We start from the raw sequence: 72089 nt of genomic DNA, 5'->3' as shown, positions 1-72089 counted from the left end.
TGTGAGAAGATGTACATAAAAGATGGACAAAAACCTTATGCAGGAATGGATTCTTGCTTTACTGTTCAACACAGTGAGTGTCTGAAGTCTCTGGTTTTGGAAGAAAGGACTTCCACTGCTGTGTAAATGAGTAACAATAAATGGAGCATAATATTGTTCTTGATAAAGATAACTCTATACTGGGACCTGACAGGTCCTTTACCTCCACTGAACTGGAATCAGATTTCTGGTAATATTTAAGTTGGATATCCAGGTCTACCATCCTGGAGTTTAGTGTCAGGTTTGTAATAAAAGTAAGAGGACTAAACCAGGATATTTCAACTCTTACTGGAGCAGAGTTATACAGGAGCAGGATCTTCTAATTAGTTTTCAATTGCTCTGCTTCTCAGTGAAGTACAGTTAGCTTCTCGAACTGACAGTCTGAAAACTGTAATAGCTGTACAACTGATTTCCCTGGCAAGAGTGAAATGATGAGCAAATGATGCCTGTTAAAAGGTCTCTGTCACAGCGGGTGTGCTGGGATGGAAAGGTAGTGTGCTCCAATGAACTCAGCCGAGCTAGTAGCGCCTAAATAGCCATTACAGATTGGCATGTCTTAGACCTGCCTTGCAGTAGCTCCTATTGCACTGGGAGAGAAGGATGCTGTTGGGATTGGCAAAGTGGTTGGAAGTATTTTATTTGTCTGAATTTGATCATCATCAAATCTTGGTTACTTAAATGCCCTGCAAAGAAAAAAAATGTAGTTTTGGATGATACTTGGAAACACATTTTTTTTCTGCCTGGGTGTTTAGCTGTGAATTTTGGCTTCCCTTTTTTCCAAAAACATTCTTTCTCTTAAAAGTATAGAAAAATGAGAAATTAAACACACAATATATGCTGGTGATATTGCAAGGGGTGAGCTGAATTTACTTAAATGTCACAGAGCCTCTTTCTGTCATTGAGTCACAAAGCATTTGAGTGAACAGATCACTCAGTTCAACAAACCTGTGCTCATGGAACACTGAGGCTAATACAAAGGAGGGCTTTGTAAAGGTCATATATATCAGCCATCTGTGTAAGGCTTTGTATGCTCTGCCCTCAGAGGTTGCCCTCTGCACCTCAAACACTTCTGAAATGTTTAAAATCTGTTGTGACTTGGAGTGTTAGCAATTAGAGGTAAGTAACCCTTCCTTTCCTTGTGAAACTCTTGCAACCCATAACTGGAACTGCTGTGTTTGGTCTCATCCTTTGGAGAAGTGAACTACCACCTTTTTGTCTGAAGAGGGGTGTCTTTTGTGAGCCTTTTGGTATTTTACACCCTATGCTTTGAGAAATATTGCTTTAGTTGGAGCAGTTCAGCTCTGTTCGTATAACTCTTTTCTTCAAAGTTTTATCTGTTGTATACTGCTACATTTTTTTGCCCTCTTTTGAAATTAACCTCACTTAAATGCTTCACTTGGAAGTTTTCTCATGTGGCAATGACACACTTCTGTGGCTTTATGGATGAGAAGAGAACCATAGGGAAAAAGCCAACAACAGCCCCAAATAAAAACATAATCATTATCCCTTAGTTATTACTGTACTGCTGTTCTTCATTCAAGCAATGATTTGGATTGTATTCTAGAGCTGCAGGAAATGAAGCTTTCATTATCTCCTTCTGTTTTGGGCTTTCTTTTGAGATGACAAAGCAATTTCTAATTGGTATCCTTCCTGTAGCAAAATGTAGGTCTATGGGGTGCTTTTGGGTACTAGAGCTACTAATCTACTGTAAGCTGCAATTCAGAGGAGGTATTCTTCCCAAATTGCCTGAAAGCACAAAGCTGCTCTGTGAACCTATTCTTGTAGCTGGTGGAGTTTAGTCCTTACTTGTTCCGCTTGTCTCTCCATGGCCACTATCCCCCAGTGGAGAACAGGACTACTACTTCTCTTGTATCTTATCTGTAAAGTGCAATCCAGTCCCCTTTCTACAGCAGAGTGTTACTCAAAGAAGCTCCAGTAACTCTTCCTGCAGCAGTCTTTCTCAGTTATGAAGTGACAACCTTTCCTTCTAGTGAAATTCTAGTCTCTGATTAAAAAAAGCCTTTTAATCTTAGACCTGTGTTTCTGCTTCCAAGTGTAGGAATGGTGGTATGACAGTTGTCCTGATTTAAAAACAAAAAAAGGCAAATGTTCTGTTTGTTGTAGCTTTTAACTGTGATGCTTCTGCTCAAGGATGCTATCTATAAGCAACTCTCCTCTTTGTTACAACATCATGCAAGCTGAATCAATCTTCCCTTGGCTAGATCAAGTCTGATTTTCTGCTGTTTCTTTAGCTAGCACATATTTTAAAGTGGGGAAAAGTGCAGGGTCCCTGGAGAACTTAAATATAAATAAAATCTGAGAAATTGCTCTGTTTATTATCTCATATTGATCTCTTGTTTTCTGAGTAGAGAAAGTTTTTCCCTGCCTCTTATGTGTGGAAATAAGAGTATGAAAATAAGTGCAGGTACTTGATGTCAATTATAGTGATACTATTTAAATGCAAATTTTGTTTTGGTCAGGCTGATCCAATAAGCTGAATAGAAGGCATTTATGTAAATAAGCATATTGTAATAAGACAATTAAGTATTTGTAATTTTGGTTGTTAGCATTTTCCTTTTTCCCAGAGGATGAGTTGGCTTGGTTTTTAGGAACACAGGGAGAGATGGGAGTGGCACTTGACATTCAGTGTTGTGGGATAAAATTGTATAGAGCCATAGGCTGCAGACTGAAACAGATCAGGTTCATTAGGTACCCAACAAAAGAGAGGACTTGCAATTTTTCATTAGCATCATGCTAATAGGAAACTGTAGGGAAGCAATCTAGTGTCAACCTTTAGAGACATGATTTTTAGAGTATGATAACCTTTCATTTCAAGTTCTACCCCCCCATACCCTTGGAGATTTATTAGTAATATACCCACTAATATAGTCATATGAATGAAATAATTCTTAAACATATTGTCTATGTATATCAATTTATTTTCATACTGGTAGCTAAAATTAGTTAAAGTGTACCACTAATGCAAATATCAAACTTCAAATGTGGAAGTCTTTCTTGTTTAGACATAGAGCCTAAGCTAAGCTTCTAGGTTCTCTCTGTAGTCAATGGAGGCTGGGTGACACCTCCAGAAAGACTTAGAATGGAACAAATTGCTCTCTAGAGATATTTTTGTATTTCTATAGGTTATGGAAAGAATCTGGATGAGTTGTTTAGATACCTATCAAATTAATCTAGGCAGATAAATTGAATCTTAAAGTAGTGAATAGTATTGATGCTTTAAAAGTCCAATGTACTGAGCTGAGTTACATAGGCTGGTAGTGATAACATCGTCTGGGATTCAGTTTACTATGGTGGAACTCTCTTTTGAAATTAGTAATTTAAGGAACTGTTCAGTGGAAATAAGGTTATTCCATATGTTATCTCTAAGGTATGCTGAACCTCATTCAAATCGAGGCAGGAGTTAAAGGGGTGTTGGTATCTTAGAAAATACTAAATTTAAACCATCATGAAAGGAGTCACCTGCATAATCTTTTATTGTTAATTCAAGGTATACCACATTATTCAACATGCATTGCTTTAAGATTGTACTCATTTTCTATTAAAAACATCAATTTCTCTTAAATCCTTAATTTTTTCTCAGCACATTGTAACTGCTACTTATTTAGAATCAGTTGTGACTTGTTTTCATCATATTTTTTTGCAAGTATTTGAGGTCTTGAATGTCACTACTCTGAAATACAATGCTCTTGGAAATTGGTGATTGGCCTGAATTTTTATATCAAGGTAACTTCAGATATTGCAGACTGGACATATCGTATAAAATTGGCAAAAAATATTGCAAACAGAACCAATGTTAACAATATGAGCAGTATAACTATAACACTGTTAATTTAAAACATTTAGGAATGTAACTAATACTTAGTCTCTAAATATTCTTGCTTTCTTCTGTTTTTAATGACACATGGGGCATGGTTTAAGCTTTCCTCCCCCACAGTCCTCAAAGCAAGAAACTTGCTTTCTATTTTATTAGAAATATTGAGATTTCTGGATAACCACTGAGCCATGTTAATCTCATGCAGCAGACACTCCAGGTAAAAACATGACCTCAGTTCCTCTGGAGGTGGCTTGTGTGTCTGCAGTCTGAACACTTTCAGTGAGCTTTCTATCTCAATTTTTGTGCATGGAGTGCTGTGGCTATCTAGGATTTGAATTTACACACAGCAGTGAAGTATCACAAGGTAGAGGTATGGGTCCAGGTCATGGTAGCTGATTGTTGATCAGTGCCACAATGTAGGTGTCATGTTCCTATGTCTGGTTTAGCAGTGCCACTGGATAACTTATCAAGCTGAGGATACCACTGCACTCTAGATCTCTGGCCATATTGGTTAATACTGCATTTGTAATGATTGAAGAATACAACTGGTAAAGATCAGACTCCCTGTTTCTTAATGTGCAATGGCTGTTAGACCATTGAAATACTAATGTAGGACTTCACTTTCTTACACTGATCATGTGTATAAGATGAAATTGTCTCTTGATATACCTCCCTTATAGGAATAGTTTTCTTTGTTAGGAGTGTGATGTTTTAAAGATTCTGGATGATATGCAGTGCTGGCTTTAAGACCACTTTGCTATATTTGAAGTGGAAATTGAGCTCCAGGAGTGATGTCTGGAGGCACAAGGCAGTTGACAGGATTAAAAATGTCCATTTTAAGAACTGATGGATTTGATGCAATTTTCATTGCTAGATTTGGATGTACCATGTGGCTGTGTCAGCATGTAAAACCTCTTTCCTATCTCATCTGCTTAGTAGTTAAAGGTGAGGTTTTTTTAAAAAGTTGTACTCAGAATTTTCTTCAAGGGGTTAGAAAGAAAAATACATTATGTTCTCATTCTAAGAGAATTGAATATACTTTAAAATTCTGAAACTTCCTACTGCTTTTTTTCCTGAAGGGGACTGTCTGATAGAATTTGCTAGAGAAGTAAAAAGTAAATTTTCCCATAACTTGGTTATAAAAGCATGTGGATGTTTCAGTAGAGCTACAAAAGGGAAGTCATTTTTTCTATACAGATATTTTGAATAATTGTTATACAGTCCTATTGTGTTACATCTATCTGAATTTTCTACAATGCTGAACAAGTAACTTGGAGAAAATAATCCATCTGGCAGTTCTGGCTCTCTATTTCTGTTCCTGGAACATCTACAGCTGTATCATAACTTTTCAAACTAATTACCAGAACTGTGCCATGAATGTTTATAGGTAATTGAGAGTCTCTATTATAGACACAGGGGTTTTCTAGTTCTGCCATCTTGTTGATATTAAAAATGTGCTTATTAAGTCTCAACTGTACAAAAGTCTGTGAAATAAGAACATGTCAGGAAGATGATCATACTGCCCTCTCAGAACCAATAGATATAGAAATCCCACAAGTGTCTTGAGGAAACGTTTTCTGATGTTCACCAGCTGCTTCTCCCAGGTAACCTAGAGAATAGAATCATTGCTTAGAGCTCAATGGCAGTGTTCTTACTGAGCAACACTTGATCTTATGGTTTTGAGTTCCTGGGCCTTCCAAAGGAATATAGAGGGGATTTTGTAAAATTAGATTATCTTTTAACCGTTCAATTAACATTAGGTAATTGGGAGTACTGTCATGCTACTTGCTCAATAGTAAGTAAAGAAATCATTTGGTAACTCAGCATTTTCCATATCTTGTATCAACAGATGCCCTGCCCCACTCAACAGTGGGACCAAATTTATGCAAGTATTCGTTTTGCTACTTATGTACTTATAGAAACACTTCCTTATTTACATGCAAATGTTTGAGGTAACAGTGCTTAAGCCCTATGTTGTTTAGTGTTCCTTTTCATTCCTGTCACCCCAAGCCTTTTGATTGTCAACGTTGTCCATCACTCCCTCATGGGGTTGCTGGTAACTCTTTCCTTCCTCCATAGTTCCCAGTTTAAAGTCCAAAGAAGAATTGCCACGGAGGCTTTTGGCTTGTTGAAACAGCTATGTTTCAATCTTGGTGTGGGTGAAACTAGATAAAAGTGCAGATGCAGTACTTCCTTGATGTAAATGATACTTATTCATGGCTTATAGCCATACCAAGCATCTTCTGATATATGTAGGAGGTAGTGAATTCATCTAGAAGAATTTTAGAAAACAAGGTTTTAATAATGAAGTGGAAGGAGAGCATTTCAAGCCTCTGGATCTTTCCTCAGATGAGGGCTCTCTGAGTTTAAGCAAACCCTCACTACTGCTTGCTTTTTTATTCATTTGTCCACTATTAATCTTAATGGAGCACACATGATTTTTCTGTTCCCACACATGAGGTTGATGGTCCTGATCAGTCAATTCCAAGAGGCAATAGAACAGGTTTTTGGAGGACCAGTAAAGCCAGGTTTAAGTTGTAACTTTAATGATATTTCTAGGTTCCAAACTTGCTAAAGGTTTTTAGTACTTGTTCCTATACTTCTTTCCACCACAGATTACTTCCTAGGAAGTGTCATCTTGCTGTTTATGGAAAACCATGAATGTAACTTCAGAACCCTTTGTTCTACCATTGGGGGGAAGTCCTCAGGCCCAAATTATGAAGTCTGTCTTGTATAACCTGACCTAGAATTTATCCTTAAAGTAAGAGTGGAGAATAAGTGAAACAGGAATTGAAACCTTAACTTCTTACTGTTTCCCCCCACCAGTGGTGATAGTTGTACTTTCAGGATATTTTGTAAAAAAAAGTCTGTGAAGATATGTAATGCTTGTATCAGTTTGGCTAACAGGAAGTTGAAGAAAAGGCAAGTCTATCTTCAAGGCTCTATAAAGAAAGATTATCCTTTCAAATTTTAAAGGCATGCTTTACCTAGGGCGAATTAGTATGGAAAAGATAACAGGAAACAAACAGGGCAAAGCTGTTTATCTTATAAGACTTAAGGAACTGGTGGAGGGGTAGAAGAAAACAAGCTGGGAGCTGTGATGGAACTGCTGAGCAGGATTGTTTGCTTATAACTAATGTTACTTTCTTTCCTATCTGTGTTCAAGTGGCTCCTACCAACTTTCACTATGTAGAGAGCAAAAGGCTTGCATGTATCTATATGTACTACATGTTACAGCTATCAAAAGAATATTGGCTACAATAAAGAATTCCAGTCCGGCTGGAAGCTGTGTGATGCCAAGGCTTAAAACAAGAACAGCTTAAAAGGAGCCCTACTTTCCCATAGGGTCTTAATGTGGTGGGTGTAAATTTCAAGCACTGTGCAAGTGGAGGAACTGCAGAGCTGTCAGCCCTCCTGAAGATCACTCTGGTAAAAAGATAGAATAAACAGCAAGACTATTTTTCTGCAGCTGAGGCTTCCCTGATGTTGTGTAACTTCTACATTTACTCAGTTACAATTTTGTTCTAGTGCAGTTCAGTTGATTTTTTTCCTTCCCTTTAAGAAGTTTTTCTGGGTTATGAACTTAGTTTTGATGTTTTTTTTTCTCTTTCTGACTCTTCTTGCTATGCAGTTTTGAATCATGTAAGCCCCATTGCTCTTATTTTATCGATAGTGGTAAGCCTACTAGGGAGAAGAATGAAAGGGAAGTATTTTTAATGTTATTTGGCCTGTAAAGTACACTTTAATTGATGTAGCTGGAATTTAGTGGTCACAATATTTTGGGGAAAGTTTTGGCAGAAAAATTCACACTTTTGTTATCAAGAGTAATTCTAATCAAGCCAGGAGATGCAAAGAGAACCCATAAGAGCATTACGTTTCAGTGGAAGCCAAATTAGTGTGAGTGTTTTGGAAGAGGCATACAAGTTGAGATATTAAAAGTAGAATAAATGATAGCTAACTGTTAAAAACTGCAACTTCCTTATTCTTGTAGCATGTCAGAAAGTATAGTTCCTTAATGATTCAAAATCAATAATTTAAAAAAAAAATAATTAGTATCCCTACCAATGGTCTTGGAGCAACTACCATCTCCACAGCTGGTAGGACTCACACTGAGGACTGAATAGAGCAAAGCCAGCTAATTTAGCTCAAACCACTGTCAGCAGCAGTATTAGTCAGCTAGTTGTAATGACAAGGACTAGGAAAACTTTTAATGAGCATCAATGTGGTGTAAATAGAAGGGAGGGATGATCCGCAGGTGGCGGATGGTAATGAATGCATGGTAATGGTAGCCTGCCAAATTGCTTCTCTGGCACCGGTGAGATGATGCCCATATGTTTCCTCTGCATCCTGGCACCAACACTAGCCTGCTGCTTCCCATTCTGGATCCAGGTCAGCTGGAGTTAGCCTAGGGTTCCCTGCATCAATGTCCTTTTTACTTTGAAAGCCTTCCCTCTCCCATGTGGGGCTTTCACCACTCATTTTCATCATATTCTAATACTAATAAGCTAAGGGCTATGTCACCATTAGGTTTTTGCCCCCCCTTTGGCCACACAAGTCCTCACTCTACTCTGTTGACCATTACAGTAAAACTTTAGAACATGCAGAATCTGGCATGAATAGTAATGGGAAGAAACCCTGTGAACCTACATCCTATGCCACAGGAAGATGCATAACTAGTCTCTTCAGTTTGAGACTCAGCAAAGCTAAATAGGACTGCTTCTCTGGAAGTCATCCCTGGGTGTGTGTGTGTGAGTTACAGGGGTGAGACATTTCTGTGCCTGGAGAGTCTGGCACCTATACCACTGAGTGGAGACTGGGCAACCAGCTCGGTTCCATTTTTCCACTACTCTTGCAAGCTGCTACTTTTTTGCATCCACTCTAATGCTATATACACTGGAAATCAAGAAAAAACACTTTTATGGTCTGATCTGTAATAACTTGCAAAGTATGAACAGATATACTTTGAGCAGCAGTCATGAGCTGGAAGTAGTGGTTGCTTGGTAACTACGTATGCTTGAAGTCTAATGCAACTTGATTTTTTTTCTAGTTTACCTTTTGGTTTGATTGCACCTTGCTCTGGTCTAGGCTGTGCCATCCTTTACAACTAACTTCTGGAGTTGCAGGCTTGGTGGAAAACTACCACTTCCTGATTTTTTTTTTTTCTATTATATAAGTGTTCTTGGTAAGACATTGTTCATACTCATTCATGTTCATATCAAATCACTTTGGGGAAAACATTCTACTGAATCAGCACAGTTCAGTAGTGGGGAATCTTGATACAGAAACCAGTTCATGGTTGAATTGATTCCAAATGTGAAAGTTTTGCAAATGCAGTTTCAACAAAGTATGAGATGATCAAGATTTTGGTAAGGCTTATTCAGGAGATGCAGTGGGTGTTTCTTCTAGAAGTTTAATGGAGAAGTTTGATGCGGAGCAAAGAAATTCACAACTGTAGAATACCCATCTCTGGCCCATCATGTAGTTATGTAACATGGAAGTTACAAGAGCAGAGACAGCAATACTGGATTAGTCCTTTTTTATCACGTTTTGTAGGAAGAGAATGACAATGGATCTCCACTCAGTTTGTTTCCCCCCAAATTGGAAACAGTTGTGAAATGTTTGTGTTATCAGAAGTGGTTCAGAGGAACATTCCTCCTGTGCTTCATGAGCTTGCAGTGGCAGAGAAAGTTTTATCAAACAAAACTGGATAAATTGCAGAACACCAAAGGTCTTACAAAACTCATGATATTAGGTGACATCAGGATCATTGACCTTGGTTTCTGTGCTGACATTGGAGCTCTGAAGTGGAATATGCTCAGGCTTAGTGAAAGCCCCATGAGCTTTCTTCACCCCCTCTAGGTCTGAAACCTTTTGCACCTTTGACCATGAGTTCAAATTCTTAATTCCACAAGTAATCCCCAGAAGACATGTGATGTGTGGGACTTTTTGGATGTTTTTGAAGCTGGAGAGTTTCAGCTTATATTCTGTCATGAATGAAATATTTTTGACATGGTTATGACTTAGTAGTATTTTAAGGTTTATTGACAGTGTGAGATAGGTCAAAAGGTTGAATTTTAGCAGCACTTAATCTTTAAATTGATCAATCACTAACAAGGTGATTTGGTAGAATATGTTCTAATTAAAATAGTGACTTAATTACAGATTTAAAATTACAAGACTCATTCTAGGGTATTCATTTTAGGGTACTCTAAATTGAAGTGTGTGTATATATGTATAAGCACAAAACATATGCACATGGTGACAAATACTTCAGTATCCTGTGAAACAGACATCCACACTTGTGAAGGCAAGTGTGTGTATTCAAGCATATAGATAGGTAGAGAGGTGGATGGAAAAGACTAGTCTATAGTTAAAATATTCCTGTTTTCTAATTGGGAGTAAATACTTGCAATGCATTGATATTCCTCAATGAGCAATAATTGAGACTCAAGTTCTGACTTCACCCTGGCCTTTTGGTTTTGTAGGCAGTCAATCTTCAAACCTCAAGGAGTCTGTGCCTGAGAGGTGTCCCAACTCGGCAGAGATACTGGTCACAGCCTGTCACAATCCTCAAAGGGTTTTGCTTAAAATTGTTATTTAATAGGATCTGAGATAATTGACTTGTCGGGTACTTCTGCATTTCAGTCCAACTCAGATGACAGAATATTCTGGTACTTTCTACCAGTTGTGCAGGTCCAGAACTTTCTAGATCCTGGAATTTTCATATTGTCCCCTTTGGGCCATGGCCCAAGAACAAATGTATTAGGCTGTCAGGAGGTGATTGATTGTTGTTAATGTTCCCCAGTGATAGGGGAAGAAGGAGCCAGCTGTGTTAAGGGAGTGCCTTAATACTCTGGTCCACTACCTTTCCCAATACAACTTAAGCTGGCACGTGGCCTGTTCCCAAGTAATAGGGGAGTTAGGAACCACGTGTGCAAAGGAAGTTACTTAACTCTCTGGTCCAATACCTTTCCCAATTCATTTTAGGATGGGATGTGGCCTGGAGGGGGGGGAATTGTTCCAAGCACTGAGTTGCCCAAGAGACAGGGAGACTTGTGCCACCACATACTCCTGCTGCAGCTTTTTAGGGAAGCAGATGAAGTGTGTACTGCTTCATTTTATTACTTGTAGCTGTCAGCTGATGCTGCATTTTTTGGTTGATATGATAAAGCTGATGTACAGTAAGTGCTAGAAGATGTTGAGTTGTTGAGTCCTTGTTATGCAAAAATGTTTGTCACCTCTATTGCTCTTCTGGACTTGAACCTTACAGCAGCTGTGTCTTAATATTACTGTAAAGACTAGCTGTAATCCTCCCTGGGTGGTTAAAACAGATGCCTGATCATGGAGCTCATTCTTCTCTTGCATATGGTAGCTTTAAAACAAAGGGGGCAAGATTGTAGTTATATTCATGATGAGAAGAGAACAGAGATGTAAAGGCAAACAGCTATTCTTAGAAGCGGAATACTGGGTTACTAGTCTAGGAGAACTGGATTCAGTTTTTAGTTCCTGCAACTTGTAACCATTTCATCAGTTCTGTGGTTGATTTTACAGAATGGTATATTTTCAATAGCTGTGATGTGCTTTGAGGCTGCAGTAAAAAGACAAGGAATAAATTAGTAGTTGGCTTTGTAATAAATGCATGAAGTGAATAGCATAAGACCAAAACTATTGTGTCCTTGTTGTGGAAACTCTTAAGTAAATAATAACCAAACTAAAATTTATTTTCAACACAACTGACTGGCACTCTGCAAACATACAAACGGTGGGGTCAAATGTCCCATGAGAGAATAAAACTATCACTGCACAAACTCCTAGGGTTTAACGACAACCCAAAACCCTCACTCACCGCCCCCCCCCCCAAAAAAAAAGGCTCTTAATCTCAGGGGACGTCTGAGGGCAGCATCCTGACCCATAGTGGCAACCTCAAGGAGTTTTCTTAGGCAGTGTCTGGACCCAAGGGGAGAGTCCTTGACTGCAGTGCGATGCTCCAGGAGGCACTAGCTCAAAATGCCTCCCCCAGGGGACTCCATTTATACCCAAGCCAAATCTGATCTGTGGTCAATATCAGCCCTTACTGGCTGAGTACCCCAATTACCATAAAGCCCTGAGAACAAAGGCACAGGAGAAAAAAAAAATCAATGGCTGCTATATTTCAGCAGCCCAGAAGCCCCATTTTCGTTGGGCGCATGCACCTACTACAGTCTTCTTTGCTGCAGGGAGGAAAAAGCTGAAATGTCAGATCTGAATGTGAGAATAAACTTGGCAGACACACAAAGGGTTCAACAACAAACAACAGGATTTTGCAGAAATAAGCCTTTTACAAGTTAATCCATCTTATCAGCAGTTTGCTTGCTCATACCTTAATGTTACTTTTCTCTGCATCTATTGAGAACAGTCAGGAATTACTCCAGTGCTCCTTCAGCTGAAAGCTGCAGACAACACTTGCACTAGTTTCTACTTGAAGTGACCTCTTACGTCAAAAAGTCCTAACTTAATAATATTTCTGTTTGGTGTTTCCTTCCTGAAGTGGTATTGTTTAGTGTGTAAAAATGAAATGGTGAAAATAAACAGCCTGTCTTTCTGTTTATCAACACTGGATCTCTGTAACTTACATGTTACAGGTTGCTTGTTTATCAGACTGAGAATAAGGAATAACTTCTTGACAATAATGATTCAAACAGCTTCCTAGGAAAACTCAGAAATACAAAAGGTGAGATTTTGTGACTATATAGCTGAAGACTGCAAATTTTCCTATGAAAATCCCTATCAATACATACCTGTACACTTAGCAATAAAATGCCTTTAGAATTTGAACTATGGTGATAAAAGGACTTCAGGAGGAGAATGGTCATTAATTATAAGGTGGATTTTATTTTCCTTCTAGTGCATGATCCAACCAGAGAATATGGTCTTCTAGATGCAGAAATTTTGGTGAAGCTCTCTATAAATGTTCTGGTTTCATCATAGAATTAATCTTTTCTTCTTATTAGCTAGAATAGAACTGAGTTTTGGATTTGGTATGAGAAGAATGCTGATAATACACTGATGTTTACAGATCTAGCTAAGAGATCAAGGACTCTCCAACTCCCTGTGTCCTGCCCATGCGCAGGTGTACAAGAAGCTGGGAAGGAGTAGAGCCAGAGCACTGCACCCAAATTGGTCAATGAAATATTCCTTATCATGTAATGTCATGCTCAGTACATAAAGGAGGGGTGGTTGTGAAGGAGGGGTTTTTTTCTTGCTTCTGGGATTGCAATTGCAGGATCTTGGTATTTTGTGATGTCTAGCCAGAAATGGGCTGGGTACTTGTTAGCAGGTGTGAGCAATCACATTATGCATTACCCGCTTGTAATTTCTATTATTGTTATTGTTTTATTTCAATTATTAAATTGTTTTTATGTCAACCTACAAGTCTCCCTTTACTCCTCTAATTCCCTTCCCCATGCCCTGGGTGTGGGAGGATGAGCGAGTGGCTGTGTGGTGTTTGACTGCCAGCCAGGTTTAAACCATGAAAATAAGTCAAAGTAGATGGAACTGGAAGAGCTGATACTATGAGTTAGGAATAACTCTATTACAAATTAATTTTTGTGAGCTTTTGATCACACTTGTCACTTGTGGTTTATGAACATGAATTTTCCTACTTTGCTGCTGTTGCCTTGTGAGATGCACAGACATTCCAAAACTTGAGGTACCTGAAAGTATTTACTACTTAGGCAAGTGTCCCACTAAAATGATTAAAATGCTTTTGCCAATCTGACCTGTTGAAAGTTGGGATGAAGATGTTAATGAGTGGTTACTGTTGAGACTTGTACAGAGACTAGAGATTTTGTCACAGTATTGAAATGTTCCTTGTATTATATTAAGAGACATTTCTGACAACAAACAGCTTGCACAATCCACAGAAAAACAAATTCTTTAATTTATGAGGTGTTACCTCTGTGAGGAACATACTGGTACGAAACCCCACAGAGGTTATACCTCACAATATGGTATTTACTGAGGGCTTGCTGTGCCTCCCAGGGCCCATGTTGCTTGTGCTTACACTGTGACCTCACTGCTGAATAGCAATTGTGACCAGTAAGATGAGGTGACTTGAAATTTATGGAAATAATATAGAAATTACTTGCTGCCTTCATGTGAGTGTAGCAAAAAACTATGGTAAGGATATTTAATTTTTAGTAGCACTGTTATTGAGTAGCTGTAGTAAAATTACCACTTTGCTCAGATCTCCCTCAATCTTCTGGTATGTTTAAAACTGAGCACATAGCAAACTTATTACGAACAGAAACATATTGCAGCTCTAGCTGGATACAAGAAAAGTGTGGCTTTAATGTATTAGAAGGTTAATGGGCTGTGTCAGGCTTGTGGGGATACTAATGCTTAGAACTGAACTCGTATATTAGTTGAACTCGGACTCCAATAAAAATACTCTTGAGTAGATTTCTGACACGAATAAAAAGTTTACAAGCAAAATTCTTTCTATGTGTTTTGACTTGTTTCTACAGTTCAGAGGTTTTACTTAAGTCTATGTTTTCCAAAGCTGTTGCTTGGTAAAGTGTCTGGGTGTCTCATTGTTTCATTGATCTTGGGTTTCCGGGTCTGCAGAGAAGCTACTGGAAGATGTTCAGGCTGATTTCTGAAAAGTGTCCTATGTGGCTAAAATTCCTGTCTTGTGGATTCTGAAGGAAACAAAGGAAGACCCCAAGAATTTCTGAAGCTTTTTATTCCTAGAAGTGACTACTGTCTGTCTGCAAAGCTACTGAAACTGTGGAGTACTTGCCCAGCCCCTGGCTGTGCTGGCAATTGGACCTTACTTGAAAATCATCCACCTGGTCATATTGGGGAAAAAAAAAAAAAAATCCTTGATGTATGAGCTAGCTGGAAGCTCTTGGAGAGAATGAATTTCTGTTGTCAAATACTATTCTGAGGAAAATGAAGCACAGAGAAACCTGTGTTTGGTGAACTTCTACTTGGGAAAGATTCAAACTCTCCTCCAAAGTGATCTTTTGTTTTTAAAAAAAGAAATGGTATTTGAACAAAACATTTTGGTCTTATCAAAACATGATGTCCTAATTCACTTTATTTTCAAGCATTTCAAGATCCTTGAAAAGACAACTAAATGGAAGTGTAGAGCCTATGCAAATTATATTCTTAAAAAAAAAAAGGCTTTTGTTCTTGTGTACTCTGCCTGAAGCAAATGATTAACCTTTTCTGTGTTATAACCCATAGGCGCTATGGAGCATGTAAATTCACATAGGCAATGTGAAGGTTCCAGCTATTTGTTGAGATATGATAATATTGCACATCATTATTGATTCCACTATAAGAATGTAAGTTAGTGCCTATTTTCCTACCACCATTATAGCAATCACTCACAAATATAATTTATGGTTATTAATGCATATATATGCTTTTCTGAGCACTTTGAGTAATCATAGATGGAAACTAGTATTTCAGCTAGCATCCTGATCTGATCCTCAGTGCTCATTCTTTAATGAAGTAAATTAGTACTATCTAATTTAGCTCTTTTCCAAATGCATCTAATCTGTGAGAAGCAACTGTACAGTCAGATTCCAAGAAGATGAATTACTCCAAAAGAGTTGGTTATAATGTCACCTAAGGATTTTTTTTTTTCTTATGGTGGACACACCTATAGCTTATGCTGGAGTGACAACCAAGTAGATGGCAGGAGTTTGGGGTTGGGGGATAGGGAGGCAGAATAAAAAGCTCTTTATTTTCCCCGCTTTCCCTTTCCTAATGAGAGTAGGAAATGGCAGGACTATATCACTATTATTTAGTCCTTTGTAAAGTGTCAAAATTGTATACAAGGCTACTCAATAAGTGGGAAAGGGCTAGGCAAACATGCCCTCACTACAGACCTTATAATTTAGAAGCAAATTATATACTCACAGGGCAGTGCAATTGATGAATTACTTATTGGTCTAATAGTTACTTGTCTAGTAAATGAGCTCACTTCACATATTTAAGTTCTACTCTTTGAATAGTTATGTTGTTCTTTTGCCTTTGCCTTTTGTCAAGTATAGTGTGCTCTTCTTGGAGTGGGATTTATCTTTTCTGTTTGGAATACTGAGTGACAGCTCTCCATTTTTTGGGCAGCTCCCTCTATTGCTTCTGCCAGAGAAAGTGGCAAAAATGGTAAAGAAAATTATATTTTCCATAATATAAGATGCATTGGCTGGTCTGGAAATGGGTACTTCTTAAAATTATCTCTTATTTGTGGGATTAATTAAATATCTTCAAGTGAGTAAATGTGCCTGACACACAAGCACTGCCTGCAGATCAGGGTCTGCAACCCTGATTTTCTAAACCCTGTGTAGTTTCACTGAAACTGACAGTTGTTGGCTTATATTTGGTGTGTGAGCATGCTTTTCTGCTATATTTGGTGTGTTAGCATGCTTTTCTGCAGCAACACTATAACATCTCCAAGGATGAGCTGAAATTTTATGCATTATTTCTACAGCTCTCTACACTACTTCCAATGATTTCAGAATTGACGAGAAAGGAAACATTAAAGGAAAAAAAGCCTCCTGACCCAGCACATCGAAAGCATCTATGACCAGCTGGATCACATTCTCTCCATGATATTGGCTTTACTGGTTGTCCAGTAAAGGACTTTTAGGCCTTCTGTTATTGCTTCCAGGCACAGGAAACTTGCACAAAAGTGTATGGCACACTGCAGGCAGCACAGCAGTGTTCATGATCCTGGAAGCCTGGAGACCACTAACAATGAAGCTTTGATATGTGCCATAGAAAGAATGTACGGACAGATGAGAGACTCCTAGGATGGGTCACCCTTGTGTTTAATGGAAGCACTGTTGTGATGTACTTTGCTTCTGTGTGTGTCTTGCTGAGAAGCACCAGTAACAGAGGTGGTAACAGCAGGCAGGATCACCTGCTTGTGGGAGACCCTCATGAGAGGGCTTAAATATAAAACCCCTCTTCTGGATTGGATTTTTTTACAGCAACCAAGAAGGGTAAATAACAGCCTTGTGCTGCTTACAGTGATCTCAAGTGGACAACTTGTGTCATTTCTAGCTGTATTTTTCTGTTCAGACCACTGCGCTATAGTGATCTGCATGCTTGGATCCTCTTCTTGTCACACCAAGAGGAGGGCCCAAAACGCATATTGCAGGTAGAATTCGGTGCATTTCTCTTATTACTTGTCATCTATTGCAAGCTAGTATGTTAGATGCCTACAAATTTATTTCAGTGGACTGCTCTGAGCAGATTGACAGAAGGTGTAAAACATAAACTCAGAGCTTACTAGAATGTAGCAGTTCTGTTTTGGGGAACTTCCATATGCATTTGCTGGGCAATGAACCCCAAATCCTCTGACTTGTTATTCCTCTAAGCTCTTAAGGGGAAAAAAAAAATTCTGAGGCTCATTAAGCATTTAACAAGGGAGGAATAGCCTTCTGTGGAGAGTTCAGTAGCCAGCCAGAAGTGTGGTAACTTGAGGAACAATCCCATTTACCACAGCTGTTTGAACTGCAGATTGATGGGAGCTAATTAGAGTTCAAGCAGAACTTCTGTGGGCTGTGAAACAAGGCTGGAGTGTGTGGCTTCCTAACGAAGCTGTGGTATCCATGATGGGCAAAGGAAAGCAACTCCTCAACAAACAGAAATTTGCTGGTTCATGGACTCTGTAAACTGCTGCCCATGTACTACTTTCCTGATGCCACAGTTGATTTTGCTCAGGTGCATGTGCCTCAAGTCAGTAGCATTTCAGATATCTGTGTGAATTTACACAAAAATATATAGGGCTTACAGAAATCGGCAACATCAAATGAGAGGCTTTGGGTGATCAGAAACCTGTGCTTTGCAAGGCCTCCCTATCACTCTGAAAGCTGGTGCATTTGACTTGCTCTGACACCCTTTGGAAGAAGGTCAAGAAGGACCAGTCTTGTGACAGTACAGCTCTACTTTGAAGCTGGAGAAATTTCACTGGGGAGAGCCAAATCGGGCTGAATAGGCATTAGCTATATGTGCATCTGTAGGATATACGAGCCCACTGAAAAATGTTAGTATAAAAATTATTACAGCTGAAGAACAAAATCAGGCCTATGGTACACTGGAACAAGCTTCCTGAAGAGGTGGTCGATGTCTCATGCCTGTCAGTTTTAAGAGGAATTTGAACGCCCTTAGTAACATGCTTTAACTTTTGATCAGCCCTGAAGTGGTCAGGCACTTGGACTAGAAGATTGTTGTAGGCCCCTTCCAACTGAAATATTCTACTCTTCTTTAGATCTGTTACTTCTGTTTCAGTTAAAAGCATCTTTTTTTCCTGATTAAGCCTAAAAGCTTTGTACCTGAGATGTGATTGTGTACATACCATGACAGATCAGGTTCTGCCTGTTTTCATCTGACAGGACTTGCTATATGCGTGTTGGGGAGGGTGTTCTGCTGAGCAAAGAGAACATGTGAGCAGCTCCCACCTGAGGCTGTGAACCATGTGATAATTGTTGCATATGATATCTTTCCCTGCTTTATGTAGAAACTGATGTAGTGAGAACCAACTGAAATGGTATTGATATGTGGTCTTCCTAGGTTTCTCTTCAAGATACTGCAAAAGAGCTGCTTTATGGTGGGAACTTCAAGTCTTGGAATGGTCTAAACAAATAAGTGTCTCAGTGGCTGTTGAAGCATCCCAACAGCTGTCAGTACTTGATTTACAAATTCTTGAGACCTTAAGGGTGATGTTGTACCAAATAATTGATCATTCAGATCAAACACTTTCTTCCAAATAGTTTTTGAAAAATATGGATTCCCTAGATGGTACATGCACTAAGAGTGATCAGCCTGTAAAAGTTAGACATGCAGGTGCTGTCTGAGCAGTCAGCATTTGCTGCATAGTTTGGGAAGCTTAGTTGTAACCTTACTAGGCATATAATTGCTGTTATGTCTACTTCACTGGAATTTTGCCAGTGAAGCATGTGTATCTCTACATATGTGAAGTAATTCTGTCACTAGAGGCTCTGACCTTTCCACTGAAAGTGGAATGTCTGAAATCAAGTTAAATAATGTCCTTAAAGGACAAGTGATACTAAAATCTCTGAGTTGAGGTTGTCTGCCTAACAGGTTAGGCAGCTGGGTATAGATTAAAATGCAAACAGGACATTAAAGATAACAAGATTCAAATTTTATGCTGGATGCTTTTCTTTGTTCCTCCAAAACTCACTGACCTAAAGCCTATTGGAGTTCTTGCTCCTTTAAGGGAGGGTTGCCTGATGTGCTGTTCCTAGTATTGATTCTTTCTTCCTGGCTGAAGGCTTTTTGGTGTCACTGTATATCCAGCATATGTTATGGAAGATACTCTTTAGGGTCGTATCCCCTAACAGGGACACCTCTGAAAGCACTGGAGGATGTGTTTATACCTGTCCTTGCTCTTAAGTTTTTATCAGTGGAGAATTAAGGTTGAGGGTGTAGGTTTTGTTTGGGTTTTTTTTTTTTTTTTTTTGGGGGGGGGGGGGAGTGTCCCAAGAAGACATTGAAAGAACACTTCCCCCTCCTTTATACATAACAGATATTAATTACATAATGTAATTCACTAGTGGGAGATATTTATTTAATGAATGTAATGAAATAACCTGTAGAGAATGGAGTAGGTATCTGCTTGACTGGATTTGCCTTGGCTTTCTACTTCTGAGTGGCAGAACACTTTAGCAGTTGCTCTAAGCTCATATAAGAAATGATTTTGGGATTGCATGGCATTGGTATCCTAGCCAAAAGCCAAACGGAAATCTTAACACATCCCTTTTTTGTAGATTTAATAGCAGATTGAGTCAAATATTTAGACTGGGCTGTGTCAGAAGATACCTCACCTGCTGGAAGCACATAGTTGTGTATGTCTGAGAAGCCACAGTTTTTTGCCTAGGATCCCATTGGCATCACTGAGGCTCTGCCAATATCAAGACCCTTGAACCCTATGCTGCCTCTCATGGGATCAGAACTTGAAGTTGAGCTTTACTTTTACTGGTCAGAGCAATTCACTGGGTGAGCAGCACATCACATCTGAAGTGCTGCAGCATTTATCTTTTCAGCTTAATTGTGATGGGAATGACATCTAGGAAAAAGAAAAACACTGAATTGCTCTTATGTTCAGTACAATATTTAATCAACACCATAGTACTAAAAACATTCTAGCTTGCTTCTGTGCCTCTGCTTTAATAACTTTCCATCTCTTCAAATCTGATCATCTGATACATCTCTGTCTCCCTTGCCCTGCATCTTAGTTTCTCTCTTTGGTAATAGGCTCGTGTCTCAACACCTGAATTGATTCATCATGCAGTGTCTTACTATGTATCACAGGCTTCTTGCTGGTCTGTGTGAGTTAATACTTCTGCAGTAGTAATCACAAAACGTGTTTCAGACTATATCCAGCTATATCCAACTGTAATTGTATGCATTGTATAATGGGATAACATTTAGTACCAGAAAATCAAACACAGTTAAGTACAACCAATATTGTACTCAGTCATGATAAACACGTTTCTGGTCTCTTTGGAAAAGCTGCAAAATCAATTACTTCTAAGCTTACCTGTTTTTATGGAAAAGACCAGTAGGAGTTGGTGAAATATGTTAATTTATGACAGGTTTTATGCTGTCATGCAAAATTTAAGACTGTCTGCTGCCAACACTGAAAATCTCTGGGATATGATTATTCCTTCGATTCTACTTGGTGATTTAAGAAAAAGTTATAGAAATAAGATCATACTATCTACAAATTCTGCAGGTTGTTATAACTGTTCCTTTAGGATCTGTTACACTTCTGTAGTGCCTACCTGTTTTACGCTTACTGTAAATTGGAAAGCTTTTCTAGGGAAAAGTGAAAATATCTGTTTTAAAAAACCTATGCTTCTAGCTTTTAAACTTCTTAATACTCCCAGAAACATGCTCTTAAATGTACACTGTTTCTAGTCATTGTATCTGTGCTTGTGAAGGCCAAAGTATGAAACAGGATGAAAGGGGGAACTTGAACATCCTGTTTTTATTTCTTTCTTTTGATTTGGAAAATAACAGATTTGCAATGGAGAGGGGGGAAAAAAAAAGCCTGCTCTGAAATACTAAGCAACCTTGTACTCATACAAGGGTTTTACTTTAATCCAGCACTGCTTGTGGTGAAGCTTTGGAAGTTTTGTAAGCAGTCTGATGCTTAGGCAAGATGAAGTCCTCCCAAACTCTAGCACTGTAAATGTATATAGGATGACCTGATTTTAGAGGTGTGTTTTATAGGAGGTTGAAGGAATCTAGATGGCAAGGTGTTAGAGTGCCTAACTTTCAGAGGTGAAATGAATTCTACCCTGCCCTTTCCATGCAAAACAGATCAGCCAAAGAGTAGCAAAAATACTGTGAATTTGGGTCCCTCTCATTTTGGTAATAAGCCTTACGTAATAATGTCTTGAAGGAAGTAAAATTAAATGGCCATCTCTAGTGACTGACCTTGATTTAGCTCAAATAAGATTGATCTCCGCTGACTGCATCAGTGTAGAAAATGCAGTGCTTTGTCTCTGCTAGGATTTGATATTAAGATAGACGACTTTGTGCTGAAGACCTCAAGTCTTGTTTATACAGCACGTCCTTACTTTCACTGGAGTTGCCAGAGTTGAAAATATGGAGAACCATGCAGGGGGACTTAATCTAGTTTGAAAGGGAGGCGTGTTGGGTACAGTAAGCAGTGTAGTTGCTTCTGCTTGGTGTATTTCATGGGCTAACTTGCTCTGCAACCAACAGTTCAAAATTACCTGGATTTTGGCAGCTCTTTTCTGCCTGTTTATTACATTGTTCCATGTAAACATGAAATAAATGGTTTTCAGTTTCTTAACGGGTGTTCAAGTTAGTCTAGAGAATTCCCAGTCATGTATTCCAGGGGATACTTTTTTTGTTGCATAGTCTAAACTGAAATGGTTTGTGTTCTAACCCTAACCTTTTGAGCAGCATGATCAGGAAAACTGTCTTGCCAGTCAACTGCAGGGCTTTAGCTTTGACATTAACTAAGAGGTTTCAGAAGATGTTTAATGTGCTGGAATAGCTTAGTGTTCTCTAAAGGGAATGCTCATGTAAGCCAAAACATGTCTGCTATAGGTTGTAATGAATGACTTTGCAATGATTAGTATTGGAAGTCTGTTGTGACATTGATCAGGATAATATATTTAACATGTTAATACTAGGGCATCACCCAACAGTGACTGAAGATTTTGTTAGCCACTCTTTTGTCTCTGTGCTTTCCATACAGAACAGGGGCTATTTATTATAGTGCATCTTCCTGAATGGCCTTGTAAATTAGAATTATTAGTTCTTAATTTCTTCTAATGTAAATTCATTCTACTTCTACTTGCAGCACCATATTTTCTATTGCCTTGTTTTATTTCAGTACTTTACAACTCTAAGATCCGAAACTTTCAGGGACATGAGAAACATGATCAAGGACAGGTTAATTTAATGTACGCATTTTTGGAAAACTCTGACCAGCATCAGTGTAGAGTGACAATAACTTCCCAGGCTGGTCTTAAATACTACTGTCGGTGAAAAACAGTGTCTAGAGGCAATCTAAAGGGGGCAGTTTTCAAGGGCATTTGTTTAAATAACAGATAAATGCATGATTGAAAGCTGGGAGAAAGGACGGGAGAGTGGAAGCTCCAAGAGATACAACAAGGCAAAAGATGACATTATAAAAGCCAGGAAGTAAAAAAGTCCTTGCAACAATACTGAGTCTAGGTTGAGGAGCAGCTGGGACTGTAGGCAGCTGGACAGAAATTTAAGGCTTTAAGGCCAGGGCTGGACATGGCTACTGCAAAGACTTTCCTTCTTGTGCCTGAAAGATGAGGCGGCAAGCAGGTGATAACAGGGTGCATGGTCCCCTGGTCTGCCATCTAAAGAAGTTCCCCTCAAGCCCTGCACCCTACAAATCCTGCTTTAAGGGCAGTCTGGAGGGGAATTAATTTAGAGACACTGACTCTTAAATAGTCTGTGCAGTGAAGCTGTTCTGGGATCACAAATCCTCCTTTCAGGCTATCTGTCAGGAATCCTGGCTGGGAATTAGGAGTAAAGAGTGTTAGGGGCTGTGTTTGGCACTTGTCTGCCCCTGTGCCGTCCCCCAAAAAATTTATGTCATTAAATTCAATACAGATACAGCTGAAAGACTTTAAAAATCAGTTTCTAACAGTTTTTATCCACAGAGATCACATCCAGCTCTTAAACAGCCACAAAATTTATATTAATGTATTAAACGTTAAGATCTAAGACCATGCAGTCTTAATGCTGGTGCATGTGCATTTCATAAATAATAGTAATAAGTCAACAAGAAGCTAATAACTTTTAGGAACAAATTCTGTAATTATATATCTAGGTATAGCTTTGATATTTTCATGTTTGTTTATAAATGCAACTTCAGAGTGCTGCTTAGTATGAGTAACTTATTTTATTTGCTAGTCAGCACTTGGCACAAGAGACAGTTAAAATTCTATATCACTTTTTTGAGCTTGAAAAGCTCTTTTATAAGATCAACATAAACCTAGAGGTCAAAGGTGAGATGGGACTACACTGGATTTTGTGCAGGAGGTAGTTCAGTTGCAGACCTGTTCAGCTGAACTTCAGATAATGTGAAAGCCTTGAAAGCTCTATAAGAAGAGCTAACAATTGGAAATCAGCTTGAATCTAATGCTTGCTCAATTGAGAGTTAAATGGCATGGTTTTAAACAGAACTTAACCTATGCTGTGTTCTCCTTATATGTGTTTGCTGATGAATAACTGAGCATGTGTTTGGGTGGAAATTGACTGTGTAGGTATCTAATTGATCTGTAGATGCTAAAAAGTAGTCAAGTGTTGAGGTTCAGTGAGTCCATTTCCACAGGAAGAAATTAGTGTCCTCTCAGCACAGAGTTCTGAGAAAAGTACTGCTTTTTCTGGTACTGCTTGTAAGTACCTTTAACATCTTTGTCTTGGATGTTGAGAGAGCAGGGACTGAAAATCTGGCTCAAAGGGGAAAGTTGTCATTGTGTTGCCCAAGTGTTGTTCACTAAAACTGCAGGAACCTGTGGTGAGGCTGGATGAATGCAGTATTTTCTTGCTGGAGAAACAGAAAAGATATTGGGACAAGGTGGCTTTGGATGATTAGATGAAGCAAGAGAGAAGTCACTCTCTACAGCAAAGTTTGGAGGCAAGAGGGGAGAAAGTGGAAAAATGGCTGCAACTGACAATGAAATCCAAACTGGAGTAGAGCACAGGAATATCAATAAGAGCATTATAGAAGCTGTACAAAGTGCTGTGTCTTTCCATTCTTTTTTCCTTTTTTTTTTAGTGATTGTTTAAAGTGGGTCAGGGACATGGGAGTTGAAAGGGAATTAAAAACCAAGGTGAATCTTTGAGACCACCTGTGCGTTTGAACTGTTTCTTATGTGCAGTTGTAGAAGTGAGCTGTGTATCATAAGTGTTCATCAGGCAGAGAGAAATCGGCCACTAGCTGGGAAGCGGAGAGTTCATACCTATGTGAGAAGGACTATAGAGCTGAAAAGATTTTTTGTGTGTGTGTGTTTGTTTTTTGTTTTTATTTTTGTTTTGAGGATCTCTGGGCCAAGGAGACCAATCTTTCTCCCCTTGGATGTGAAGAAATTTTCAGAGCATTGGTATGGTAATAGAAAGGTAAACAGTACAGATGGGAAAGCTCTCATGTTATAGACTAATGGAAAGTGCACAAACAAATTGTAATTAATTTCATTTCTCTTGTTGGTCTAGTCTATGTTGAAAAGCTGCTCTTCCTGAAACAACTTCAAATGTTCATGTTCCATTCTCCCATAAAGTTGATTCTTATGATCCCCTATCTCCTGATCTTAGAACTTTAAGAAATATACAGCTTTTGCAATATCAGACCTAATAAAAGCTGTGGGAGTCCTGACTATCTCCAGCACAGCTAGACACATGTTAAGGATTACAAAACAGCAACAAGAAACTTGCATGGAAACACCTCTAATCTCTTGTTTTAATTCAGTCTGAGAAATCAAGACTGACAGGACTATACTGTCATCTGTAGTCTGACCTGTTTTATATTCCAAAAAGAGTTGGTATTTGTAGTAAGAAACTCATGGGGAAGGGAAGACAATTCTGCAACTGTGTAGATGTAATCCCAGAGTTCCTGACCTGGTGTGGTGATCTTGCTGTGCAAGAGGACTCTGGAAGTGAGTTAAGTGGTGAGAAGCTGTTGAGTTTGCACCAACGAGCAAGGTACCTTGACCAACTGTCTCCCCTTAGGTTAGAGAAGGGCTCATATCGTGGGAGGTGTCCATTCACTTGCAGTTGCTGTCCTTGCTCCTTGTCCCAGCACCCCTGAAACAGAAGGACTGGAGTGAACCAAGCAAGAGCTGGTTTGGGCTGGGGCTGACCAGACCAGCAGTCCCATGGATGAGGCAGTAGCAGTGTATGGTGGTGAGCAAGAACCCAGGGTGACCAGGCTCTACTGGAAGCATCCAAGGCAGCTCCTCTACATCACTGCTGCGATCATCCCATGTATGTTGGGTGCACAGATGAAGAGTGAATCCCTGAAATCCCTGACACCCCTGCTTGAACTGTTCTCCATTGACAGCAGGTTCAAAAATCTTTCTGCATCAAGAGAGCGTAGGAGGGAATAAACACTTTCTTGTTTAGGAATACAGCTGCTTAACTTGGCTGATAAATACACAGAAGTTTGGAGTGTTGCCTGCACAGAACTACCACCTTTGCATGTAAGTCACCCTATCAGTATGGGAGAGAATACGGTTATTTTTAAATTAATGTTCTTTTGACTAAGCACCTCCACTTTCCATCATCACTCTTCTACCTTCAAACACCTTTGTGTAATAGCATTTATACTGAAAGATTTTTTTCTGGCAATTATAGATATATAGAATAAATCTGCTGAGATCACAGTATAAGAGAATAAAAAACAATGATGAGGGTATGCATTATATTCTTGTTGCATCTCCACTGAATGGGAAACATGTTGATGAGTATTGTTATTGTTTCTTGGGTCCCAACTTAAAGGCAGATTTTCTGAGATCGTGATTTTGCTAAGCAACAGTTTGAAGAAATGGTTTTGAGAAAAGAAAAAGAAATCATTTTAATGTATATTTGAACAAGACACATTCATTACAACTGCTGTAAAAAGGAAGAAAGAAAATTGCTGAACTTTCTAGGAGAGCTGTGTAAGTCTCAGGTCTCCAGTTTATGTCTTGTGGTATCCATTATTCATATAGGATGAATCTGTCCTATATTCATCCTTCGTCCAAACCGTATTTGCTCTTTCCTCTTCCCCTATGCTGCATTCCAAATTTGACATTTTTTTTCCTGAGGTACTGCAGTAATACATACAGTACATAAGATGACTAGAAAAACTTTAGAAAACATATTTGTCCTCTATGAATTATTAACAGAAGGACCAAAAAACCACCAAACCTAAGTAGAGGGAAATGGGAAAGGATATAACCTTGTTGCAGAGTGATTGAGGAGACCTTGCCTAGTCTTTATTGTTTCCTTTTTTCTTGAAGTAGCAGCTTTCTGGGCTGCTCAGGTCTGTTTCCTCCTACATGTTCTCTGAGCTTGGGGAAATCACATAATTATTGTTCAGTGACAAGTGGTGCCCTTCAAGGATCTGTACTGGGACCAGTATTGTTTAATATCTTCATCAATGATATAGACAGTGGGACCAAGTGCACCCTCAGCAAATTTGGACAAGCTTAAGAAGTGGGTCCATGTAAACCTCAGGAGGTTCAACAAGGCCAGGTGCAAGGTCCTGCACCTGGGTCAGGGCAACCTCCAGTATCAATACAGGCTGGGGGGTGAAGGAATTGAGAACAGCCCTGAGGAGAAGGACTTGGGGGTGTTGGTCGACGAGAAGTTCAACATGAACCAGCAATGTGTGCTCACAGCCCATAAAGCCAACTGTATCCTGGGCTGTGTCAAAAGAAACATGACCAGCAGGTTGAGGGAGGTGATTCTGCCCCTCTGTTGTGCTCTGGTGAGACCCCCACATGGAGTACTGTGTCCATCTCTGGAGTCAATACAGGAAATACACAGACCTGTTGGAATGGGTCCAGAGGAGGGACACAAAAATGATCAGAGGGCTGGAGCACCTCTCCTATGAGGAAATGTTGAGAGATTTGGGGTTGTTAAGTCCAGAGAAGAGAAGGCACTGGGGAGACCTTATTGTGGCTTTTCAATACTTAAAGTGGGTTTATATGAAAGATGAGGAGGGACTTTTCAGCAGGGCCTGTAGCAATAGGACAAGGGGTAATCGTTTTAAACCAAAGGAGGGTAGATTTGGGCTAGATATAAGGAAGAAATTTCTTAATGAGGGTGGTGAAATGGTGGCACAGGTTGCCCAGAGAGGTTGTAGATGCCCCATCCCTGGAAACATTCAAGGTCAGGTTGGATGGGGCTCTGAGCAGCCTGATCTAGTTGAAGATGTCCCAGCTCACTACAGGGGCTTGGACTAGATGACTTTTAAAGGTCCCTTGCAACCCAAACTATGATTCCATGATTCTATTTTATCTAAAGTTGAATTTCTGAGATATCTGGGAACTGAAATAGAAACCGTCATTGAAACAATAGGTGTACGGTTGCTGTAGCAGTGTTCTTCCTTACCTCTGACATAAACGCATCTCCTAGCTTGCCAGAGTATTTGCAAGGGCCATGTACTTGCTGTTTGTTAAGAACTCAATAACTATTTCTGAAATTAGCCCTTTGGACTTGACGTCAGTGATGCAGACCCTTGAATTTTACTGCTTGGCTGACTGCACCTTGTTGCCTTAAATCCACTCCAAAATATGAAGAGGTGCCAAGCTCAGCGGATCCCAGCTCCACACTGTCTTCTGATGGCAACGTTGATACATGTGTGTATTTGATTCACTGATGAAAAAGCAGACATCCTTACAACCTGGTGGATGTTCCCTGTCACTAGTACTTCTGTTGCTGCTTCTAAGACCAGAAATAATCTATCGAAGATCCTTAGATGCTTGACATATCTATATTTTTTCCTAAACTTTTAGTCTTAAAAGTTTCATTGCAGCCTGTATCTATAGCAAATGACTCTGTGTGCTACAAGTTGTTTTAATGGCTATCATTAATGGTTTTTGACCCATTTATCTTAATGCTCTGGATATCTTTTATTTTACAGGCTCTCTCTGGAACCATTAGCACACTCTGATTTGATAAGGTGTAATACATGCTTTCTCCTGACTGATTATTGTTGTCACTCAGTACAGGTTTGTAGTTTCTTCAAAGGCACAGCACTCTGAAATCTGCCAGGCAGTGCCTAGAGCTTCCAGCTGTCAAGTGCCAGCTTTCATCAGCAGTGGCTAGAGAGAAGGCTGCCCTTTCTCAAATCGCTTTACACACACTATTGTTGCTTATATAATTTGTTTCTTTTAAGTGTTCATCTCCTTCTCTGGTGATTAGAGAGCTAGAAGCCTTTATCACTCACTTCAGTTACTGTTCTGTGAGCTACAGTGTTCCAGAAGTGAATGCGCAACAAGCCCCAAAGATTTCCTTTCGCTTCCTTGCCTTTCTTTTTCACATAGCTACGCTCATAGAGCTAGCTAATCCATCTTTCTTTTTCTGAAGACAAAGGAGATTTAGATATACTTACAATAATGTAAACACAGTGATGTTTACAGATGTCTGCAGTTCAGTGGTTTTAACAATTTTAATCCAGACGTGTCTATTGCTGGATTCAAACAGATGTATTTTTCCCACCTAAAAACCCATAAGCTACCCCTGTTGGGGAAAAACAATAACACCTTCCATTGCCCAAAAAATAAATCTCAAAATTCTCTTTTTTTTTTTCTTCATGACGTAATAGCACTCTGATTACCAGCCTGTAAAAGGTAGATTACCTCAAAGCCCTTATGCTATTTGTGCATTCAGGTTATCTGAGGATAACAGAGCTAGTACTTTCAAAGGAGTGGTGTGGAAGCTAAGCAAGAAGACAGCAGAGACCAGGCACAGACCTCAGGTTCTGGATTTGTCCCATTCACAGTTGTCATCCAGTTAATTAGAACTGAGCAATGACTTTAGTTTTACCCCTATAGCTAATACAGATCCTATAACTTTAGCTTTGTTTCAAGGATTAATGTGCTTAGTTAAAAAATGTATTTGTATCTGGTGGATAGCTAGCAAGAATTATACTTAGGGAACAACTAGTTTGTGTATTTCTTTTCCCTTGTGCTGCAATACCATCCTTGGGAACCGTGGTGGGATTGTTTTTGTGTTAGAGGTGTTACCTTCTCTACCTCACATACAACATCCTGTTTCTGTTTAAGTGGATCCCAGATCTTGTCAACGGATGCACCAGCTTCTGATGCCAATGACACCCCTATCAACCTTGGCTAACAATATTCATTGCTTTTCAAATAGCTTTGTGGTCATTTTACAAGTTTAGCCAAGCATTGGAAAAAAACATGTGACGTGAGAGAAAAAGAAACTGAATGTAACTGGTTATAACGTATTTGGATATAGATTTGTGTGACTGTGTTTTTCTGGAAACAATATGAAGCCCACCAACCCTTTCTGGAACAGTACAAATGCTGTCCTCTTGTGAAGAATCACAACCAGAGCTAGCCCAAGGAAATCCATCAGAAACCTAAAACAAAATGGTAGATTTCTACATAAAGCTTGTCAAAAGTCAGCATCAAAGAACAAGGAGGTCATTTAAACTTGTGTTGCTTTTTGCTTTTCTTTTCTACAGCATGCACCCTTAGCTGTTTTATAACTCACTGTGTACTCTTATTTTTGCTGGTTTTTCTCTCCCACACAAGTTTTTATAACTTGATAAAGAACAGGCTGTTCTTACTGGAACTGGAAAAAACAGTCTGCTTTTACTGGAAAAGGGAGGTAAAAGGTGGCCTACCCCCCCTTCCTGAAAGGGAACCAATAGAGCTCTAAAAAGAGGGTGAGTGGCAAGTACCTGTATCTGGGATGCTTCATCAAGATTTCTAAAAGAAAGAAAATGCAAAATTATTAAACTGATTATAGTGTTAAAAACCCTAGTCAGTGGAAAAGAGCTGCTACTTGTTATCAAAATGGATCTTTGTTAATTTTAATGTGTTCTTTCAGGAAGAAGTTACAACTCTTAAATTTTATACAAGCCAATGAATGTGTGAAGCAAAATGATCTGGATACCGCATATAGCTAGTTTCCTAAAAAAGCATTTGGTTAGTTTCAGCCAGAGGTTTTTGTAGTAACTGAGCTATCACTGATGTTCATGTAAGTGACATGCAAAAAATGGTTTAAAAAAAAAAAAAATCTGTTTGTGCGATAGGGAAGCTGTATGTTTGTAACAACATGGAAAATGGGTGAGTGAAAAGAGAGAATTGAGACTTGATACAAGAGGAGGTAAAATTAAAACAGTTGCAGAAGGATTTCACCATCCTGAGTTTCTGAACAAGAAAGTAGTAAATTAATTCTGTTGGTAAAAACAAAGTAATGAACACAGGGAAGAATATTCCCCTGACTGTATGTGCACAGTGATGGACTTGGAATTAAATATTGTCATTCAGGAGAGATCTGTGAATTATATTCTTGGTCAGGACAAGAACTTGAAGACCGAATGAAATAATGTAGAAGTGTGAAAGCAAATAACTTTGGCAGTGTTGGCAATTTAATTACATGCTGCATACAGTGTGCTATGAAGGCTGGAAATATAGAGGGTTTCAAAAGGCAATGGTCATGGAAGTAAGATGCATCAAGAGTTCTTAAACAGAGGACAGTAATGCAAACTCCTGCTCTCAAATTTTCCCAAGTAAGGCTTGCTGGGAATGTAGATTATATACTATGAGGTATAATGCTATATCTGCTTTAAGCATGTTCTGCCTGCCACTGGGAGTTTGGTACTGAACAAAATATTCTAGATTTTTAAAAGTGACTGCTAAAAGGTTAAGAGGCTCCTTTGTTTGCAAAAGGATAGCCAAGTTTAACTTCCTCATGCAGGGGATATCTGGGAAATGTGAAACTCTCTGTGTTTTTTTTTTAGAAGCTGAAATGTAAAACTACTTTGGTAAGATCAATGCAACAAAGGAAGGATAAATCTTCAACACAACTGTTTCACCTACTGACTTGTCCAATGAGATTTGCTATGACCACTATGTAAACAGCTTTTCAATGTCCTAAGGCAAAGTTAGGGAAGGTCTGATTTCAGTTCCCAATAGCACCTGGCAGACTGGTAGTTTTTTATGGTGCTTCTGTAGATAGGATAGAAGTAAGAATGTATTAAAACACTCTAGCCTGATATAGAAAGTTAAATTTTTCTAGTTCATCACCACTTAAGTACCATATGAGGTCAGTAGCAAGGATGGAAATAGGTCTAGGCTCCCAATCCTCTACTCAGAATAAGACACAATACTGGAAAAGATGAGTGTTTCTGTGGTATGAAGGTGTTTTGAGAAAAACTTTTAAGTTTTGAACAAAAAGTGAGGGAAACCTGGGGGAAGGGAGCCCTCAGGGAAGGCAGGAAAAGGAGAGTGCAATTTAAAAAATGGTCAATAGGCTGTTAACAGAAGAAGGGTCTGAATAGGAGGTCTTTTGAGGGCATTCCCACCGTAGAAAGAAAATGATCCTTTAGTTCAATATTCCTTTTTCTAGGAAACAAACATTTGAACCAAAATGGTTGATACTATGAAATATATCATGGGTAAAGAGCCTCACATTTTAAAAGGCCAGAGCTGAAGAACTGAGGAAACTCATTTCAGGAGCAACTTTCCTCAGTCTCTGTCACTTTTATGCAGAAAGTTAACAGATGTCTTTCTGGACAAGAAAGAATGACATGAAAGTTTCATGAATCTCAAGACAAATGGAGATTTGGAGTGAATCTTGTTAGTAAGAGATGAAGGGAAACAACTGAGAGGTTATCTATAAATGATGAATATTCTTTATGAGGAGTAAAAAAGATTCTACATTACTGTGGGTACTGATAATGGAAAATGGCTTGCTGAGTGACAGAATGATATTGTCTGCAAAGGGATAGGGAAGTCATTTACTGACTTTTTTCCTTTAGTCATAAAATTGTCTCTTCAGTCAAATGTTAGTAGAAAACACCTTTTACAGTATGGTCAGTTAAAAAGTGATCAGCATGATGATAGAATACAAAGTTTATTTCCCTGTGACTACAGTATTTCTCAAAGCTTTAACTTGTTTAAAATACAACACAATGTTCCACTGTTCTCTGCACTCCCCCCACCTCATGCTTTGTGGCTCAGAGCTCAAGGCTGGCTGAACCTCCTGAGCAGTGTGATGTAAGGATTTTCTAAGTACTAATTCCTGCTTGAATCAGAGCATCCTATTTGATGGGAAAAATGTCTGATCTGATTCTAAATATATTCTTTGATGTACAAATAACCATAGATGTTGAAAATGTTCACCAAAGATTGATCATCTCTTTTGTTGGTGGAAATAAAAATGTACTTTTAGTCTGAATAAATTGTACTGGTAGTGAAACGATCTGAGAATACGGACTGAACATTAAGAGAATGTCCTGGCTTTTCCTGATTGTGCAAGAAACTTCCCATTTAGATGAATTCCTTCAGATCCTTATTCTTCATTCATTCCTCTGATGTCAGGACGATAGTGCCAATGCCCTTCCTGCTTGTTCCTTTGCAAAGCAGCATGAAAAATACTATTCTGTGTAGCCAGCTTGCTGCCATTACCTACTGCAGGCCAAGGATTATTGCCTTCTGTTTTTTAAACGAAAGTTGAGTGGTGGACACTGTCAGTACCTTAGGTCTGCACAGGGCTTAGGATATATCTGAAGTGGGGCTATCAAGCACTCTTCTTGGTTGCTGTTCAAATAATCAGAATATGGAAGTACAGCACTTGCAGACTGTACTTCCGTATTCTGATTCATACAGTGAAAGGTGTCTTTAAGACTCTGGTCTAGGGTCTAAACAGATCATTGCTTCAAATTGTGGCTAGGTTTAGTGGATTATGCTGCCTCCCTGCTGCAAAGCACAGAAAGGACTATTGCTGGCTTTGTGACTTCAGATGCAAGAAAGTTACTTAATTGGCAAGTTAGAGTAAATGTAAAATGTACTTAATCATTTGTAGATGTTGGACATGTGGGAAATAGGGAACTCATTCAGCAGAAGAGCTGCTTAGAATTTTTAAAAAAACAGAAAAGGGAGAATTTTTTTTTCATGGAACAAAGTTCCTTTGAAAATAATTGAAAACCAAAACATTTTAATAAGGTTAATAAGGTTTATCATAGTACTGACGCATTACAGAAGTTACTGTGCTTTTTTACATGCCACATAGAATGAAGGCAAAGTGTAAATCTCTACCAAAAAAATCTTATTTCTCATCTCTAATGAAACGTTTCAACTAATTTTTGAAGGAATTTCAGAAACTTCTCCCATACAATAGTTTAACTTTTTTGTTTTGAGGCAGAGAAAGAGGAAAGGGAGTCTTTGCCAAAACAAAACTTTTCTACTGGAAAGTTTCAACTAAGTCTTCATCTCAAACTGTTTGACTAGGGCAGAAGTAATGATTTCCTAATCATCTCCTTTTGATGAATAAAGTTCTAAATAATATCTTTCATTTTAATGGTTATAAATCGCAGAGCTGTCAAATATCTTCCTGTCTAAATTTATCTGATATTTTTCTTAGAAGCTGCTTGACCCTTCAAACCCTTCTGTCATCTCTTATGTTCTCCTTATTTCAGGGGAAAAAGGATTTTGAAAAGGCAGTGACCCATTGTGCTGGCAGGTTGTTGACTTGCTTTAAAATATGGTTGAAATTCTGTGTCTTCATTCAAAAATCCTTAGAAAGGACCTTGCTGAGGCTTAGGTTATACTGAGCAACACCATTAGACCTTGGTGAGATTTGTTGGAGAGACTGAAACCAGATGGAGAAGAGTGTTTCTTAAAACAACTGCCGTATCTTAGAAAACCATCCTGCATTCTTGTGCAGCCAGTAATGCTGACAACAAGAAACCCTAAAAGTAATTTATTCTGCTTCTCCTTGTCAAAAAATCCTGTAACACAGTGGTCTTGAACTTCCCAGCAAGGTCACAGCTCACCTACCTGAACTTGTACCTGGAGCCCTGATAAGTTTAATGATAGCCAAAATTCTGTCCTGCTTAAGAACTAACCTTTCACTAAAATGTGAAGTATAGTAAAAAATGATGACAACTACTAAACAAAGCTATGAATTTAAAATTTAAAAAAGTCTTGGATAATACTTAAGATTACACTTTATCAGACTTCTTAAACTGAAATATTCAATAATTATAAGCTGTAGTAGTAGTACTTCTAACAGGCAGAACTGTATTCTTGAGTTTTAAGTATTTTTCTTGTTAATGTTCATGCTTTTGTCTGTAGCTAGCAAGGCCAGAAAGGCTTAAGTCTTCCTATGTATTCTAGAGTTGATATTTACTCTGCTCCAGTAATAATTTCTAATTTCTACATTTGAATAGTGTAGAATTAAATTTTCTAATTTCATATAATTTGGTATTCTGGAAATGCATTAAGATGGTATTTTAATAGAAAAACCTGAACTGCGGTGACTGGGTGTCTTTTCCTGGACAGTTAATATTGTAATAAACCCCCTCAAATTCTGTTTCTCTGAATTTTTGCTCTTATTCAAACTGAACACTCAGCATCCACTCTGACTGCAGACCCAAGATCATGTTTTTTAGCTGTTTACAGTATGCTTATTATCGCTAGCTGTGTATAAAGAATGAGAGAGAGAGCTGTAAGTGAGTTCTTGGTGAGAGAGGCAGCATTTTATCACTAGGGGGTACATATTTGCCTTCTAGTTGACAGCTGAATGTAAATTGTTATTTATACAATTGTTTTTTCTTGCCTTTGAAGTGGTGCAGAGACTTCAAGAGAGGACCAATGTGTGCTGGCAGAGTTATAATGGGCTGCTTGAACAGTGTCTGCTGAGATTAGGCGTAGATCGTGATCTGTTTCTAGAGGAACCAAAATTTTGCTCTCAAACTGTGTACAACTAAAGACAGGTAAAACTGAGCAGACTCCAGGGCCCTTATTCTAGTTTTGTAGCTAACTCATTGTGCAAAATAAACCTAAGGAAATGTGACAGGAGGTCTGAAAAAGGTACTTGGTATGACTGCAGGGTGGCCTGTGGTGCCAGCATACGGGATGGATGCTGGCATGTGGGGAGGAGAATCTCATGGGGAAGCTGGCAGGGTTGCAGCTCTTTGAGGTGGTGGCTCACAGCTGGGCCTGGCAGAGTCAGCAATGAGGTGTGCTGGTTCACAGACAGCTGCAAAGGTCCTCTTCAGCAACATCAGTAGAGGTAGCAACATCTCAGCTCAATCTCATGACTTCTGAGCAATGCCTGTTGTCCTTGACCAGGACTCCACAGTCATCTTGTTTCCAGCAAGCTGAAACTTTAACTGGAAATTACTTCCTTTAAATTGATGTCAGGAAAACAGAGAAAACATTAACATGTTTGATTTCCTTATTTCTTAAAATCAAGCTATGTTTATAAGGACAACATTTTTTGATTATAAAATGGAAATGTTTGGACAGACACAGTTTGGGTAAAAGTTGGCCTGTGCTTAAAGAAAGTAAAAGCTTACTAATAAGTAGTAAATAGTTAGAAAAATGAAAACAACCTCCTCTTGTCAGGTTTTCTATTTTGCTGGAAAAAATAAACAACCTCTCGGTGTGAACCATTATTTTCCCCCTTTTTGTTGTGCCTTTGAACTAAAGAATATATTTGTATTAACCATCTAATTACACTACCACAAACTTACATGGCCATTTGCTTGGGTAAACAAAGCTAATGAAAGCATGGTATATACTTAAAGGCTATTCTCAGTAGTGGGACATTCTCTTTTCCTCCTCCACACCCTGCTGCATAAATGGGGATGGTCATACTGTGGTAATTATTTTTTTTTTCTTTTATTTATAAAAATGGCAAGCAGAGGGGCCCTCCTGCTCTGTTGCCTAGGTTATCCCATAGGCTACCAAGCAATCTGCGTGGTATCTGGCAATTATGTGGCAAAGTTAAACCACAAGGAAAAAAGCCCTACAGTGGTCTCAATGCCAGGAACATCCCCGACTGCACTGTGGGCTGAATTTTGCCCTCTGCCAGTGCCTAGTGCTGGGAGTGAAATGAGTCACTTATTTCTCTTGTAACTAAACAGCAGTGCAAAATGCTAATTGACAACCCTGGTTGATGCTAAACAAATATACAAACGCTGACCCTGGCACATAGGAGCAGTTGCCTCTTTCCCTGACAGAGAAGCTATTTCACTGGTGAGCAATGAAGGTGTACTTTTTTGTATGTGTTTTGAGACTGATTTATTATTTCCTTTTGCCCTTCTAGTAAATTACTATAACAGCACATAGTGCCTGCTAAACTCTGACCAAGAGTGGGTGTAAGTCAAACTGCTGGAGGTGGATTAGGTTAAGCTCTTAGGTGGAAGGAATAACAAGGGAAAACTTAGTCTGTTTGGAATCCTGTTAGTGGAGCCATGGAAGTGCTCTTCATCCTTGGATCTGCCCTCCAAAGTGGCCTTATCTGCTGAGAAGGGCTCTCCTGCCCTGTCCCTTGTTATACTGTGTGGCTGTGGAAATGACTGTCAGGTATCTCCTCCCAGAGAACAAAAGTGAGGAACTGCAGAAGGGAGAGTTTTGTTTTTCTGTCTAGAGTGAGGGGAGGAAAAAAAAGCTTCGTGAGGAATATCAAGCAGTTGTCAGTCTGTCACCAACAGGAGCAATTGCATGCACCTTCCTAGCCACTGTGCATTATTTATTAAGTCATCTGCGATGGATATTTAATTCCCTCTCTACCAATAATTTATTTCAATGTTTGGTACTGCTTGTTATTAGCAGTCCTTACTACTAGCACACTTTTCTACGTGTCTCCAGACCCACTCTTTTTGTGTCTCACTGCATTAGAGGTGACCCAGGAGAGGGGTGTGAACCCCTGGACAGTCATTCTTCTTGTGGGAAAGGTGGCCAATGTTGCCTGTGGTCCATCTCCCTTCTGGGTTATGTTGTACTACCATGTGTGGCAGGGGGAAAATCATGAAATATAATAAGGAATAGCTTTGACTAGTCTGTAGTTCTAATATATGAAAGCTGGCTTCAACTTCCCAGTGACAGGTGGGAAAAGAAGGTCATATGCTAACAAGCTAGTAAATCAACAAGAATAAGATCTAATTAGAATTTAACTATTATGCAAATATATGCTACTATCTAAAGAGACCTAAGAAGTTGCTTTCTGCCACAACTTAGAAACAACTAGAACACTGTCCTATTGGACTAGGTAATAGGGGTCATGTAGAAGGGTAAAGAACAAAGCTCTGAGTGTTACCTGTATTTGCCAGTTTTAACTAAGGAAGCTTGTAATATTGAGATAAGATGGTAAAGAAATCTCAAAGGCTATTTCTTACCCTTCCAAATCAGGTTTTCTGTCTAATCCAGCTGTCCAGTTATTGGTCTATTAACCTATCCACCCCGTGGAATAAGTCTGTAATGTTAGTCCATTTTGTTTCTCTGTTGCAGCAAATCCTGGAATTTCTTTACAGAGATGTGTATGAACTTTAATTTAAAAAAAAAAAAAAACTAAACCAAAACAAAAAAAACCTAAACAAACATAAAACCACAAAAACCTCCAACATCCAAACCTGCTAGAACTACAGCTCTGAAAGTAAACTGTCTGTGGCTAACTTAGCCCTTGCATTTTCTGCATGCAGTCGCAAGGTATCCTTACCAATCAGAAGCACCATGATTGTCCTGATAGAGGGGGAGGAGGTGAATTTTGGCCTGTCGTTTTCCCAAAGGAGGTGCATCCCTGAGGACATAGGTACTTGTTCTGCAACACTGCTGCCAATGCTGACCTGTTCTGCAGGGTTTGAGGAGGAGCTTGGAGGTGAGAACAATGATTAAACCTGTAGCTGCTGGGGGGTTATAACTTCTGTTTTCCTCCTGTGGATGCACAGTTTTGGGGATGTCTGGTTCATGCTGATGTAAAGAGCTAAAAAAGCAGCCTTAGCTCTTTCAAGTCATCATCTTTTTGCCTTGCATAGCAATGGCAGCCTATGGTGTGTTCAGACCTAAGTATGTGTGAATGTGGAATGCAAGTATAGCTGGACTGAAAAAATAATAGTTGTTGGATGTTCATGTTATCTTTTTCTATCCTGGACATAGTCAGTGGGAGTCTAATGACTGGTTTAGAAGATTGCAGGAGACAATTGCTAAAGCAATCAGCAAATATGATTATAATGTCTCAGTTCAGTAGACTTTGTATCTTAAGTGGATTTGGAAGTGAAACATCTCCTAATTCAAAAAGCAGCACAAGAGGAAGAGAACATTTTTCATAAATTAAGAATTGTCAGTTATTCCACTGTCAATTATTCAATATTTCACTCAAATTGTACTTTTTAATGTATTTATATTTTGTCTTGCAGCTGTAGTTAAAGAAGTTTTAAATTAAAGAAAAAGGGAAATGAAATGTAAGTCCCTTGGTTCAAGGGAGAATACTTGGATGTAAATAATGTACGAGAGATTTCAGTAGAAGAATGAAGGATTTCGGAACCTTCAGAATCGGTCCCCTTTTGTATCATTAATAAAAAATGAACCATTACAGCAGTCAAAGTGCTTGTATAGTCACAGCAGGGTAATTCAGAATGTGAAGCCTTGCTTTAGACAAGTAAGATTTTTTTTTTTCTTTTATTGGATCAGCTACTAATTGTGGGTCTGGTTCATTTTTAAGGTGAGCCAATGTCTCTGGACTTGCTTGTGCAAACTGCAGCTGTGTGAGAGTTGCCTCTCGCTGTATGCTTGTCCCCTGCTGAGCTTTAGCTTGCAAATGCTCAGTCCTGGTTATAAATGATGTTCATCTTCCTTGCATGAAAAAAATTTGTGAGGAAAACAAGTGCCTTCTATAAGAAAGAGAGAAAGTACACGGAAAGGCAGGCAGGACTGGTACTACAGAGATCAGAAATGTGAGTGTTGGAAGCAGGTGGGCAGGGCTGGATCTCGGTGGCGAGAGGGGAAGGGAGCGGGCTCCTGGCTGTGTCAGCCCTGTGCTGCTGTGCTGGCAGGGAGGCCGCAGTCCCTCTAGCAGGGTGGGATGGTGGGGCAAGAGTGGGATGGCAGCCTGTCCTTCTTGGTTGGTGGGGGCTGTACATATTTATGCAGGGACACTGAGTGCTATCTGCTCTGTTGCCTTTGTGCTGCAGATGCCAGAGAGTGATGGCAAGTCCTATAAAAACTATCGATGCCTGCAATAATTGAAGACTGAACTTATCTCTAGGGCATGGGGCAGGAAACTCGTAGTCTTCTGTGCAGGCTTTGTTTTCATGGGCAGCCAGGATGAGATGGGAGAAAGGTCTTGTTTCCCCTGCCTTTGCCTCACACAGCCATGGGACCCATAAGGGCAAGGGGGAGGTTTTTCGACCTCTCCCAAGTTAGGGAGAGCAGATTTAAACAGCTGGTCAGGTTAAACTTGAAATGATTGCTAGGCAGGTGATAATTTTCTTTGGGAAAGGTTTTTACTCTATCTTAAGAGATCAGACAGAAGTTATGAGTGAGCTGCAACTGGCTGCACTGGTGAAGAAGCAGAGAAAACCTCCCTGTTTCTAGAAGGCAGTAAGAACATCCAAAGCCTGGTATGGACATTGCCATGGCAGGTCTCTTACCAGACCAGGCAATTTCTATCCCTTGGTGACTGCAGCAGGAGATACAAGAAGTTGCTCCATCCCTATTGCCCATATGTTGTTGCTGAGGTGTTGTAACCTCCCCTGTGGTACATTTAGGACACTTGCAGGTTAACCCTCTTAAAGAGCATTTTTATCTCTATCTCCTCCTCCCTTAAGCCCTCATCCTGCCCTTGGGAAAGACCTGCTGAAGGCTGTGACACTGATATCTGCTTCTTATCCTCATGAGCCCAGGCTTCCTCTTACTGCTGTGGCACTAAAACGCTGCAGAAAGCAGCTGACTGTCAGTTCTTCAATAAAGCTTTGTTAGTTTTTAGAGCATCAACCTGGCAAATATGTAATGAATATAATATATTGGAGCCCATGGAAATAACATGATTGCTTCAGTACATTGCTAATATACTTCTGCTTTTTCCTGGTGGCTTAATATGTATCCTGAAAGGGTTTTTGGTTGTGGGAACTCTGAGAGCCCTTGTGATTTTATTTTTTTAAAATCTTCTGTATCAGCTATTGTTTTCTCTCACTATTTTGTAAAGCAAGGTGCCTAGTGGTACTTCTATATTCGCCTTTTGCTTTGGATCAGGAAAATATTTCTGATGTGAATGATGTGTGGGGACAGTCCCACAGTTCACATCCCAGAGATACTTGAAGGCTGTGACCAGTCGTCTTTTTCAATGAAGTTAAAGTAGTGGATATACTCTAGGAGCAATCATGTGACTGAACTAGCAATGGATGTCTAGTCTGCATGACCAGAGCAGAACTAGTCCAAACTTAAAACTTAGTCCTCAAATGCCTATAGTAGGGATGCTGGAACCTCATCGACAGCTCTTCACTGTAGTGATTCACTTTGACTGCTAACATGTACAATAACTAAATACTCTTTTGGAATATGTTTTCAATATTTACCTCTCTAAAGCATTGAAAGTTGAAAAGCTGTTTTTTCACAATATACTTGAACTACTAAAGCTTTTCAGTACCAGACTGCTTTTGAATTATTACTTGACCATTTTGAAACATGTCATTTTATAAGCACATTGGGTTAAACAAATCACTTATCAGGGTGTGGCCTCACTGTTTAAATGTATATTTATATATAGTGAAGTATAAGCACTTCTGATATAACAGGTAGCTGCTCTGATAGCACACAAAATCATGTGGCAGTGAAGAAGGATGTAATGGCCCAGTGGAACTGCAGGGGGTGTTTTACTATCCTCAGTTTGCATCTGGTGATACAGAAAGGGATGTCTATGTAAGGAATAAAAGATCATGATAGCACAAGGGGCTAAGATGAGCAGATGTTCTGGCTATTCCCAGCTCCTGGGTGTTCTGGATGCTGCTTCTCAGTGCTACTGGTTGAGGACCATAGGGCTAAGACCTTTCTGCTTTCTTCAGCAACCTGGCACCATGTGTAAGCCTTGGCTTTCACCCTCCCAGAAGTTTTCTCATGCTCAGCCAGGACTGTGAAATTTCTATTGCTTTAGTTTTAAGGCAAAGTTCCATAGAGAATATAAGCAATAAAAGCACAAATGGCTTGATAATACAGCAAAAGCATATATTGTGTGAGAGCTTGCTGTGCTGTGTCCCAAAGTCTTTCTCTGGGTTTTATATTAACTGCTAGAAAACTTATATGAAGTTTTTTGTGAGTGGAAAGGATTTCTTCAATAGGAAGACATGGCAGGTGTCTCTGGGTTTGGCTGGCTGCCCTTTCAACCATCAGAATAATTCTGGCTCTGGGCAGGTGCCTTCTCTTAGCTGCAGCTGAGCTGGGCAAAGAGCCTGGCACCAGAGAAGTCCTCTCATGCCTGCAAGCACAGCTGCATCCTCCATCGCAGTCCTGTTAGAATGATATGGGTTGGGTAAAAAGAAACTAAAAATACATCAAATGTGAGAAGTGTTTAATCTATCTAGCAAATTAACATTAGGGGCCAACTGTATGTGCAGTTATACACAGAGATTGTCTTCTGCGCTCTTCTGCTCACTGATGAATGGTTCAAGACTGTTGTCAGGGTGGCACACTTAATTACTGCCTTACAGCAGCTATACAGTTGCTATTAGCTGTACACTGCTGAAACCCTCTGGAAGAAAAAGTCTTGCAAACTCAAATCCACATCTCACAAGCACAGTTTCCAGGTGATCAGGAGGCTTCTACCTGTTTTGTGCTATCAGATCAGTGCAAAATAGATGGAGTAATTCTCCTGCAAAGCTGATAGTCACATTTATGTTCTAGTATGGTAATCTTACAAATGTGCAAAAATAGACATTTATTTAGGTCAATTAACAGAACCATTGTGTTAAACAAGAGGCTGTAAAGGGTGGTAATAAATTAAAAAAAAAAATAGACAAAAATCTACTTATGAGCTTTTAAGCATGATACCTTTCTAATAGAGTACTTGTCTTCTGTTAAAATGCAAATTTTGACTTATCACCTGGGAGAGTAGTGAACACTAGAGAAAACAGAGGCAACAAAATGTATCCAGTTCATTAAAATACATCCTCTTCTAATAAAAAGTACCACTACCTCAGGAGTGTTGTATATTTGAGCTTGCTTCTCTGTGAAGGGAGACTTGCCAAGAGCTTCTAGCTATACAGAGGAAACTGGAGGAAGGCTTGCAGAACTTATACAAGCTTAGACCTTTTAGGACTTATATAATGTTTCATGTACCTAACTCATTGCAGTAAGTATCCTAGGGAGTGACTTTTAGAAAGTTATTTTTTAACTGGCAAAATAAATATGGTTTTTACTTACTGTTGCTGTCAAAAAATGGATTTTGGAGACAGAAGTTTTTCTTAATCTTAAAAACCCCAAAACTAATACTGAAAACTAGATCTGCATAGAACAGGTTTTCCCCACAGCAAATTATGAAGTATTTAACAGTACATGTATGTACAAACACATACATACATATACATTTAAAGAAAATAGTACTTTCAATAAAAAGAAGCAAAATTAATCTTTTGGATTTTAAGATGTTTTCAAAACCTGAAAATTTTAGGTTTTCAGCTAAAAATAATCTTTTTAATAAAAACCATAAAACTTAAGAGGGCAGCTTAAAAGTCAATCCCTCAAATACTCTAATAATAATATTTTAGTGAAAAAATGTCAAATGGTCATATCAACTGTTGGCTAGGCTGAATGTATATTGTGAGTCTTCCTCAGTGGAGATGTAGATAAAGTCTGGTTACTGCCATATTAATATATTGTAATGAAATGTAACAATACTATGTTTTCTATACATATGTGAAGGCTCTTACAAGTGAGTTCTTCTTAGAATTAAGTAATTTTCACATCTTGTGATGGCATCTTTATTTTCTCCTTTCCAGGAACCTTAGTTCAATTGACACTGGTTAGTCAAAAAAAAAAAAAAAATTAAATCTCTCTAAAGTTGCCTCTTCCCTGTAAACTTTGCCCCTCAGATGTGACACTAAATAGTTTGAAAAAGCAGCCATCAGAGATTGTATCTAGTGTATTATTTGTTCTTTATAATGCACCTACTAGGGGACAAAATCGGTTCTCAGTGCTGATCTCTGAAACAACCAAAAGGCTACAATAAAACATAAAAGGAGAGATTGACGTAGCAATATCCCTTGATGTGCTTGTTCCTCATCCAATCCTTGTAAGTAATTACCTGTCTGAAGTTGTACAAGCACTTCAGTTTGGCTAGAGACAGCTATTGATTTAGAAATAAGATGTTCTTGGGCTGGGTTGAAAAAAAACTTTTTAAATTAATTTTTTTCTCAGCCTGCTGTGGCCATGAATAAACATCCTTCATTTTATGCAATTTCCATCTGAAACATTTTTGTATTGGGAATTTGTTTACCACTTGTGGCCTGCTAGTCCGAAAATTAGTTTTCTAACCATGCCTTCTAGACAAGCATTTGAAATGCTCCATTAAATTTTGTAGGTTTTTTGTCTGTTGTTTATGGGAATGTTATCTGTCTGTCTTTATGTACAGAGTAATATGATTTATTTTGAAAGATGCAAAAGCCTGGATTTTCATGATCTTAGAGTGTTTATTTTGATTATTTAGGTTATATTTTAAAGACTGAACTGCTGTAAGAGCCATGAAGTTAAGAATTGAAGAGTTCTGATCATTAAAAACCTTAATCAGGAAATAAACATGCTTCTTCCCTTTCTTCTCCAGATATTACCTTCAAAAATAATTAAGCAGAAACACGAGCCTGAGTAGCTGAAATTTTTTTTGTAGAAAATACATGTTGAGTGTAGTTTTTAAGATAAAAAGTCATGGGCCAAAGTAGACTCTGTCTTACAGAAGTTACCAGGAGAGGTAAAGAGTTGTGAGCTCAGATAAAATCTGGAAACCAAATGTACACATTTCATATTGTAAATGCCATTAGTGAACACTTAAGGTTGTTTTAGAATCTCACAGGGAAATGCCAGGGAGATTTAATCCTCATTGGAATAGGGAGCTCACAGCCTGATCATAAATGGATGCTTAAAAGAAGGTCTGAATGCTTTTAATGGCTCTTGTGGTTTCAAAGTAGGAAATGTGGGATGGTGTGATGCTGATTCTACTGTCAGCTGTGGCTCATGCCTGCCAGGAACCAGGTGGTGAAGTTGGTGACACTCGTTTGAACTGGTCTATGTACATCAGTCACTTTCAGATTGTCTTGGTGTGTTATCCATACATTGTCTGAATTTTCCAGAAAATGCATTTTTTTCAGTGAATTGAGAAGGCACTGATGGAAACTCATTGTGAGCAACCTTTTCTCCTGGTGCTTTGCATACTTCTGTGCATCGGGAGTGTTACTGGAGCTCGTAAGGCAAACTCCTCTGTAGTTATTTCACAAATGAAGGCAATTTAGGGTCTGGATAAGAGATGTGTGGGAGCAGAGATGAAGAATTTCTGTACCTCTCTGACCTAAGCAGCTGTCATGGGATTTTTTTTTTTCTTCTTTCCCCAATTATTGGTTAAGTCTCTCCTGACCTCACTTCTTCCTCAGAAATGTGTATGAAAACTATTGTGTTTAGACATACCTCTGTGAGTAAACTTCATCCCATTCATCAAACCTTAAAGTTTGTGCTACTGGAGAAGACTGAAAATCTGAATATTGTCCAGCAATTTATGTTAATAGAAGCCTCCTCTAATATTAAGAGATTCATTAATGTATCAAGAGAGGTTATAGTGAATTAAACACTTCAAGGCTTCTGTCTATAAAAGAACAGTTACTAAAATATACTCCTGAATTAAACATGAAAGTCAGAAAACTGACTTTGTCAAAGGGGCTGGAGCACCTCCCTTACAAAGACAGGCTGAGAGAGTTGGGGTTCTTCAGCCTGGAGAAGAGAAGGCTCCGGGGACAACTTATAGTGGCCTTCCACTTAAAGGGGGTTACAGGAAAGATGCGGAGGGACTCTATCAGGGAGTGTAGGGATAGGACAAGGGGATAATGGTTTTAAACTAAAAGATGGTAGATTTAGATTGGATATAAGAAATGAATTCTCTACTGTGAGGGTGGTGAGACACTGGAACAAGTTGCCCAGAGAGGCTGTGGATGCCCCCTCCCTGGAAGGGTTCAAGTCCAGGTCGGATGGGCCTTTGAGCAACCTGGTCTTGTGGAAGGTGTCCCTGCCCATGGCAGGGGGGTTGGAACTAGATCATCTTTAATGTCGTTTCCAACCCAAACCATTCTGTGAAAACACCTAAAAAGCTTCTAGAAGGTAAACAAAGCCACTGGAGTGGAAGAGTGAAGGGAAATCTCATGTAGAAGCTGGGCTGAGTGAGGAGGGGTGTCCCTTGAGGCCAGGTGCCAAAATGGAGCAGGAGGGCCTGCTATCAAACCATTTAGTGCAGGGTGGGGGAAAGAGAGAGCTCCTCTGTTTCACAGGTGCAAACTGTCTGGATGAATATTTGAAGCTGCTCAGACATGTGTGTGCTGTTGCAATCTGGAAGGCATGAATTGACCACAGTCCTGCTTCTGCACCTTAACCATAGCACTTCCTTCTGCTTTGTGGGCTGTCTATCGGGTATAATGAGACCTTTTGTGACAGCGTTTGTGGCTCTGATGTTTCCAACACTGCTCCAAGCATTCTCTGGAGTTCAAAGATTGCTTACATAGGGAGTTGAATTTCTGGGCACTTATTCCCTTAACAATTGTTGAGCCTGCAACTTGAAATACTGTCACAGACACAAAACAACAGCAGAAGTAAAAAACCCAACTTTTCAAGAAGTTTCCCATCTCTTAATTCTTATTTTCTCTAGATTGAAATGGAAACACTGTACTAGGCAGGCAAATGTCAAAAAACTTGATATTTGTTTTTGGTGAGACTTCTGTATTATCTATTGCTAATATACTGAGAAAGTTTTCAGTGTGGGAGTGTCAGGTTCATTAATTCAACCACAAAATAGACAGGATTTATTATTTTCAATAAGCTCCAGTAAGAAATGCAATAATTTTTAGTTTTGCCAGAACTGAAAGGAAAAAAAAAAAAACACTTTATCTGCTGCTGTATTTTTTCATTGTTCTGATTCCACTTCTGCATTTATTTAAATAACACTTATTACTCCTGAGCATTGAGTAAATTGACACACATTATCATGTTTTTATTGTTTTTCTGGCTGTTACAGAAAGGCTGTGTGTTTTCTCCCTTGTATTAAAGTACTCAGGAACAGAAAGTGATACTATGGAGAATCCAATCTCAGGTCAAGCTGTTAGATCCAAGGCAATCTAGCATGATTTGCTGTCTGTTTATGGGACCACCCCAACCAGTCAGTAAAACTTAGAGTTCATGGATGAAACTCTCATATTCAGACCTTTGAATTGCTCAGACTCTGCTGCCTCATTTGATGCTTATATGGAGGCATGTGTGTCAACACAATGCTACTGGCTCTGCAGATCCCCCTTTGCTACCTGAAGTCTTCTTCCCAGTGGGAGCTTGGGAATTCATGGAGAAACAAGAGATAGAAAGTCATATTCTCAGTTAATGTCTCAATATCGGAAAATCCCAGAGAAGATGGTTTAGTGAAGGCATTTACACACTTGAATATCTAGCAATGTTGTGTGTCCTCCTACATAAAATAGTATGTGAACCTCATAAAGTTTTTAAACTAGCAAGAAGGAAAGGGATTTTATGCTCTGTGACTTCACAGGAAAAACAAAATAGTGAGAAATTGCATTTTATTTCATCTACCTGAGCCAGAGATGTTGTTCCTGGAGTCTGACATAATTTCAAGAATCTTGTGTTGAACATCTGAAAGCTCACAGCTACCATTGTAGCTGCTGTGCCAGCATGTGAGATCAGAAAACCAATACACCATGATGGTGTACAACTGTGAAGATTGTCCATCACTATTTCTTGTTCATGTCTTGTTGATATGAATTATGAACTTCTGCAAGGAACTGCTTTACCAGCTTCAAAATGACATAGCCTCCCCAAAACTGGGTTTTCCAGGACTTTTTTTGCATAAAGTTTTGCCTAAAGGAGAAGAGGAGAGGGTTACAGGAGCTAGAAGTCAGTCAGGGAAATACCTAGAAAAGTTCTTCTCCAGGAGCAGAGGAAATTTGTATGCTAAGAGAGAGAGAAGGAAGGGATGTTTATAAACTCCCTAACTACTCCAATACCTGACTGGAAGGAGTCATGAAAAGGCAAGAGCAAAGTTTGCAAACACTTCAGCTCACAGCAGGTAAGAAAGAGTGGGCTGGTCTGGCAAGCAGCCAAGATTGCTGTTTGCCATTTGTTAGAAATGAATGTACTTGCAAATAGCATGATTTCAAACCAAATGACTCTGTGTTCTGTAACTTTAATTTTTAATTTTTTTTTCCCTGGATGGCTTGTTACTTGTAAAACACCAGCGTGTGTATATCCTTGTTCTCTTTTACTTTTAAAAGGCTGCTGAGATGACTTGTCATCAATTTGCTGTGGTGAAGTGGGAAGAGAAATGGATTACTGGCAGTAGATGACTCTCTGCCATCTGGATAGACTTTGTGGCTGATAAAATGTACAGTTTTGACACAGATGTGTGTGCTTGATCCTATTCCAGTGCAGTGGCTTACAGACAGAGCTATGGAAAGACCTTGGGCCGAGCTGCAAACAGCTGTGTAAAGAGAAGTTGGTCTCATTGCCTTACCTTGTGGGAAGCAAGGGGAGCGAGGAGAGGATACACTTTGAAAAGGTCTTTGAAGTTATTAAAATATTTAGTCAGATCCCCAGGTAGTTGGAATTATTTTCTTCTCCAGAGAACAGTGTAAATCTCTTATCCTTTCCTTGTTCCTCATTATTCCTAGCGCTGCCAAGAGCTCAGTGCTCAGCAGGGCATTGTTGTCTCAAAAGCTCTCTTCAGATGTTCTCTCAACTCTTGGCTTCTGAGTCCTGTCCAGTCTTTTTGAGACAATCTCCTGTTTGTCACTCAGCTTCTTTTCCTTCCTTCTTTCCTGAGGACCTTGCTTGTAGGCCTTGCCTATAACGGAGAGGATACAACTAATCTGATTTCACTGGAGTATGCCTACATCTGATAAGCCTTTTTCACCCTCTGGCAAACTCTTTCCTTGGAGCCCAGGGCTTTCATCATATTAAAGGCCCCTGTTGTTCCCAATATATAAAAGCCATGTTCCTCTAAATCATAGTTATAATCTCTTGATCTGAAGAAAGCTATAGTGTTGTATCACATCATCTCTGTGCCATAGGTACATGCAGCCAAGTTGCTCGTTCTAGCTGCGTCTGACAATGCAGTTAGAGCAAAAATACATAGAGCTCTTTTCTCTCATAGCTGTCTTTGTAAATATTTGCCTTCATTTTTAATGTGAAGTATCTTATTTTTCTATAGAAGGGAAGAGGCTTAAGCAACCACAAGTGGGTCATGGAGCTGTTCACAATGGCTCAGTCAAGAAGGTTGAGAAGCACATCAGCCTTTGCAAGCCCTCAACAGTTTCTGTTTTAAACCAGAAAAATTCCATGTACACAAATAATAAGCCAGCGCAAGCTTTTTGACAGTTCACCTACTCACCAGCCTTTACCCTTCTGCACAAAGTGCATTTTGTTTTCAAAATGTGGACAGGGATATATTTTTAATCATCTGTCTTAGCTCACGTACATTTTGACTCCTATGAGGCCTTTCAGATGACTAGCCAGTTACTGTTGAATATTCAATGCAAAGTCAGTCTAATAAGTCCCCCAGCTGTGTTGTGAACCTGACAAGGAAAACAGTGTTATGCAAATATTCTCTTGTTAAAGGAAACATTTCTAACAGGTTGAATGTAGGTAGATGTTGTATTCCTTTTGACTAGCAATGGAAACTTGTTTTTCTTAGTCTGGGGAGAAAGAAAAACAGTAATAAGGAACTAATTAGACGTGGATCCATACTGTCTCTTTCCAATCTATTGTAGGATGATGTTAGTGTAGGTTATTTCTTTTTCCTTCAACTGCTCATGGTGTTATGTGATCCTACATGGTGTATGTGTGCCCATACAATCCTTTGGCTATGAAAGACTAGGAGAAGGAGAAAGAGATAAGTATTTCTCTGCTGTGTCAGGGCTAGTGTTCTCTGCTCTTAAACAAGCAGGGATGGGTTTAATCCCTCCTAGGGATGTGTGAGGTGTTTTTCTTGGGAACTTGATGTCTTTCACTCCCCTGAAAGGATTAAAGGAAGAAAACAAAATATGCCATTTTGAAACTTTGCGCTTTCAGGCTTATGAACTAACTGTTCTAACAGATTTTCAAAGAAATGCTTCACCTGAACAAGAGGTAACTAGGTATGGTTTGGCCACAGTGGCTGGGTAAAGGTACATAATATATTTTTTCACGTTCTTCTCTACATTTCTTCAAAACTGAGTTAAAAATCTCACCAGAACAGGTTTTCTGATACTTCTTTATTTCTGCTCAAAGTGAAAAAAATTGTAAATTTTATTTTTTAACTTAGCCCAAAAAGAAAACATTACTTGTTCTGTGAGGCATTCTCCCTTTCCATAAAACACACAGATTAGTTGAAGCCAGAAAGTGTCATATTGTTTTATGATTAAACTTTTTCAAAGATTGCTTTTGTTTCTTATTTTAATCAAGTCCCTGACACAGGGTACACAACTTTTGGTTCTACACCAGGGAGAGATTTTTATAGTTCAACAGATAGTATAGTGAACACTGCATCTCTCTTAAATGTGATATGCTAATAGAAAAGGCCACAGAATGCCTGAGGAGTACTAGACATGAACATTCATCTAGAGATATTAACAATTGTTAATATGAAAGTTCTGCTGTACATTAAAGGAAAATACCATTACAGAAAACAAGCAAGGTTCAGACAAAAATCCCCTCATCCCTCTAGACTCCTCATGTCATTATTGACCTCTGACCTTTCTGTATTTTCTGAAATAACCTCTCTGTCAGTTTTTGTTTCAGCCTTCATCCAGATTTTCTTGTTATAACATTTATTTTTGCAGGGATAATGCCTCATCATTTCAATTTTCCATCAGTGAAGAGGTACACTCCTGGATTCTGTTTCCTAAAAGCTCTGCTCATTCAGTTTTCACAGCAGGTAGGTATAATTATGAGCTCCACGACAAGATAGGTCAGTTCTCAATAATGTGCTTTTAGGGCTTGAGCAGTGAGAAATCGGAGCTATTTGGCTGTAGCCTGTGATTCTGGTACCTAGTAGTAGGCATTGCCAGATATATTTGATTTAGTTGACAGAGACTCTTCACTTTCAAGAGGTTTATGTCATCCTCTGGATGTACAGGTTTTGTTTGTAAGTTCCTTCTGGGCAGACTTTTACATTTATCTTTCTTATGTGGGAAACTGAACTAGAAGACTTTTGAAGGAGAGACATGAAACAAGAAGTACCTCAAAAAAAGTAGTAGGCAAAGTCTGTTTCTGGAAATCTGTCTGTCCCCTCTCTGTCTTCTGTGGGAGACAAGCACCTCCAACGTGTCTGGGGCTAAAATGATCAGAGGTTAACCATATGACAGATGGCATGAAGCTATGCAGGGATAGGAGTTTGTGGGTTTTAGTCGATTGAGGTTTTTTATTGTCACTTGCCAGCTTTGACAATCTGAATTAAACTCCAGCGTTTCCTGAACATAAGAAGTGGTGAACCAGTCCACCGATAAGCAATCATCTAGTACTCCAGATCCTTGAATTCCACTATTTCGTATCACTTCCAGGAGACTTATGGTTAAAGTTCTACCTCAAAACATCTAAATTCTCTTAGTGGGAATTTATTGCTTTAGTTATGGCTCTTCCCTCATCAATGATCAACCCTCACAAGTGACTGATGTTAAGAGGTGATGTGGGTAAACTGGAGATTTAAGTGCTCATAGAGAAAAAGGTCCCTAATCCAGGAGGTAGTGACATGAGCATTTCCCCATGTCAGAGAACAAGGCTGAGATGTTATTAATCTCCTTGGCCACTATTTCTGGCAAGATTAAATGTACAGTAAGCCATCTCAACGGATGCACCTATGTGGTTTAGACTATCTGGTTGCCATGTTTCTTCATTTTATTTTGTGGAAGGGATCAACTAGGTCAGGAAGAAAGTGGTGGGACTGAAACAGAGCTGCTCCCTCAACTGAACCTGGCTCTGGCAGCTGCTGTGGGAACGGCACAGAATGTCTCCCTGTGGGTATAGCAGAGCTGTGCCACTGACTCTAGTGGAGTGGGAGGCTGGTGGACCCAGTGTCCTGAGAGGAGAGAAGGTTCTAATGCTTGGTTGGCTGACTGCACCGTCAACCACTTGTAATGGCAGTCTTTCCACTCCCATCCTGTTTTATATCCTTTTTCTGGAAGGCAAGCTGTTGGGGAGATGTCAACTCTATCCAGAGCTCCCCTTTTCTCCAATTGCCTTAGAATCAGAGTGGGCAGGGCAGCTGAAAGAGGTGGCTGGGCACTTAGGATAGCATGGCTAGCTGCAGAGAAATAGAGTTGTTAGAGTGGAAGAAAAGGCACAGAACTGATCTTCCTTCCAGTATGTGAGTTTGCATTTTTAACTGTCTTAAGGTACCCCTGTTTTGTGTTTTATTTTTGATACTTATATGATGGATTAATCTCTCTCATCCAGAGCACACCTTGCCCAAACTTGTTCTCTCATACCACCCTATAAGTCATCTCTAAAGATCTGTGTTTTTATGAGTCACTCCAGAGTCAAGAAAAAGCAACATAGTACAAATGTATAAAAGGAGAATAAGCATAAAGTACACTTTAGCCAACAGGCATGACATTTAGGGCCAGCAGCTGGTGAACAACAGTAGGGCTTGCAATGCACACAAAAGATACAGGAAATGTTGAGCTGTATTTGCAAAGATATGTTATTGTTCGGGTTGGGGTTTTTTTTATGGTATTCATAGACAAATGATTCAGCTTTTTACAGCTAGACCTAGATGACGTTTCCACAAAGAACAGTAATTTTGTCACAAAGAAAAAAGAAAGAGGGGGCAAAAAAAAAAGGCAACAACATAAGGACTGAAAGTACCTGGGAAGTTGAGTCACATTACACAAGCAACTTCAGATGATATATAAACAAATGATGATGATTCTGTAAAAATTGAATGTTTCTTTTGAGGTTTAAATATTCAGTCTCTTGGTAATGCTGATATGTTTCAGTTTATGCTGTTTTGAAATTTAATTTTTGGAGTTGGGTTTCAAAATTTTTTTTCTTCACTTCTTTGAAATCATACCTTTCAAAAAAAAAGTTTGAAATAAGCAAAATGAGCTGATACAAAATATTCCTTTTAGCTTTTTTAAAAGGTAAAAAAAGGAAAAACCTATTTAACTCACATTGACAACCAGGGGAGCTGAAGCTTAAGAAAATATCTTTGGTGATATTTTTTTAGTTTAACTGAAGCTTGAATTCTGACCTCCTAAATTTCAGTCAAATTTTTAAAACATTAGGTCATTTTTCTGACTGATATAAAACAATGGCAGAAATATTAGGAAATCATAACAAACTGATATCACTTAGAACCCTATTTTGCTTGTGCTGGAGTTGTATTTTGAGTCTTAAAGGATTACATTGGGGGTAATCTTGGTTTTAGCTAAAAATTAACTGAAGTTCTTATTATCTGCAAGCCTAGCCCCAATGGGAAAGTATTTAGGATTAACGAACAAACACCCAGATACATTTCCTGTCAAGGCCTACAAGGCATGTAAGTATTTGACATCTAAAGATTCAGACTGGCACTTACACTGGGACTTTGTTAGACACCTGTCTGAAAATCCTCCCTTGCTCTTTAGACCCATTAACAGTCTGAAAATCTCTCTGGAGGTCTCCTGTTAGATCATGATGGAAAGTATTACTGCATGAGCACTGTTTGTATGTCTGCTTATCTTGCTGAGTGCTTTTCTGTGAGGCTTGGCTGCACAGTGTATTTTTGATTAATCCCTCCTGGCCTTTCTCCAGCTTCATATGTCCCCCTACACCTGCCCACCATGTTTAGTACACCCATAAGTATTCCTTCTTACAAAGCTAAATTTTATCTAACTCTTACACCAGGATAGTCACTGCATTTGTTTCTCTTTGCACTTTCCTTTCCTATCCTATTTATGTGGATAAGATGCCTGGCTTTTGTTTATCCAGAATAGAGTGTTTTTCTTAGGGTAGATAAGGAAAAGGAAGTCAGTGAAGAAATTGTTTACAGATACACTAGTCTTAAGCATTCAAAACAGGTTGTTATCCTGAGCTGTTCTCAACTGTCTGGTGTCCTGCTCGAGGGCTGTAGAAAGGGAGTTGAATCCATGCAGCCTGAACTGCTCTAAGTTCTGTTCCTCACTTTGTTTACTAAAGCATGGTAAGATCTGAAGATGCCAGCAGACAGGAGAGCACTTCTCACCAAGTGTCTGTATTTTATTCTTTATGCACACCTTTCCTTAATAGATCCTTAAGAGCTCTACTGTGTAGAATAAAAATCACATCATTAGACTGCTAACAACCTTCCTTCACCTGCAATGAGCTTTTGAATCTTGCATCATGAATCCTTCTGTTGAACAAAGATGGATCACATATTCTACAATGTTCAGTGTAATGGGAACTCTGCTGATGTAAAGGATGCCCTTGTTCCAGCACAAAATAAGCCTTTCGGCACCTGAGAAAGGGCTAGAAATTTTGCACCTGGTCTCAAATTCCTTGGCAGTGCTGTTGAGATTTCTCATGGCACAGTGCTGAATTTGCAGTTTTTGTTTCTTCATTCTAAAGAGCTTCTAATTGTATGCTGTTTGTAGTCTATGGGAGGTTCATTGTGACCCTTCTGGTTTAAACGTGTTTACTTGTATTTGCACAACTCTCACATTAGTAAAGAGATTTCTAGGTAAGATGGAGTTTCAAGTAGTGATGTCGTGGAAGCAGATGCCTTGCAGAGGATGACTAATTACAAGATTAAGAATAATGGTGCAGAGAAGAGGCAAGAAAGAGATTTGTTTTCAACTTGACACTTAGTGTAGAGGAGAGGAGAACACCTTGTAAAGATTTTCCTAAAAAAAGGTTGGTCTATGTTATACGGAAAGGTCTTAAGACTAAACCAAATAATTTTGCATGTGGAATGAGAATGGAGCAGATGCTATGCTAAATGCCACAGTCCTATAATGTGGCTTCCCTTTGTGCCCAGGAATCCAAAGAAAATCGCAGTCTCTGAAGGTGATGAACAGCTAAGGGAACACCCTGCTGGGGAAGAGATCGGACTTAAACACAGAAACCTCTCTCTGCTTCTAGAGCTTGATTATCACTTTGAATCAAGACCAAAGTACTTTCTTTTTTGTTTTTTTTCTGTCTACCTTCAGTTTTACAAATATAGATATTCCCAGATCCCGTTTTAGTGAGAAGAAGCAGGTTGTAGCTCACTGATCTGAAGTGATGCATGGGTTATTTTTATTTAGGCTCTGCAATGTCTCTGTCATTTCCCTCCCCAGAAGGTGGCACCCTTTATGTCAGGACATGGAGAGATCATCAGGTCTGACTCTAGGAACATTGTCTTTACAGTAACAGATTATTTCTCTAGACTGTTAGGACTTGCTTATGGCCAGCTGGGGTAATTCTTGCAGGAATCTAACCCAGAGTTCCCTGAAGAATTATTGTCTTGTGTCGTTGACTGCTCATTAATGCTCCTGTGTAAAGTATTATCTCTAATGACAACCTAGAAAGCTACTTAGCTACATTAATAGTAGCTGGTCAGAGGAAAATTTCTAGGAATACTTTGGATCTGGTGGGAAAGTTAATTAATTCATTGTGACTTATTTCCAGAATTGCTCTTAACATGAAATAAAACTTTTGTTTTGGCTATCTAGCTTTGTTAGCCTATTTCCAGAAAATTGCCTGCTTCAGCCATATTTTTGTCCTCAGTGATAATGTCTATGAGCCTTTAATTAAGTGGATTTTTGGTATAGTCTTGGAGACAGTTAAATATGGTATACTCAAGCAGAGATAGAGAATGTAGTGGTGCTGCATTTTTAGAAGATAAAAACATGGAAGAGTCAATTAACAATTATTTCTCACATTCTTAAATCTGTGAATAATGTTTGGTTTAGGTTTAGTGGGAAATATTTCTTAATTTGTGAGTTATTTTTCATCTGGCTGAGTTTTTAAGGCCAGATTTCTGTTATTTGGTTTTTTCCTTTTTTTTTTTTTTTTTCTTTCGGTTCTTAGTCATTCCTGGCTTAAGAGGAGGTTAAGTCTGTAGGTAACAAAACATGGGTTATCTGAAAGATTTTCAATTAATCAAGCAATCATGCCTGTAACACTACAACATGGCACCAAGCTCTGAAACTTGGTAGACCATGCAAAGACATTCACATCCAATGCAGAGAGACAGAGCTTGTGTGCTGTTGATTCTGGGTTAACAGGCTGTCAGAGGGACAGGCCTATATAACAAGGATCTACTGTCAAATGAAAATACCTATACTGCTTCTGCACCTAAGCTACTGAATGTGCATCATGAAAACAGATTTCAGTCATGTGGATTTCCAATTCTGTCTTCTTCCTTGTTGTTTCCAGTAATGGAATGTCAGCTAATAGAAGAAATCTTGGTAGTCAGTAAGTGTGTAAGTATGCACTTTCTCTTTCTGTTCTTCATCCTGTTTCTAGTGTAGTTCTCAGATTTGTTCAGATTTTGTCTGCTGTTTTGTTCCTCTTCTGTTCTGATTTGCTTCTCATCTTTGCAATGTGGTACATTTTATCAATATACAACGTATATCTCAAATTTAAACTTTGAGGAAAACAGTCTTTCTCCAAATTGCTATTCCTCTATTAGAAAGAAACTGAATTTATATCAGTTTTTTAGTAAAAGTTTTATTTGCCTTATAATTCTTTTATACAGAAAGATATATTAGGTAAGTCTCAGTGTAGCAAATCATCTGTATAGATACTTAATCAAGTTCCAATGTTTTTCAAATCTAGTCCCCTGTTGTAAAAGACTTGTTCTCTCTATTTGAAGTAGTTATAATTTCTTTACTGCATAATTCTGTTTTTATATTCCTTGTAGTAGCTTGATCAATCCAGAAAAATAAAAAAATAATAACAATAAAAAAACACTACAACTGGTGCAAAGGAAAAAATCAATTAAATGAATTAAGACTTCTTGTAAATAATTACATCTGAAGCTGCAGGCATAGCTGTAGAAAACTTCAGTAATAGTCTGTAAAGCTATGCATAAGTATTTTAGTTCCTTGCGTACCAAAGCGTATATTATCACTTGTGAACAAAAGTACAGTAAAAAACGTGCACAGCCTTGGGCAAAATCAAATTTGTCTATCTTCTGTATGCTCTGATCTGTTAACTTTCTTAAGCACTAGACATCTTCCTATTGATTTCAATGTACTTTGAATCAGAGCTTGAAAGTGATTTGAGGTTTTCAAAACTACTGTAAGGATTTATTTTAGTAGATTTAAGCAATCAAATCTATTATTCAGTTTTGACAGTCTCAGCATCAGTGTTTTTCCTCAAAATGCCTTCCCCTCATTTGTTTCCTTTCTATTCATTAATCTTCTGTCATGTTGTGCTTAATGTGTGTGATTGAATATACTTTCTGCTACATGGTGTCTCGGAGGTAAGGCTGGATGAGTAAAAGATTGTTTTGTATTTGCCTGTCAGAGCAAGGCAGAGCAGTGACAAGATTTCAAGACTGGTGAATTCGATCAGCAGACAATATCTATGTCCTAGAGGGCTGGTTCACAGCCTATGAATTCTGGAGATGTCTCCTGCTTGCTCAGACTGCAGTCATGAAAACAGCTGTGTCTTCAGTGTTATTTTAAAAAGCTGGGTGCAACTTCTGGGTTCCCGTTAGGTTTCTGAACATTGTAAACTTTGGTACTATTTTTCTATCTCTTGATGCTGGTGTTTAACAAGTTCATACAAGGTAAAGATTTAAACAAGCCAAAATGAAGTTGTTGCCTGCCATTGAGGTATCTTAGCTCAGCAAAAAATAGGAAAAGTTCTCCTGAAAACTTACTAACTTTTTACTTTTTTTTCCCCTCATATGATTCTCTAGTCATTGTTTGTTGCAAAACTTCAGGACCACTTCTCTCACCTAAAGCTCACCAGGAGGTGCTCGGTGTTGGTGAGGATGATGTGTTAAGGCTTTGCAGGATGACAAACTGTTGATAGAACAGTAGGTGAGCTAACAGAGAGAGAAAGTGCTTGAGAATATGGGAGATGGATCTGTTTGCACATGTCCCCCTCTGACCAAAATACTGGTATGAGCTAGCATACTCTGAGAGATATCACCTTCAGTCCCACGTCTTGCAAAGAGCAATTTGCTCTTATAGATTCTACTCAATATTGTCATTTCCACTTTTTTTGGATAGATTATTGGATGAGAGCTATATGGTGGTTCTTTTGTACAGTCTGTACATGACAGGGGGGTGTTTGTTCCTGAACACTTCTTACCCATTTCTTGGCCAGTCACTTTCCCACCTATCCACCTTGGAGGGAATACATACATACCCCAGTGAAGCAGGGATGCTTCATGTCTTTAGAGACTTGTGCTGCTCTGCCAAGCATATGGGTTCACCCCCTCCAATCGCATTTTCTGGAACACAGCAAATTCTTTGGGAGTTTCTTGGGCTGACTAACATTGTGTAATTGGTTTGATTTTCTTCTTTTTTTATATTCATGCACTATATGGAATGAATAACAACAAATAATAAATATAGAATAGTTTTTAAAAGGCAAATTACAAATATATTGGCAGTCAAATAAAAGTCAATGGGGAGTATACTTAATGTACTCCAATTATTGTTACCATTGCTAATATTACCGTGATATTTTAAATTATTTGACTGAGCTCCCTCGAGGGTATAACAAGGCTGTAATACTTCTATGTACTCTAAGGTGATTGCCCATTTACTAGGATTTGAAGAAATTGCTGCTTGGATGAGTACTACTCTGTTTGACAACTTGCATGTAGGATGCATTAAACAAGGCAAACCACATTCAGAAGCAGGAGTCCAGGCAAGGTGTGCCCATAAATGCAATTATTTCTGCAGTTACTATGCTCAGAAAAGTTCTTATCTGACTGAAATGTCTCTGCTCTGTTGATCCAGAGAGAAAGTCAACAGGATTTAAATTGGGATTCCTGTGTATGAAATCCTTAACAATCTGTTAAAGTTTGTGTCGTGAAACTTTCTGAAAAATGAGAAATTATTCCCCTTCCTTCTGAGTCATTTGCTGCTGCCCTCTGACTGGTGGTGCTGGGTGCAGGATTGCTTTTGGATATCCTCAGAATAGGATGCTAATACTATCCTATTAAATGGATGACCTTGTATCATTTGCTGCTCCTCAAATATTCAGCAGGTATTTTCTAAAAGATACCCCCTGGAGTTCTTGAAATTCAGTAGTGGTATAAAGTAAACTGAAGGTCAGAGACAGTTCCTGCTACATCTAATTTGTAAGCAACTGTTGAGGAGAAGCTGCACATGGTATACATGCTAATGAAGATCTCCATTTCAGGCCATGTTTTAAGTATTATAAAAGTCCTTGGGGATAAAAGTAGCAGAAATTGAAATGTTGAGGAAATTGTAAATACAGTCTGGCTTCAATTCAGGTAGGTGCTTCTGCCAGTGTGCTTAATGTAAAGCTTGTGCTTATAACCACTGAAGACATTCAGTCTTGCACTCGGAGGTAAGCAGATGTCAAGTTCCATTCAGGTCAGAAGCTGAAAGTTCGAACATGTGCTTTTCTGGTTCAGGATGTGGCTGTTTGTAGAAGAAGATCACTTTAAAAACAGCAAGAAAACGCATTTCACTTCAGGAGGAATGGAAGGGCCCCACCTTAGCTGGAAATCCCCCCACTAGATCCAAAGGAAGCCCTGTTTGCGTTGACCAGTTACGCCTAGCTTCTAACCAAAATTCCTCAAAAATATGATATAAAGAAATAAATTTAAATTATGGTATGGCCAAGCTGAAGAAGAAAATATGTTGTTCGCATAGGAACATTAGTCTGTTTGGGATCTCTCATAAATCAGTATGATTCCAAAGATAGTTTGTTCAGGTACAGGGTTTTTTCCCCCCCTCTATATAGACACACAGATGTCTTAAAATGCCCATTGGAAGCCTAATCTGAAAACAAATATAACCAAAGGCATGGTGCCCTACAATTTCAAGAGAAGCTAGACAACAGGGCTTTCGTATGACTCAATCTTGTATTTCTGGGGACTTCTTTAAAATTAAAAATGCTTATTCATGTCAAGTTATAAAGCCTATTTAAGCTATCTGAACACTCTGCAAGTTATATAACACATCACTTAATGATGAATTTGCTCAAAGTTTTAATTAATTAAAAATTAAGTGTTGAACTGGTTAATATCTGACTTCGTGTATAACCAGAGAAACTCTAGCAACTCAAAGAAAATTTTCCTGCTCAGCAAAATGACGTGCTTTCTTTGACCAGTAGTCAGTTGGATTCTTTTGTTCACATATAGGAAGTCTTTGCTGAGGGTAAAAAATTCAGTCTTACTTGTTCTTGTCTTGGGTGTCATCAAATGCTTTTGTGTTATTTGTCTGCAAAGGAATTTTTCTGGAATCATGTATTATTATATGTCTTTATATGACAGTATCTTTCTAGGTAACCAAATATTTTCTACACATTTTTAATAATCTTAATATATATTTAGGTAAAACACAAATAATAAATCATTAAACTAATATATTTTAGATAATAGTCTCCTGATTTTCATTCTCTGATTCTCGTCATTAAAGAGCAAACTGGTTCCACACAGGAACTAAATCCTATCTTTTTCTGAAAAAGATACGTGGCAGTGATGAAAGAAGATAGCTGTGATACCAGGCATTCTAGTTCAATCTAATATTGGACCATTAATCTATAAAACAAATAAAGCATTAAACAAAGAGGATTTTCCACTGTTTGAGTTTCAGCTTTATGATCCTTGCTTACCTGCAACTCCTGTGTTGTGCCCAGCACACAGCAACAGCAAACAGCTGAATAATATCCAGCAAGTAACACCAACTAAAGATTTTGCTAGGTAAGTAGCCTCTGCAGGTGCCATTCAGAGATGCAGAGAACCTCTGCTGCTTCACTCAGAGATACAAATCACCAGTAATGTTGTTTTAAGATACGCGGCTCATGGGGACACAGCACATCGGTCTGCTGTCCCCAGATGGGGCTGGTACTCCACAGTTGCACAGAATGAGGGGAGACAATCTGAAATTCCTCAGTTGCAAGTGTTTGGGAAAAGGGTGTGTTCTTCATGAGATAATTGATAAGAAAGGGGAAAAAGGAAAGGACAGAAGCACTCTGAAGCAGAGCCAGATGGAAAAGAAACAGGGTGAATTCTGGCTGCTCTTAGTTAAACCTCATCAATGTTTTGATCAGACAAAATAAAGATCTTACTCAGTGATTGACTTGAGATTTTGCTGGATCATTCAGCTCCAAACAAGCAACCAGAGGGAAAGCAAGAGACAGATTGGCTTCATATTTGACTCCATATGGTTAACATCTGAACAGCTAAAGTTTACAGGGATTCATCCAAGTCATACATAGTTTTCTACCTACCTGTAAGAATCAATCTTACTCTTATTGATATTAAAAAAAAAAAAAAAAAGAGGAGGAACATCTGTGTCTCTCATTATTTCCTACTTGGTTTCTTTCCTTGAACCAAATGACACAGGAAGATGGAATGAGTGGAGATAAAGGACAAGAGTTCCAGACTGGTCAAAGAAGACACTATACTTTCTGGCTACAAGACACTACAAATGTATGTGGGATTGCTAGTCTTTTCTTTGCTTTTGTCAAACCTAATTTGAAGTGAAGGCACAGGCTAGTGCTAGGTCACTGCTATGTCTTTAAAAATTTGTGCACTGTATACAAAACAAGGTGAAGACCTGAAATGTTGCCCTGTCTGAAGTGAAAAAGAAGTCTGTACTTAATTCTATCCAAGGGAGGTCCTTTTAAGCAAGTGGGAGACTTGCAAAGGAATTAGGGCCATCCAAGGAGGAAGAGCAGAGCTGTGATTCACCATGCATTTTTGGGATCTTGCCACCCAGCTGTTACAGCAAGATTATTTTATAATGTTTGATATCCATTTCTGTAAAACCTGTGTGACAGTGCAGATAAGCTTTGACTAAGATCCCTGTTTCCTGGCATAATGGGCAAAGGTTTAACATCTCTGAGTATGAAAAATAGGAGCTTCAAATCTGAATGCTGGTTTAACTATGTAACTTCATATCCATCCTAAGGCCTAGGGAGTAATGATAAAGGTCTTTAAACTTCCCTGTCTTCAAGAATTTCACAAGCAAGGTTTGCTCCCTACAGTGCCAATGCTGCCTTACTTTCGGAAAGTGTCTTGTGCAGATATTTTTTTTTTCTACTTCCTGTACAATAGAGCTGAAGGAACAGACACTGTTTCATGCTGCTGGAAATGAGAGGACTGTGAACTGATTCAGGAGTTAGTCTAGAGCATTTATCTTCCCCGTTCAAGGAATTATTTATATTTTGTCCATAAACCTAGTGTAGTTTTGCTGTTGGATCTGTCTTGACCAACAGTGATATCTCTCTGACTGGTGGGCATGTCACTTCACCCTAACTTTATTCAGCTCAAAGGGAGGAGCTATCAGCTCTCTGACATAATCTATAAAGTCAGCAATAATCAATATATAATGTCTGAGGAATATTTAGCAATATACATATGGCAAAGTAATGAGGAGATACGAGGGGTAGCTTGTTCGTTAAAAGATCTAAGTCTCAACCTGAACATCCCGAAAGGAAATTAATAGTTTCATTCAGCTTTCTGCAAAAATTCAGTTTGTGTAACTTGTATGTTGTAGGGTTTTTTCTTTGTTAATGGTCATGCCTGGATACTAAAAGCAGCACTGTACAATGCTCATCCACAGATACTTAAGGTCTTCAGACAGCTGGGTAAAAAGCTCAATTTTAGAGATCAGAAAATAAGGCTTGCTAACACTGAGCCCAGATTTTCAAAAGGGCTAGAGGGGATTTTACACTGAAATTCCTTTTAAAATCAAGGGTAATGAGCACCTATTTATTTAAGAGCTTTTGAGAATTACCCCTTAAAAATTTGTGCAAGATTCTGGGAAGATGGTAGTCAGTAAAAGACTGACCAGTCTCAGGACTCCTGTTCTGCAGGGTTTATAAGTTTTCATTATGCTCAAAAGTTTTCCAACTTTTCTTTCTCTTGTGTAGAAGTCAAGCAGTAGGTGCACAAAAAATTTCCCATCTCAACTCTTGCTCTGTTAAATGTCTTATCTGTCAACTGGATTCCTTTCTCTCTTTCTATCCCTGTAGAAGGAACTGAGGGTTTAAGCACAACTGATAAGAAAGAAATGGTTTTAATTTAATACATCACTTTAGTTCTCTAATATTCAATTATCTTAGTATATACTTTGTTAGGGACAATATCCTATACGTTAAGCATCAAAGGGTGCATGGCTTAAATGGAGGTGATGCTATCACCAGCAGTACTGGGAAAGCAACGCTTCTCACCACTTAGATACCTTTTGGAGTCACACTTCATGGCATGAGAGGAGTTATGTAATCCTGGCTCATACTGACAAACATCAAAAGAGTAATCTCAAACCCTATCACAGTGCAGTGAATAATCACAATGAATTATGTAGGCTGCTGGAGATGTCACATTATAAACAACTAGATACAGTACCAAGACAAGCAGGGAAACTTCAGCATCTGGCTCTGCATTACAGCTACCAAAGACCTGCATGGGTCTACTCTGCAGAACTGCCAGCTGAAACAGAGGCTTTTATGAGAGATTCACACTGCGTAAGCCCTGTTGTTTTATTGTGTGTCTGTCACATCAGTAGAGGAAGTAAAGCAACTGGCTGGAGGCAGAGTCACTGGAGGAAAAACAGCAGGGAGCTGTGTGCATGTCTAGGAGAGACAACAAGGTAGAAATCCAAAATAAAATAGAGGAGGGGAGGTAGCAGGCTTTGGTACTTATCTGCTTCCTGGGGAATAGTTGATAAGATGGCAGAGAGAGTGAAGTTGGGAGAACTGTACTTACAAGGTACCAGTCAGGGCTAACAACACATATCAGGAAATGTTGGTGGCTTTGAGGAATCCTTCTCTGAAGATCATGCAAAGGAATTCAGGGTGGAACTGGAGCAGAGTTTCTCCATGAATAAATCAACACCTACCTAGTGCTGCTCCCTGGGAGCAGGATGATGCAGTATGATAGGGAACGTACTGTATTGTGCTCTCACCTCATTCCATAGACTTTAATAGTCCTAGAGCCAACCAAACTATCATCCTGTCAGTTCCTAATCAGATCTAATATTTCAGTTCTCTAAAACAGACATAAAAGAAATACAGCAATTATAATTTCAGTTTATACCTAAAATCTACTAGCTAGCTGCTTATCTGTAGCTATACAGGTTATTTTCTGGTGCTGTGAGAAAGTGTAAGAAGCTTTGCAGATGTTGAATAGCCTGATGAAGTCAGGGGAAGCTGTATAATTAAGCAAGGTTGGGGTAAACTCATAGCTACTTTGGAAGAATTCTAAGTAACTTTAACAAGGTCAAGATTTTACCTCAGGTCTTCATAGAATAGTTTTCCACCAAAGAAATTATTTTTTTTTCCCTAGCCCTGGAGGATGAAGGCTTATAGCCTTAATTTTATTTATCCCTTCTTATGTAACCATGAATGCTCTCATTAGCCGTATAAATGTCTAATACTCTCTTGAATGCTGGTAAACCCAGCCATTCATTAGTAGCCCAAGGGCAAAAATAATTCTTTTCACCAGTGCTACAGATTTATAAAGTTTGAGCCTTATAATGTTTTTCTCTTAGGCGGGCCAGGAATATGCTTAATTCATTCTCTCATAGTTAGAAAATGATCATTGAATAGTTTCAAAAGTTTAGCTACTGGAAAACATCTGTGCTGAATTCTCTTGAGCTTTTTCACAGAAGAAATAGTTGCAAACATTCATTGAGATCAACTTGATATGGGGGTTTCTGTCATGCCTTTCAAATTTTCTCCATTTTGAATAATATCATATTCATTTATGTGGGACAGACTTACTTCCATTCCACACAGATCCAATCTCCCTCACTTTGTTGAAAATGATTTCTACTGTGAATTTAAAAATAAGGTGGCAGGACTTCCACACCAAGGGAAGTGCCTTTATGTTTCTTCATGACTTTTTCAGTGTTTCATTTGGAGTGTTCATTGCATGTATTTTCTCACATTTAGCCTTTCACAGGCTGGGATGTCTGACTTATGATGTAGCCAACATATTTTGACCACACTCCAGCTGATTAAGAAGAAGATATTCTAAATAGAAAAGATGACTGAGTACAGGAAAAATAATATTCTCAAAGAATTGAAATAAATTTGAGGATAAGGATAATAGCTTTGTTCAGATGCTGTTGTGTGAGGGTTCTCGGTAAACAGCTCTATCATCGAACAGTTGTGTGATAACAGGCAAATTACTTTCCTGCAAATGTTGTTTTTCCTAAACCCTCTCATGTCCTCCTTGTCAGCACTGATCTCTTCAGAGGCAAGATGGACTATTTGCTCTTACAGTGCCTGCAGTGAAGCTCGGGGTGTGGATCCAGGAGACAGCTGAGCTGGTCACAGCTTGCTGACAGCAAAGAGTGAGAATCCTCTCCCTCCTGCCTTGATTCTGGCACTTACCTGTTTGCATGGAGAGCCAATTTTCCTCTCTAACCCAAGTAAAGATTTTGCTTTTTGCCAAGGTAATTTTCTGCTGTTTTAGTAAATGGAATTGATGCACTGTGGGATCAGACCTGTGGCAGAGCTGGCTCAAGGTAAAGCATTGGGAGTGCATGGTATGGGAATAAGGAAAAAGCAAGAGAGGGCTGGATGGAGAACTGTTGATTTGGTTCAAAACTTGCTGTAATCTGTGTAACGATGAGAGCTTGTTGCGGTTCTCTACTACAGTACAAACTTCTGTTGTGAGCTTGGATGAGCAATGCCATCCTCTTCTGTCCAAGATACATGTTGCTACAGCAGGGTAAGAGCAGGCAGGCTTTGAAGTCATTGCTGTGGCTGTAAGCTATTTGCTGAAAGTTGAAAGAATTTGGAGCACTCTTTGTTACTATATCAGTATAAGCCATTTTCATAAATACTTGCTTTAAATTCAGACTTTTAAGTAGATATTTAAGCTTCCAAGTATTCAGCCATCATTTGTTTACCTCCGTATCTCACTGCCTTTGTTATGGTTTATAGGTGATGGATAACTCTGAATTCAGGCTGTTTCCATATGTAGGTCAGATTACATGGATTTTGAAATATTATGTGAGGCCAGCAGGTTTGACAAACGAGGCCATTGTTTTGACAGAGATGTCTTTTTATCTTCCTCTCAGCGCGATCTGGGCTGAAACTCAGTGTTTGTCACAGGGATGCTCCTCAGCAGTCTCAGAAAGGAGCTGAAAGCTGTCAAATAAGAAACTACAGTACCAAAGCTTTGTGCATGACAATGTGACTGAAGAACAGGGCGAGGCATCTTAGCAGTAATCATTTCTGTCCCTCTTAGTGTGGACGCACTCTTGGCTTCATCCCCTCTCATCGCTCTCTATACATACAGATGGTCATGGTTGAGATGTTGTGTTTTGACAGATGACAGTGACAGAAAGGGGTATACAGACAAGAAGTGTTGTGTTGTGTTGCTAACCAATATACAAACTTTTCATTTGCTGCCATCCTTTGCAAACGTTTACCCTCTTCATTTTCCAGTGAGTAGAATGAGATTTCCCTGTCTTTCCAACACCCAAAGCAGTAGCTGACCTATAACCAAAATTTATATGGTGCTCCAGAACAACCAATTATGTAGAGGCTTGCTGATTGAAGATACTTTTGAAAATGTGCAGCTGTTGCCAAATGTGGTGATGCATGTTTTGGAGAAATTGCATGCTGTGTGTGGACACCCTTTACTGTTTTTGGCTGTACTCTCCGAAACACAAGGGCCTCCACCTCTTGTACATCAGCTGGCAGTCGCTGGCTCACCATTTCCACCATGCTCCTGGTGGAGACAGCTGGGCAAAGTGCTCCCTGTTCCACTTCAGGACAATTATTTGGGCTAACACAAGCCTTTAGGCCTTTCAGAAACTCAGCTGAGTGTGTCCAAAGTGAATTCAGGGATCCCCATGTGGCCGCTTTGGCTGCAGAGCTGTGGTGATGCGGCCCCAGGCAGGAAGCTCTAACAGATGTGGGGGGAAGCCCTCTCCCCAAAATGCAGTACTATGTTCATCAAGGCAAATGACCATCAGTTGCCTCAGGACTCCTCACTTATGGACTGTGTAGCCTATCCAAAATGGATTTTACTCCAGAACACACAGCCTGAGAGCTGGGACACGTGTCTCTCTAGCCCATCCCATGGGCAAGCTGTCTCTTGCATGTTCATTGAGCTATGTCTGGTTTAGTCTTTTAGCTCAGAGGGGAAAGACTCATGGATCTGGACACAACAGTTTCAGCCCAGTGCTGATGTTTCACTGAGGGTCCTCTGGCATCTCTTTTTTTCTCCATTAGGGACTGCTATGCCCTAAAGACAATTTTCTCTTTAAATAGCATTACTATAATTTACTCCTGCAGTATATATTCCAGTTCACAAAGGCATACCAGATATATTTGCCATTATGGTTCCCCTGAGTTTTCATCCATTAACTATAACAAAATGTCATTAACTATTTAGGAAGTGCAGCCTCTAAACACACTTCTAGTTTCACAGGTTTTTTTTTGTTTTTTTTTTTTTTTTACATCCTGTAATGTACAGGCTAGAGAGAAATGATTATTTAAAAAAATAGCTTTGAGATAACACATTACTGAAGTAATTTCAAATGATCTGAAGGAGTCATTTGAAATGACAGCTTTTATTATTTCCTCTGCCACTAAATTAAAGAGAGGGGATAAAATGCAAGTGATTGAACTGAATCAAGAAATACGTTTCCAGGTGTTTGCAGATGATGTTCTAAATAACTTAGTAGCTGGGAACAGTGTGTTACACAGTCATCCAGCAGAAAAGAGAAAATTGAGGGTATGAAATTCCCCCAGCTACTGTTCTGGTCTTACTGATGTTTACATCAGCAAAGAGGTGGAATAACTCAGTGGCAAATCCGGTCAGTGTATTTGCTGTTTCATAAGAGCATGTGTTTTCTATTTGAAAACGTAAAACTGAGAGGCACTCAAGTTTCTCTCTACTATCTTTATGTTTCCCCAATTTTATTTTTTTGCATAATTACAAGTTCTTCCAAGTGATTAGCTACATGTGCAACTCTGATTTTACGTCCTTTACTTCTTAGAGGCCTTGTCTTTTCCTAAGTATGGGATATATGTTTTGTATGCCTTAACAACTTTTGTTCTTGATCTTAGCTGACATCTCAATTATAACTTGTTTCTTGCTCCTCGAGTGGACTATGACTGCTTTTTTAAGAGCTATGACTATGAGCACATATCAGCTAGCAGAGGTTTTCATTGTCATCAGGAGATAATATGATACTGTCAGTGCGGTTTCAGTCTGGCACAGATACAATAGCTTATGGCTATAGAGACTATATTAATTCAAAACAGTTTGGTTAATGAAGATAATAGAGACCTTTGTTCATTTTAAATAGGAGATAGTAGTGATGTTACAGACTACAAGTGGGTGAATAATTTTCATATATATGTGCAAATCACTAACCCACTTCTAGCTTGAATGGTTATGTAGTTCATTTAATATTGATTCTCTTTCTCAAAAAAATTTCTACAAATAGAATAGACACTTCTCAAACGTGAATGTCAGTTGCCATTATTGGTCAGATGGGTCATCTGAGTATTAGTCTGCAGATGGTTTGTGACACTTTGTTATGAAAAGAGTTGTTATGGAAGGTTTTATTCATGGAAGTGTGGACTCTTATTTGGGGAAACAAAAGGGATTTTTGGTTAAGGATGTCAAAATTAGATTTTAGTTTGGGCTAGCTTCAGAGAATCTAAACCACTGACAAGACTGGGGTATTGGACTATGAAAAGAAACTTCTGTGAGATGATGAGAAACTCTGAAAAATTCCAGTTTCATATCCTAGTGATTTCTTGTAGGCGTTGGACTGTTTATCAAGAGAAGTTTTGTTATATCCATTCATGGAGGTTTTCAAGACAATCCCATCTGAAGTGGGAGGCTGGACTCCAGAGACTACTTTCAAACAACATTTTTGTAGCTTTGTGACTTAAAGTATTTGGAATTACCTTAGCTAACTGTCAGTTCTTCAGAATCTGAAATTCAGAATTTTCTTCTCCAAATGTTACCTGCTGTGATGTAATGTTGAAAACTCCCCAAAAGTGAAAATCTGAATTTCACTTGTTCTTACTGTATTTCCCTTTAGAACTCATTTGATGGTGTAAATAAGTCATATACTTATATGATGTATATACAGCCATAAGAAAGCTTGGTACAAGAGGTTAGAAAGGTCAGAAGTGTGGTAGATATTAGGAGGGAACTAGGTAATTGTTAGGGATTTTGAACCATTGATAGTTTACATGAAACATAAAAAATTACTTGAGAAATCTAGGTTGCTCTGTATCATTACAAATGTTTGAAAATCATGATACACAGCTCAATAAATCATAAGGAAAGGGTTAAAACCATATTTTCAAATGTTTGTGTTTTGGTTTTTTCTGTATCAATTTTGAGTTTCTGAAGCTTAGTTCCTGACCTCCTCCCTCCAACTTTTTGATACTTTTAGAAATACTATTCCACTACAAAAATTAGGTTGCATTATATTTTTTTTTATTTTATCCTTTTTTTTCTCTGCTGTGAATCATTTGCTGTGAAGCAAATAGTATATTCATTACTCTGGTAGTCGCTCTGTTTTATGAGTTCATCTCAGTACAAGTTTACTGGTTTAGGCACATTACATATGGATGTACATATATGTATTACTGAATATATCATGGAGAAATTATACTCTGTTCATCTGGTGGACTGTTCCATCAATGTTTAGTGCTTTTCATTGTCCGTTTAAATGTCCAATAACCGTTCAGTGTTTGGAATAAGCAGAAGTCCCAGCCTTTCCTCTTCTAGTACTGTAAACTGCAATAAGACCCGTAGATTGCATAAATGATTTCTTTCCCATTTCTAGAACACTTTGCTTCTGACCTCTGCACTGACGGTTTCCTGAAGCCCTGCTGCTGCTGGGCTCCTTGAGGCTTTGAGTGCTGCCCTTTGACTGGTAGGCACCTAATTTGCATTAAGTACTCTGATGCTCTTGGAAGAGACCAACTGAAAAGTCTTTCTTTTTGGAAAGAAGATGAAATAAAATGAACCTTGGTGTTTGTGCTTTCATATGAAACATTTTAGTTTCCATAAATGTAAGGAATAACTTGGACTGACGTTTTTAAAGGAACCAATGTGATTATCAAGCAGAAGTTTCAAAATATCAGACTTGAATTCTATACAGTTCCAAGCAGCTATTGCATTCTCCCCTCTGAACTATGTTTTGTTAAATGTACATTCAGGTCACAGAGCTGTTTGGAGAGAAACAGGCTCCTATTCTAGGAACAGTGATCTAGGAACTTAATTTGGATAACCTTCATGCAAAAGACCTTATTTCTAAACCAGCTGCACAAAGAAAATATGATAATGTGTGGAAAAGGAATACTGAGGATCATCTTACTCTGGTTGCATGCAGATCAGCTTTACAGTTGTCCTTGTATCTGCAGGTGTATTTGAATAATTTGTCACTTATTTGACAAAGTCTGGTCTTGGGTCTAACAGGAAAACTGAGGCCTGTGTTTGCATTTCTAGTTTGTTGATGAGTCGGAGACTTATAGTTTTAGGCAAGTATAGAAAATTACACCAGGGAGAGCCTCTATTCCCTGCTAGATGTAGGAGGAAGCATGACAACAAGTGATGAGGAAAAGGCTGAGGTGCTTAATGCCTTCTTTGCCTCAGTCTTTAATAACAGGACTAGTTGTACTGAGGCAATCCAGTCTCCTCAGCCAGAAGACAGAGACTGGGAGAACGACCCCCTCGCAATACAGGAGGAGATAGTCAGTGACCTACTGCATCATATAGACACACACAAGTCTATGGGACCAGATGGGATACACCCGAGGGTGATGAAGGAGCTGGCTGGGGTGCGCGCCAAGCCGCTTTCCATCATTTACCAGCAGTCCTCACAGATTGGAAATCAGCCAATGTGACGACCATATATAAGAAGGGTCAGAAGGATGATCTGGGTAATGACAGGCCTGTCAGCTTGACTTCAGTGCCCGGGAGGCTGATGGAGCAGCTCATCCTGAGTACCATCACACAACACATGCGGGACAACCAGATGATCAGGCCCAGTCAGCATGGGTTTATGAAAGGCAGGTCCTGCTTGACAAACCTGATCTCCTTCTACGACAGGGCAACCTGCTTATTGGATGAGGGAAAGGCTGTGGATGTTGTCTACCTTGACTTCAGTAAGGCCTTTGACACTGTTTCCCACAGCATTCTCCTGGTGAAACTGGCTGCTCGAGGCTTGGATGGGCACACACTTTGCTGGGTAAAAAACTGGCTGGATTGCCGGGCCCAAAGAGTGGTGGTGAACGGAGTTAAATCCAGTTGGTGGCCGGTCACGAGTGGTGTCCCCCAGGGCTCGGTTTTGGGGCCACTCCTGTTTAACATCTTTATTGATGATCTAGACAAGGGGATCGAGTGCACCCTCAGTAAGTTTGCAGATGACACCAAGTTGGGTGGGAGTGTTGATCGGCTCGAGGGTAGGGAGGCTCTGCAGAGAGATCTGGACAGGCTGGAGCGATGGGCTGAGGCCAACTGTAGGAGCTTCAATAAGGCCAAATGCCGGGTGCTGCACTTGGGCCACAACAACCCCCAGCAGCGCTACAGGCTTGGGGAGGAGTGGCTGGAGAGCTGCCAGTCAGAGAGGGACCTGGGGGTGTTGATTGACAGCCGGCTGAACAGGAGCCAGCAGTGTGCCCAGGTGGCCAAGAAGGTCAATGGCATCCTGGCTTATATCAGAAATAGCGTGGCCAGCAGGGACAGGGAAATGATCTTATCCCTGTACTCGGCCCTGGTGAGGCCACACCTCGATTACTGTGTTCAGTTTTGGGCCCCTCACTACAAAAAGGACATTGAATTATTCGAGCATGTCCAGAGAAGGACAACGAAGCTGGTGAAGGGTCTGGAGCACAGGTCGTACGAGGAGCGGCTGAGGGAACTGGGGTTGTTTAGTTTGGAGAAGAGGAGGCTGAGGGGAGACCTCATGGCCCTCTATAGCTGCCTGAAAGGAGGTTGCAGAGAGCTGGGGATGAGTCTCTTTAACCAAGTAATGAGCGATAAGACAAGAGGTAATGGCCTCAAGTTGCGCCGGGGAAGGTTTACACTGGCTATTAGGAAGCATTTCTTTACAGAACAGGTTGTTATGTGTTGGAATGGGCTGCCCAGGGAGGTGGTGGAGTCCCCATCCCTGGAGGTGTTTAAGAGTAGGGTCGACTCAGCGCTGAGGGATATGGTGCAGTTGGGAACTGTCAATGTTGGGTTGATGGTTGGACTGGATGATCTTTAAGGTCTTTTCCAACCTAGATAATTCTGTGATTCTGTATAATTTTCTTCCCCTGTTCTAAGGCATTGTATTAGACACCAACCACATTTCCGAGTGTACTGAGGGAGCAGCAAAATCTTCTGTTTCCTTTAAAATTATGAAAGTGTGTTTGCAGACAAACTGTATCTCTGTGCTTCAGTTTGCCGTTTACGTTTTCTTTCGTGCCTGTCACAAGAACTTTTAAAGTCAAGTTTTGACATATATTGCTGACAGTGGCAGATTGAAAAACACTTGAAACACACTGAAGTGGTTTGAAGTCTTTGCAGAGGAGCCAGTCTCTGAAGTAACTTTTGAATGGTGAAAAATACCTCAGAAAATGAAAACCCCAAGCTGCAAAACTACCTCTGAGCTGAGGGATTCTGCTTCTGATCTATGTAGGTCTAGTGCCCTCTTGATATGCCCCTGCCTCTAATTCCATCTACGTTATTTTTGATGTTTGTTTTTCCTATGGGTCAGTAGTTTTGGAATGTGGGTGTCTGACAGACTTCTTCAGAAAAGTCCTTACTACTCCTTGATAAAACTAGATACATGTCAAGCTGAAACATGGCAGGAGATGAGGAAGCTAGTGAGAATAAGGTTGAGGAAATAGAG

The sequence above is a fragment of the Strix uralensis genome, chromosome 7 (assembly GCF_047716275.1).
Source record: "Strix uralensis isolate ZFMK-TIS-50842 chromosome 7, bStrUra1, whole genome shotgun sequence".
Lineage (NCBI taxonomy): Eukaryota > Metazoa > Chordata > Aves > Strigiformes > Strigidae > Strix > Strix uralensis.
This window is presented reverse-complemented; position numbering follows the sequence as displayed.